At 45.6% G+C, this 52,500-nt stretch overlaps 1 protein-coding gene and 3 long non-coding RNA genes across 19 annotated transcripts; 3 read left to right on the top strand and 1 right to left on the bottom strand.

Annotated features, from left to right (window-relative positions):
* The first annotated feature begins 3,228 nt into the window (after nt 1-3,228).
* On the top strand, nt 3,229-18,097 carry LOC121843443 (epsin-2-like). Of its 2 annotated transcripts, none has more exons than XM_042313035.1 (5): nt 3,229-3,467; nt 4,109-4,225; nt 6,204-6,314; nt 10,100-10,237; nt 17,929-18,097. In XM_042313035.1, the coding sequence occupies exons 1-4, from the start codon at nt 3,444-3,446 to the stop codon at nt 10,127-10,129; spliced, it is 282 nt and encodes a 93-aa protein (XP_042168969.1). In that variant the 5' UTR covers nt 3,229-3,443; the 3' UTR covers nt 10,130-10,237; nt 17,929-18,097. The 2 variants fall into 2 exon arrangements, with proteins under 2 accessions (XP_042168969.1, XP_042168968.1); XM_042313034.1 differs by having other exon boundaries at nt 3,235-3,467; nt 6,201-6,314.
* An 11,528-nt stretch (nt 18,098-29,625) lies between these two features.
* LOC121843441 lies at nt 29,626-30,028 on the top strand. The gene is made up of 2 exons (XR_006081555.1): nt 29,626-29,852; nt 29,884-30,028. It is a non-coding gene; the product is annotated as an uncharacterized LOC121843441 (long non-coding RNA).
* Nucleotides 30,029-30,551: 523 nt separating this feature from the next.
* Nucleotides 30,552-31,671, bottom strand: LOC121843442. 13 transcript variants are annotated; one of them, XR_006081558.1, is made up of 5 exons: nt 31,644-31,671; nt 31,266-31,604; nt 31,091-31,113; nt 30,803-30,919; nt 30,688-30,724 (listed from the first exon to the last, which is right to left on the bottom strand). It is a non-coding gene; the product is annotated as an uncharacterized LOC121843442 (long non-coding RNA). The 13 variants fall into 13 exon arrangements; XR_006081557.1 differs by having other exon boundaries at nt 31,091-31,109; XR_006081560.1 differs by lacking the exons at nt 30,688-30,724; nt 31,091-31,113 and adding an exon at nt 30,552-30,588 and having other exon boundaries at nt 30,803-30,993.
* Nucleotides 31,672-32,471: 800 nt separating this feature from the next.
* LOC121843444 lies at nt 32,472-33,655 on the top strand. Of its 3 annotated transcripts, none has more exons than XR_006081569.1 (2): nt 32,472-32,981; nt 33,058-33,655. It is a non-coding gene; the product is annotated as an uncharacterized LOC121843444 (long non-coding RNA). The 3 variants fall into 3 exon arrangements; XR_006081571.1 differs by having other exon boundaries at nt 32,472-33,019; nt 33,096-33,655; XR_006081570.1 differs by having other exon boundaries at nt 32,472-33,019.
* Nucleotides 33,656-52,500: the final 18,845 nt, after the last annotated feature.

Genomic DNA, 52,500 nt, shown 5'->3' with positions numbered 1-52,500 from the left:
TGTAGTGGGTTAGGATGGAGTCAGACTGAATATGTAGTGGGTTAGGATGGAGTCAGACTGAATATGTAGTGGGTTAGGATGGAGTCTGACTGAATATGTAGTGGGTTAGGATGGAGTCTCAGTCAGACTGAACATGTAGTGGGTTAGGATGGAGTCAGACTGAATATGTAGTGGGTTAGGATGGAGTCTGACTGAATATGTAGTGGGTTAGGATGGAGTCTCAGTCAGACTGAACATGTAGTGGTTTAGGATGGAGTCTCAATCAGACTGAATATGTACTGGGTTAGGATGGAGTCTCAATCAGACTGAATATGTAGTGGGTTAGGATGGAGTCTGACTGAATATGTAGTGGGTTAGGATGGAGTCTCAATCAGACTGAATATGTAGTGGGTTAGGATGGAGTCAGACTGAATATGTAGTGGGTTAGGATGGAGTCAGACTGAATATGTAGTGGGTTAGGATGGAGTGTCAATCAGACTGAATATGTAGTGGGTTAGGATGGAGTCTGACTGAATATGTAGTGGGTTAGGATGGAGTCTGACTGAATATGTAAGAGGGTTAGGATGGAGTCAGACTGAACATGTAGTGGGTTAGGATGGAGTCTGACTGAATATGTAGTGGGTTAGGATGGAGTCTTAATCAGACTGAATATGTAGTGGGTTAGGATGGAGTCTGACTGAATATGTAGTGGGTTAGGATGGAGTCTGACTGAATATGTAGTGGGTTAGGGTGGAGTCTGACTGAATATGTAGTGGGTTAGGATGGAGTCTCAATCAGACTGAATATGTAGTGGGTTAGGATGGAGTCAGACTGAATATGTAGTGGGTTAGGATGTAGTGTCAATCAGACTGAATATGTACTGGGTTAGGATGTAGTCTGACTGAATATGTATTGGGTTAGGATGGAGTCTCAATCAGACTGAATATGTAGTGGGTTAGGATGGAGTGTCAATCAGACTGAATATGTGCAGTTTGAGCTACTCCAGGAAGTGGCGTTGCTGGCTAGCTCAGTGCTTTTTTTTTTATAATTACATTTTTTAATTGAACTCTTGATTTAACCAGGCAAGTCAGTTAAGAACACATTCTGATTTACAATGACGGCCTCCAAAAAGGTATAAAGGCCTCCGGGCTGGTACGGATGTAGTGAATGCAATATAAATATAGGACAAAACACGCAATAATCACAACGAGAGAGACAGCACTACATAAAGAGACATACGACAATACAACATGGTAGCAGTACAGAACAGGGTACGAACATTATTGGTCAACAGCACAAAGGGCAAGAACAACTACCTCTTTCCCAACTGTATTTAATTTTTATTTATTTATTTATTTAGCTCCTTTGCACCCCATTATTTTTATTTCTACTTTGCACATTCTTCCATTGCAAATCTACCATTCCAGTGTTTTACTTGCTATATTGTATTTACTTTGCCACCATGGCCTTTTTTGCCTTTACCTCCCTTATCTCACCTCATTTGCTCACATCGTATATAGACTTGTTTATACTGTATTATTGACTGTATGTTTGTTTTACTTCATGTGTAACTCTGTGTCGTTGTATCTGTCGAACTGCTTTGCTTTATCTTGGCCAGGTCGCAATTGTAAATGAGAACTTGTTCTCAACTTGCCTACCTGGTTAAATAAAGGTGTTCTCAACTTGCCTACCTGGTTAAATAAAGGTGTTCTCAACTGGGCCTACCTGGTTAAATAAAGGTGTTCTCAACTTGCCTACCTGGTTAAATAAAGGTGTTCTCAACTAGCCTACCTGCTTAAATAAAGGTGTTCTCAACTAGCCTACCTGGTTAAATAAAGGTGTTCTCAACTAGCCTACCTGCTTAAATAAAGGTGTTCTCAACTAGCCTACCTGGTTAAATAAAGGTGTTCTCAACTAGCCTACCTGGTTAAATAAAGGTGTTCTCAACTAGCCTACCTGGTTAAATAAAGGTGTTCTCAACTAGCCTACCTGGTTAAATAAAGGTGTTCTCAACTGGCCTACCTGGTTAAATAAAGGTGTTCTCAACTGGCCTACCTGGTTAAATAAAGGTGTTCTCAACTAGCCTACCTGGTTAAATAAAGGTGTTCTCAACTAGCCTACCTGGTTAATTAAAGGTGTTCTCAACTAGCCTACCTGGTTAAATAAAGGTGTTCTCAACTAGCCTACCTGGTTAAATAAAGGTGTTCTCAACTAGCCTACCTGGTTAAATAAAGGTAAAATAAATAAATAAAATAAATACATAAATAAAAAGAAGGTAGAGACAACGATACAACAAAGCAGAAACAACTCAGTAAGAGTGTCTGTGATTGAGTCTTTGAATGAAGAGAGATGGAGATCAAACTGTTCAGTTTGAGTGTTTTTTGCAGCTTGTTCCAGTCGCTAGCTGCAGCGAACTGAAAAGACGAGCGACACAGGGATGTGTTCGCTTTGGGGACTTTTTAACAGAATGATTCTGATTTTACGACATCTGAATGTGGAATCAGACGACGACAAGATGATATCGGGGTACTGCAGGGGGAGTCGGCTCAGTGCTGCCCCCTTTCATTGATTAACTCCAATGGAAGGCCGTCAGGGGTACTTGCAGGGGGAGACGGCTCAGTGCTGCCCCCTTTCATTGATTAACTCCAATGGAAGGCCGTCAGGGGTACTGCAGGGGAGACGGCTCAGTGCTGCCCCCTTTCATTGATTAACTCCAATGGAAGGCCGTCAGGGGTACTGCAGGGGAGACGGCTCAGTGCTGCCCCCTTTCATTGATTAACTGCAATGGAAGGCCGTCAGGGGTACTGCAGGGGAGACGCCTCAATGCTGCCCCCTTTCATTGAGTAACTCCAATGGAAGGCCGTTCGTGGTACTGCAGGGGAGACGGCTCAGTGCTGCCCCCTTTCATTGATTAACTCCAATGGAAGGCCGTCCGTGGTACTGCAGGGGAGACGGCTCAGTGCTGCCCCCTTTCATTGAGTAACTCCAATGGAAGGCCGTTCGTGGTACTGCAGGGGGAGACGGGACATACAGAGGGGGGGGGGTGAAGAGTGGGAGAGGCAGCAAAGCAAGGCAGACCGAAAGTAGAAAATGTATGATGTCATCAGTCTCCGACCATGCTGTCGTCGTCTACTCCCGCCCCCGCCTCTGTTCCCACGGAAACAACACACTCACTGTTTCCAGCCACAGTCTCATAGAAGCTGCTCTGGTGTGTGTGTGGTGTGTGTGTGTGTGTCTGGTGTGTGTGTGTGTGTGGTGTGTGTGTGTAGTTTAGCAGTCATAATGTCGTCTGTTTGATCTCTCTAGTCTAGTACTACAGTGTCCGTTCTGCTGAGGCATGTCTAACGTCTGTGTGTCTGGTGTGTGTGTGTGTAGCCACGTCTCCGGTTCCAGGCTCAGAGTTGGAACAGGCCCGCCCCCAGACCAGCGGAGAGGAGGAGCTACAGCTGCAGCTAGCCCTGGCCATGAGCAGAGAGGCTGCTGAACAGGTACACACACACACACACACACACACACACGTTCTATGAGCTTGTGTGGCCTACCACGTCGTGGCGTGACATGAACTGTCTCTCTCTGTGACCCTGTCTCTCTCTCTCTCTCTCTCTCTGTCCCTGTCTCTCTCTCTCTCTCTGTGTCCCTGTCTCTCTCTCTCTCTGTGTCCCTGTCTCTCTCTCTCTCTCTCTCTCTCTCTCTCTCTCTGTCCCTGTCTCTCTCTCTCTGTGTCCCTGTCTCTCTCTCTCTCTCTCTCTCTCTGTGTCCCTGTCTCTCTCTCGCTGTGTCCCTGTCTGTCTCTCTCTCTCTGTGTCCCTGTCTCTCTCTCTCTGTGTCCCTGTCTCTCTCTCTCTGTGTCCCTGTCTCTCTCTCTCTGTGTCCCTGTCTCTCTCTCGCTGTGTCCCTGTCTCTCTCTCTCTCTCTCTGTGTCCCTGTCTCTCTCTCTCTCTGTGTCCCTGTCTCTCTCTCTGTGTCCCTGTCTCTCTCTCTCTCTGTGTCCCTGTCTCTCTCTCTCGCTCCCTGTGCGTCCCTGTGCGTCTCTCTCGCTCCCTGTGCGTCCCTGTCTCTCTCTCTCGCTCCCTGTGCGTCCCTGTCTCTCTCTCTCGCTCTCTGTGCGTCCCTGTCTCTCTCTGTGCAGGAGGACAGGATGCGTCGGGGAGATGACCTGAGACTCCAGATGGCACTCGAGGAGAGTCGTAAAGGAAAAGCCCTCGGTGACACCGGCTCTGGAAAACTAGCCAAGAAGAAGAGAGAGGTACAGACAGAGAACTATCTCAGTGTTTCCCCATGTTATGAGAGAGAGGTACAGACAGAGAACTATCTCAGTGTTTCCCATGTTATGAGAGAGAGGTACAGACAGAGAACTATCTCAGTGTTTCCCATGTTATGAGAGAGAGGTACAGACAGAGAACTATCTCAGTGTTTCCCCATGTTATGAGAGAGAGGTACAGACAGAGAACTATCTCAGTGTTTCCCATGTTATGAGAGAGAGGTACAGACAGAGAACTATCTCAGTGTTTCCCATGTTATGAGAGAGAGGTACAGACAGAGAACTATCTCAGTGTTTCCCATGTTATGAGAGAGAGGTACAGACAGAGAACTATCTCAGTGTTTCCCATGTTATGGCTGTAGGTCGGTAGTCTGTTTTTCTCATAGCTGATTGACCCTCATGAGACTGCTGCTGACTGATTGACCCTCATGAGACTGCTGCTGATTGATTGACCCTCATGAGACTGCTGGCTGATTGACCCTCATGAGACTCCTGCTGGCTGATTGACCCTCATGAGACTCCTGCTGGCTGATTGACCCTCATGAGACTGCTGCTGGCTGATTGATTGACCCTCATGAGACTGCTGGCTGATTGACCCTCATGAGACTCCTGCTGGGCTGACTGATTGACCCCTCATGAGACTGCTGCTGGACTGGCTGATTGACCCCTCATGAGACTGCTGCTGGCTGATTGATTGACCCTCATGAGACTGCTGCTGGGCTGACTGATTGACCCCTCATGAGACTGCTGCTGACTGATTGATTGACCCTCATGAGACTGCTGCTGGGCTGACTGATTGACCCCTCATGAGACTAATGCTGGGCTGGCTGATTGACCCTCATGAGACTGCTGCTGGGCTGACTGATTGACCCCTCATGAGACTAATGCTGGGCTGGCTGATTGACCCTCATGAGACTGCTGCTGGGCTGACTGATTGACCCCTCATGAGACTAATGCTGGGCTGGCTGATTGACCCTCATGAGACTGCTGCTGGGCTGACTGATTGACCCCTCATGAGACTGCTGCTGGACTGGCTGATTGACCCCTCATGAGACTGCTGCTGGCTGATTGATTGACCCTCATGAGACTGCTGCTGGGCTGACTGATTGACCCCTCATGAGACTGCTGCTGACTGATTGATTGACCCTCATGAGACTGCTGCTGGGCTGACTGATTGACCCCTCATGAGACTAATGCTGGGCTGGCTGATTGACCCTCATGAGACTGCTGCTGGGCTGACTGATTGACCCCTCATGAGACTAATGCTGGGCTGGCTGATTGACCCTCATGAGACTGCTGCTGGGCTGACTGATTGACCCTCATGAGACTGCTGCTGGGCTGACTGACTGACCCTCATGAGACTGCTGCTGGGCTGACTGATTGACCCCTCATGAGACTCCTGGCTGATTGACCCTCATGAGACTCCTGCTGGGCTGACTGATTGACCCCTCATGAGACTGCTGCTGGGCTGACTGATTGACCCCTCATGAGACTGCTGGCTGATTGACCCTCATGAGACTGCTGACTGATTGACCCTCATGAGACTGCTGCTGGGCTGACTGATAGGATCTAATGGGTGGTCATCTCTCTCTCTCTCCTCCCAGCAGGCCCAGTCCTCTCTGTTAGGATCTAATGGGTGGTCACCTCTCTCTCTCTCCCAGCAGGCCCAGTCCTCTCTGTTAGGATCTAATGGGTGGTCATCTCTCTCTCTCTCCTCCCAGCAGGCCCAGTCCTCTCTGTTAGGATCTAATGGGTGGTCATCTCTCTCTCTTTCCTCCCAGCAGGCCCAGTCCTCTCTGTTAGGATCTAATGGGTGGTCATCTCTCTCTCTCTCTCCCAGCAGGCCCAGTCCTCTCTGTTAGGATCTAATGGGTGGTCATCTCTCTCTCTTTCCTCCCAGCAGGCCCAGTCCTCTCTGTTAGGATCTAATGGGTGGTCATCTCTCTCTCTCTCCTCCCAGCAGGCCCAGTCCTCTCTGTTGGATCTGATGGATGTTCGAATCGGACTCGGCCGACCCCTGGGGGCGAGAGGAGGAGGAGGCGCTGCCGCCGCACCAGACCCTGGCAGGCCTACGGTACACACACACACACACACACACACACACACACACACACACCGTGTCTGAATCCCCTTGTGCTCTAAAGTTATTTCGGTAATGTGATATAATAATAATAAATAATAATAAAATATAATGTTTTATATTATGTGAAATGTAGATAATGGAGTGCTTTTAAATGCCAGGATGTAAAACTCATTTTGAGGGTTTTCATCTAGTAGAATTCACTGCGTCACTAATTAGGAAGAGTCCTCTTTTTGATATCAACATGTTTGACAACAGCTGATAATCCAGATTAGGAGGACGAGCTGTTCCCAAATGAACCAATGGGAGTCCCTGACTCAATACAACAGCTGATAATCCAGATTAGGAGGACGAGCTGTTCCCAAATGAACCAATGGGAGTCCCTGACTCAATACAACAGTATGATAATCCAGATTAGGGGGACGAGCTGTTCCCAAATGAACCAATGGGAGTCCCTGGAACAATACAACAGCTGTAATCCAGATTAGGGGGACGAGCTGTTCCCAAATGAACCAATGGGAGTCCCTGACTCAATACAACAGTATGATAATCCAGATTAGGGGGACGAGCTGTTCCCAAATGAACCAATGGGAGTCCCTGGAACAATACAACAGCTGTAATCCAGATTAGGGGGACGAGCTGTTCCCAAATGAACCAATGGGAGTCCCTGACTCAATACAACAGTATGATAATCCAGATTAGGGGGACGAGCTGTTCCCAAATGAACCAATGGGAGTCCCTGACTCAATACAACAGCTGATAATCCAGATTAGGGGGCGAGCTGTTCCCAAATGAACCAATGGGAGTCCCTGGAACAATACAACAGCTGTAATCCAGATTAGGGGGACGAGCTGTTCCCAAATTAACCAATGGGAGTCCCTGACTCAATACAACAGCTGATAATCCAGATTAGGGGGACGAGCTGTTCCCAAATTAACCAATGGGAGTCCCTGACTCAATACAACAGAATGATAATCCAGATTAGGGGGACGAGCTGTTCCCAAATGAACCAATGGGAGTCCCTGACTCAATACAACAGTATGATAATCCAGATTAGGGGGACGAGCTGTTCCCAAATGAACCAATGGGAGTCCCTGGAACAATACAACAGTTGATAATCCAGATTAGGGGGACGAGCTGTTCCCAAATGAACCAATGGGAGTCCCTGACTCAATACAACAGTATGATAATCCAGATTAGGGGGACGAGCTGTTCCCAAATGAACCAATGGGAGTCCCTGACTCAATACAACAGTATGATAATCCAGATTAGGGGACGAGCTGTTCCCAAATGAACCAATGGGAGTCCCTGACTCAATACAACAGTATGATAATCCAGATTAGGGGGACGAGCTGTTCCCAAATGAACCAATGGGAGTCCCTGACTCAATACAACAGTTGATAATCCAGATTAGGAGGGCGAGCTGTTCCCAAATGAACCAATGGGAGTCCCTGACTCAATACAACAGTATGATAATCCAGATTAGGGGGACGAGCTGTTCCCAAATGAACCAATGGGAGTCCCTGACTCAATACAACAGTATGATAATCCAGATTAGGGGGACGAGCTGTTCCCAAATGAACCAATGGGAGTCCCTGACTCAATACAACAGTTGATAATCCAGATTAGGGGGACACGCTGTTCCCAAATGAACCAATGGGAGTCCCTGGAACAATACAACAGCTGATAATCCAGATTAGGGGGACGAGCAGTTCCCAAATGAACCAATGGGAGTCCCTGACTCAATACAACAGTATGATAATCCAGATTAGGGGGACGAGCTGTTCCCAAATGAACCAATGGGAGTCCCTGACTCAATACAACAGTATGATAATCCAGATTAGGGGGACGAGCTGTTCCCAAATGAACCAATGGGAGTCCCTGACTCAATACAACAGTATGATAATCCAGATTAGGGGGACGAGCTGTTCCCAAATGAACCAATGGGAGTCCCTGACTCAATACAACAGTTGATAATCCAGATTAGGAGGACGAGCTGTTCCCAAATGAACCAATGGGAGTCCCTGACTCAATACAACAGTATGATAATCCAGATTAGGGGGCGAGCTGTTCCCAAATGAACCAATGGGAGTCCCTGACTCAATACAACAGTATGATAATCCAGATTAGGGGACGAGCTGTTCCCAAATGAACCAATGGGAGTCCCTGACTCAATACAACAGCTGATAATCCAGATTAGGAGGACGAGCTGTTCCCAAATGAACCAATGGGAGTCCCTGACTCAATACAACAGCTGATAATCCAGATTAGGGGACACGCTGTTCCCAAATGAACCAATGGGAGTCCCTGGAACAATACAACAGTTGATAATCCAGATTAGGCGGACACGCTGTTCCCAAATGAACCAATGGGAGTCCCTGACTCAATACAACAGTATGATAATCCAGATTAGGGGACGAGCTGTTCCCAAATGAACCAATGGGAGTCCCTGACTCAATACAACAGTATGATAATCCAGATTAGGGGGACGAGCTGTTCCCAAATGAACCAATGGGAGTCCCTGACTCAATACAACAGTATGATAATCCAGATTAGGGGACGAGCTGTTCCCAAATGAACCAATGGGAGTCCCTGACTCAATACAACAGTATGATAATCCAGATTAGGGGGACAAGCTGCTCCCAAATGAACCAATGGGAGTCCCTGGAACAATACAACAGCTGATAAGCCAGATTAGGGGGGACGAGCTGTTCCCAAATGAACCAATGGGAGTCCCTGGAACAATACAACGGGTGGAGGCGGGGGTGGAGAGGCGGGGGGTGGAGAGAGATGGGTGGAGAGGCAGGGGTGGAGAGAGATGGGTGGAGAGGCAGGGGGTGGAGAGGGATGGGGGGAGAGGCGGGGGGTGGAGAGAGACTGGGGGAGAGGGGGATGCCAGAGAGAGGGGGTGGAGAGAGGGGGGGAGGACGGAGAGAGGGTGGGGACTGAGAGAGGGTGGGGACTGAGGGGGACGGAGAGGGGGACGGAGAGGGTGGGGACGGAGAGAGGGGGAGAGGGTGGGGACGGAGAGAGGTGGGGACTGAGAGGGGGACTGAGGGGGAGGAGAGAGAGAGGGGGACTGAGGGGGACGGAGAGAGAGAGGTGACGGGACGGAGAGAGAGAGGTGACGGGACGGAGAGAGAGAGGGGGGACTGAGGGGGACGGAGAGAGAGAGGGGGGACTGAGGGGGACGGAGAGAGAGGGGCGGACGGAGAGAGAGAGAGGTGACGGGACGGAGAGAGAGAGGGGTGGACTGAGGGGGACGGAGAGAGAAGGGAGGACGGAGAGAGAGGGGCGGACGGAGAGAGAGAGAGGTGACGGGACGGAGAGAGAGAGAGGGGGACTGAGGGGGACGGAGAGAGAGAGAGGTGACGGACGGAGAGAGAGAGAGGTGACGGGACGGAGAGAGAGAGGGGGACTGAGGGGGACGGAGAGAGGGGCGGACGGAGAGAGAGAGAGGTGACGGGACGGAGAGAGAGGGGGGGGACTGAGGGGGACGGAGAGAGAGGGGGGACGGAGAGAGAGGGGCGGACGGAGAGAGAGAGGGACGGGACGGAGAGAGAGAGGGGGACTGAGGGGGGACGGAGAGAGATGGGGGACGGACGGAGAGGGAGAGAGAGGGGGGACGGAGAGAGAGGGGGGAGAGAGAGAGGGGGAGAGAGATGTTAGTCGTCCAGAACAGTAGTGATCTGAAAACGAGGAACAGCATTGTGACAGACAGCAGGAATGACTTGTCATCTGTCTACTGGGGGGGACTCATGTTGTGTCTGTGTGTCCAGGTGCAGCCCCAAAGCCAGTGGCTCCAGTAGACCCCTGGGGGCCCCCGTCCTCCTCTGTTTCCCCCATGAAGAGCAGTGATCCCTGGGGAACCAACCCTGCTCCCGACCCCTGGAGTTCTGGAGGAACCTCCTACGCAGGTACACCTCAACACCAGGGTTTAGTTAGCCGGTAGTAGCTGGCTCCTACACCTCAACGCCAGGGTTTAGTTAGCCGGTAATAGCTGGCTCCTACACCTCAACGCCAGGGTTTAGTTAGCCGGTAGTAGCTGGCTCCTACACCTCAACGCCAGGGTTTAGTTAGCCGGTAGTAGCTGGCTCCTACACCTCAACGCCAGGGTTTAGTTAGCCGGTAGTAGCTGGCTCCTACACCTCAACGCCAGGGTTTAGTTAGCCGGTAGTAGCTGGCTCCTACACCTCAACGCCAGGGTTTAGTTAGCCGGTAATAGCTGGCTCCTACACCTCAACGCCAGGGTTTAGTTAGCCGGTAGTAGCTGGCTCCTACACCTCAACGCCAGGGTTTAGTTAGCCGGTAGTAGCTGGCTCCTACACCTCAACTCAACGCCAGGGTTTAGTTAGCCGGTAGTAGCTGGCTCCTACACCTCAACACCAGGGTTTAGTTAGCCGGTAGTAGCTGGCTCCTACACCTCAACACCAGGGTTTAGTTAGCCGGTAGTAGCTGGCTCCTACACCTCAACACCAGGGTTTAGTTAGCCGGTAGTAGCTGGTACACCTCAACACCAGGGTTTAGTTAGCCGGTAGTAGCTGGCTCCTATATCTCAACACCAGGGTTTAGTTAGCCGGTAGTAGCTGGCTCCTACACCTCAACACCAGGGTTTAGTTAGCCGGTAGTAGCTGGCTCCTACACCTCAACGCTAGGGTTTAGTTAGCCGGTAGTAGCTGGCTCCTACACCTCAACGCCAGGGTTTAGTTAGCCGGTAGTAGCTGGCTCCTACACCTCAACGCCAGGGTTTAGTTAGCCAGTAGTAGCTGGCTCCTACACCTCAACGCCAGGGTTTAGTTAGCCGGTAGTAGCTGGTACACCTCAACACCAGGGTTTAGTTAGCCGGTAGGAGCTGGCTCCTTCACCTCAACACCAGGGTTTAGTTAGCCGGTAGTAGCTGGCACCTACACCTCAACACCAGGGTTTAGTAAGCCGGTAGTAGCTGGCTCCTACACCTCAACACCAGGGTTTAGTTAGCCGGTAGTAGCTGGCTCCTACACCTCAACACCAGGGTTTAGTTAGCCGGTAGTAGCTGGCTCCTACACCTCAACACTAGGGTTTAGTTAGCCGGTAGTAGCTGGCTCCTACACCTCAACGCCAGGGTTTAGTTAGCCGGTAGTAGCTGGCTCCTACACCTCAACGCCAGGGTTTAGTTAGCCGGTAATAGCTGGCTCCTACACCTCAACGCCAGGGTTTAGTTAGCCGGTAGTAGCTGGCTCCTACACCTCAACACTAGGGTTTAGTTAGCCGGTAGTAGCTGGCTCCTACACCTCAACGCCAGGGTTTAGTTAGCCGGTAGTAGCTGGCTCCTACACCTCAATGCCAGGGTTTAGTTAGCCGGTAATAGCTGGCTCCTACACCTCAACGCCAGGGTTTAGTTAGCCGGTAGTAGCTGGCTCCTACACCTCAACACCAGGGTTTAGTTAGCCGGTAGTAGCTGGCTCCTACACCTCAACACCAGGGTTTAGTTAGCCGGTAGTAGCTGGTACACCTCAACACCAGGGTTTAGTTAGCCGGTAGTAGCTGGCTCCTACACCTCAACACCAGGGTTTAGTTAGCCGGTAGTAGCTGGTACACCTCAACACCAGGGTTTAGTTAGCCGGTAGTAGCTGGCTCCTATACCTCAACACCAGGGTTTAGTTAGCCGGTAGTAGCTGGCTCCTACACCTCAACACCAGGGTTTAGTTAGCCGGTAGTAGCTGGCTCCTAAACCTCAACGCCAGGGTTTAGTTAGCCGGTAGTAGCTGGCTCCTACACCTCAACGCCAGGGTTTAGTTAGCCGGTAGTAGCTGGCTCCTACACCTCAACGCCAGGGTTTAGTTAGCCAGTAGTAGCTGGCTCCTACACCTCAACGCCAGGGTTTAGTTAGCCAGTAGTAGCTGGCTCCTACACCTCAACACCAGGGTTTAGTTAGCCGGTAGTAGCTGGCTCCTACACCTCAACGCCAGGGTTTAGTTAGCCAGTAGTAGCTGGCTCCTACACCTCAACACCAGGGTTTAGTTAGCCGGTAGTAGCTGGTACACCTCAACACCAGGGTTTAGTTAGCCGGTAGTAGCTGGCTCCTTCACCTCAACACCAGGGTTTATTTAGCCGGTAGTAGCTGGCACCTACACCTCAACACCAGGGTTTAGTAAGCCGGTAGTAGCTGGTACACCTCAACACCAGGGTTTAGTTAGCCGGTAGTAGCTGGTACACCTCAACACCAGGGTTTAGTTAGCCGGTAGTAGCTGGTACACCTCAACACCAGGGTTTAGTTAGCCGGTAGTAGCTGGCTCCTATACCTCAACACCAGGCTTTAGTTAGCCGGTAGTAGCTGGCTCCTACACCTCAACACCAGGGTTTAGTTAGCCGGTAGTAGCTGGTACACCTCAACACCAGGGTTTAGTTAGCCGGTAGTAGCTGGCACCTACACCTCAACACCAGGGTTTAGTTAGCCGGTAGTAGCTGGCACCTACACCTCAACACCAGGGTTTAGTTAGCCGGTAGTAGCTGGCACCTACACCTCAACACCAGAGTTTAGTTAGCCGGTAGTAGCTGGCACCTACACCTCAACACCAGGGTTTAGTTAGCCGGTAGTAGCTGGCACCTACACCTCAACACCAGGGTTTAGTTAGCCGGTAGTAGCTGGCTCCTACACCTCAACACCAGGGTTTAGTTAGCCGGTAGTAGCTGGCTCCTACACCTCAACACCAGGGTTTAGTTAGCCGGTAGTAGCTGGCTCCTACACCTCAACACCAGGGTTTAGTTAGCCGGTAGTAGCTGGCTCCTACACCTCAACACCAGGGTTTAGTTAGCCGGTAGTAGCTGTCTCCTACACCTCAACACCAGGGTTTAGTTAGCCGGTAGTAGCTGGTACACCTCAACACCAGGGTTTAGTTAGCCGGTAGTAGCTGGCTCCTACACCTCAACACCAGGGTTTAGTTAGCCGGTAGTAGCTGGCTCCTACACCTCAACACCAGGGTTTAGTTAGCCGGTAGTAGCTGGTACACCTCAACACCAGGGTTTAGTTAGCCGGTAGTAGCTGGCTCCTACACCTCAACATCAGGGTTTAGTTAGCCGGTAGTAGCTGGCTCCTATACCTCAACACCAGGGTTTAGTTAGCCGGTAGTAGCTGGCTCCTAAACCTCAACGCCAGGGTTTAGTTAGCCGTTAGTAGCTGGCTCCTACACCTCAACGCCAGGGTTTAGTTAGCCGGTAGTAGCTGGCTCCTACACCTCAACGCCAGGGTTTAGTTAGCCAGTAGTAGCTGGCTCCTACACCTCAACACCAGGGTTTAGTTAGCCGGTAGTAGCTGGTACACCTCAACACCAGGGTTTAGTTAGCCGGTAGTAGCTGGCTCCTTCACCTCAACACCAGGGTTTATTTAGCCGGTAGTAGCTGGCACCTACACCTCAACACCAGAGTTTAGTTAGCCGGTAGTAGCTGGCACCTACACCTCAACACCAGGGTTTAGTTAGCCGGTAGTAGCTGGCACCTACACCTCAACACCAGGGTTTAGTTAGCCGGTAGTAGCTGGCACCTACACCTCAACACCAGGGTTTAGTTAGCCGGTAGTAGCTGGCTCCTACACCTCAACACCAGGGTTTAGTTAGCCGGTAGTAGCTGGCACCTACACCTCAACACCAGGGTTTAGTTAGCCGGTAGTAGCTGGCACCTACACCTCAACACCAGGGTTTAGTTAGCCGGTAGTAGCTGGCTTCTATACCTCAACACCAGGGTTTAGTTAGCCGGTAGTAGCTGGCTCCTACACCTCAACACCAGGGTTTAGTTAGCCGGTAGTAGCTGGCTCCTATACCTCAACACCAGGGTTTAGTTAGCCGGTAGTAGCTGGTACACCTCAACACCAGGGTTTAGTTAGCCGGTAGTAGCTGGTACACCTCAACACCAGGGTTTAGTTAGCCGGTAGTAGCTGGCTCCTATACCTCAACACCAGGGTTTAGTTAGCCGGTAGTAGCTGGTACACCTCAACACCAGGGTTTAGTTAGCCGGTAGTAGCTGGCACCTACACCTCAACACCAGGGTTTAGTTAGCCGGTAGTAGCTGGCACCTACACCTCAACACCAGGGTTTAGTTAGCCGGTAGTAGCTGGCTCCTACACCTCAACACCAGGGTTTAGTTAGCCGGTAGTAGCTGGCTCCTACACCTCAACACCAGGGTTTAGTTAGCCGGTAGTAGCTGGCTCCTACACCTCAACACCAGGGTTTAGTTAGCCGGTAGTAGCTGGCACCTACACCTCAACGCCAGGGTTTAGTTAGCCGGTAGTAGCTGGCTCCTACACCTCAACGCCAGGGTTTAGTTAGCCGGTAGTAGCTGGCTCCTACACCTCAACGCCAGGGTTTAGTTAGCCGGTAGTAGCTGGCTCCTACACCTCAACGCCAGGGTTTAGTTAGCCGGTAGTAGCTGGCTCCTACACCTCAACGCCAGGGTTTAGTTAGCCGGTAGTAGCTGGCTCCTACACCTCAACGCCAGGGTTTAGTTAGCCGGTAGTAGCTGGCTCCTACACCTCAACGCCAGGGTTTAGTTAGCCGGTAGTAGCTGGCTCCTACACCTCAACGCCAGGGTTTAGTTAGCCGGTAGTAGCTGGCTCCTACACCTCAACGCCAGGGTTTAGTTAGCCGGTAGTAGCTGGCTCCTACACCTCAACGCCAGGGTTTAGTTAGCCGGTAGTAGCTGGCTCCTACACCTCAACGCCAGGGTTTAGTTAGCCGGTAGTAGCTGGCTCCTACACCTCAACGCCAGGGTTTAGTTAGCCGGTAGTAGCTGGCTCCTACACCTCAACACCAGGGTTTAGTTAGCCGGTAGTAGCTGGCTCCTACACCTCAACACCAGGGTTTAGTTAGCCGGTAGTAGCTGGTACACCTCAACACCAGGGTTTAGTTAGCCGGTAGTAGCTGGCACCTACACCTCAACACCAGGGTTTAGTTAGCCTGTAGTAGCTGGCTCCTACACCTCAACACCAGGGTTTAGTTAGCCGGTAGTAGCTGGTACACCTCAACACCAGGGTTTAGTTAGCCGGTAGTAGCTGGCTCCTATACCTCAACACCAGGGTTTAGTTAGCCGGTAGTAGCTGGCTCCTTCACCTCAACACCAGGGTTTAGTTAGCCGGTAGTAGCTGGCACCTACACCTCAACACCAGGGTTTAGTAAGCCGGTAGTAGCTGGTACACCTCAACACCAGGGTTTAGTTAGCCGGTAGTAGCTGGTACACCTCAACACCAGGGTTTAGTTAGCCGGTAGTAGCTGGTACACCTCAACACCAGGGTTTAGTTAGCCGGTAGTAGCTGGCTCCTATACCTCAACACCAGGGTTTAGTTATCCGGTAGTAGCTGGCTCCTACACCTCAACACCAGGGTTTAGTTAGCCTGTAGTAGCTGGCTCCTACACCTCAACACCAGGGTTTAGTTAGCCTGTAGTAGCTACTCCTACACCTCAACACCAGGGTTTAGTTAGCCGGTAGTAGCTGGTACACCTCAACACCAGGGTTTAGTTAGCCGGTAGTAGCTGGCACCTACACCTCAACACCAGGGTTTAGTTAGCCGGTAGTAGCTGGCTCCTACACCTCAACACCAGGGTTTAGTTAGCCGGTAGTAGCTGGTACACCTCAACACCAGGGTTTAGTTAGCCGGTAGTAGCTGGCTCCTATACCTCAACACCAGGGTTTAGTTAGCCGGTAGTAGCTGGTACACCTCAACACCAGGGTTTAGTTAGCCGGTAGTAGCTGGCTCCTATACCTCAACACCAGGGTTTAGTTAGCCGGTAGTAGCTGGTACACCTCAACACCAGGGTTTAGTTAGCCGGTAGTAGCTGGTACACCTCAACACCAGGGTTTAGTTAGCCGGTAGTAGCTGGTACACCTCAACACCAGGGTTTAGTTAGCCGGTAGTAGCTGGCACCTACACCTCAACACCAGGGTTTAGTTAGCCGGTAGTAGCTGGCACCTACACCTCAACACCAGGGTTTAGTTAGCCGGTAGTAGCTGGCACCTACACCTCAACACCAGGGTTTAGTTAGCCGGTAGTAGCTGGCACCTACACCTCAACACCAGGGTTTAGTTAGCCGGTAGTAGCTGGCACCTACACCTCAACACCAGAGTTTAGTTAGCCGGTACTAGCTGGCACCTACACCTCAACACCAGGGTTTAGTTAGCCGGTAGTAGCTGGCACCTACACCTCAACACCAGGGTTTAGTTAGCCGGTAGTAGCTGGCTCCTACACCTCAACACCAGGGTTTAGTTAGCCGGTAGTAGCTGGTACACCTCAACACCAGGGTTTAGTTAGCCGGTAGTAGCTGGCTCCTATACCTCAACTCCAGGGTTTAGTTAGCCGGTAGTAGCTGGCTCCTACACCTCAACGCCAGGGTTTAGTTAGCCGGTAGTAGCTGGCTCCTACACCTCAACGCCAGGGTTTAGTTAGCCGGTAGTAGCTGGCTCCTACACCTCAACGCCAGGGTTTAGTTAGCCGGTAGTAGCTGGCTCCTACACCTCAACGCCAGGGTTTAGTTAGCCGGTAGTAGCTGGCTCCTACACCTCAACATCAGGGTTTAGTTAGCCGGTAGTAGCTGGCTCCTACTCCTCAACATCAGGGTTTAGTTAGCCGGTAGTAGCTGATATTTTAGTTCATGTTTTGAGGTAATGTTTACCCTTTTAAGGTAGCATCGTCAAAACCCAACCTGAGATGTTTAGGGAATTACTTCATCAAGACTTCCTCGTGGGCCGTTGAAACCAGCATTTCTGTCCTCTTCTTCTGGTTTTCTAATCAACTTTCTTTTGTTGTCCGGAAGCCAAAGGTACAATCCTCGTCGTATTGAGGACCCGTTGTGTGAGGGCGGGTCCCGGTCTGTATTGAGGGCGGGCCCCGGTCTGTATTGAGGGCGGGCCCCGGTCTGTATTGAGGGCGGGCCCCGGTCTGTATTGAGGGCGGGCCCCGGTCTGTATTGAGGGCGGGCCCCGGTCTGTATTGAGGGCGGGCCCCGGTCTGTATTGAGGCGGGCCCCGGTCTGTATTGAGGGCGGGCCCCGGTCTGTATTGAGGGCGGGCCCCGGTGCGTATGAGGGCGGGCCCCGGTGCGTATTGAGGGCGGGCCCCGGTCCGGGTCTGTATTGAAGGCGGGCCCCGGTCCGGGTCGGCATGAGGGCGGGCCCCGGTCTGTATTGAGGCGGGCCCGGTCTGTATTGAGGGGCCCCGGGTCCCGGGCCCCGGTCTGTATTGAGGAGGGTCCCGGGCCCCGGTCTGTATTGAGGAGGGTCCCGGGCCCCGGTCTGTATTGAGGGCGGGCTCAAATGTCTGAGTCAGTAAGTATTCAACCCACAGTTGAAACTGGAGCAGCAGCATGACCAGGTGGACTGGGGACAACAAGGACTCATCAGCCAGGGTTAACCTCTCTCTCTCTCTCTCTCTCTCTCTCTCTCTGTCTCTGTCTCTCTGTCTCTCTGTCTCTTTCTCTCTCTCTCTCTCTCTGTCTCTGTCTCTCTGTCTCTCTCTTTCTCTCTCTTTCACTCTTTCTTTCTCTCTCTCTCTGTCTCTCTCTGTCTCTGTCTCTCTCTTTCTCTTGCTTTCACTCTCTTTCTCTCTCTTTCTCTCTCTTTCTCTCTCTCTCTGTGTAATCCTCTAGGTGATGGTCGGGGTCTCTCCTCCCTGACTAGTGGTACCGGGACCTGTTTGACCCTCTGCCCAACAGGAAGACCCCAGAGTCCTTCCTGGGTCCTAATGCAGCATTGGTCAACCTGGACTCACTGGTCACCAAGCCTCCTCAGCCTGCTCCTATTGTCAACCCCTTCCTCGCTGCCGCAGGTACCGACACCCCGTACCGAGACACCCAGTACCGAGACACCCAGTACTGGACAGATGGTACACCAGCGGTCCTCTGGGACCCACCCAAGGTGTACATGTTTTGGGTTTTTGGCCCCCTATCAAAGCTTGATGATTAGTTTTTATTTAAATCAGCTGTGTATTGCTCGGGGGACAAAAACCCAAACCGTGTTCCCCTTGGATTCCCCAGGACTGAGTTTGGGAAACTTCTGTGGTACACACACAGTACGGAGACAGATGTTGAAAATCTCCTCCCTCTCTAGCTCTCTCATATTTGAATACAATCTCTTGTTCTCTCAATTCAAGGGGTCTTTATTGTCATGGGAGACATATGTTCAATTTGCCAAAGCAAGTGAAATAGATAATAAACAAAATCAAATAAAATGAACAGTAAACATTACACTCCCAGAAGAATGAACACATTTAAAATGTCATTAAGTGTATATATAGAAGTAGTTAACTTCTTAGAGATCCCTTCCCACTCAGAGGTGACTTACATACAGGTATATGTGTATAATAACATACAGGTATACGTGTATAATATAACATACACATACAGGTATACGTGTATAATATAACATACACATACAGGTATACATGTATAATATAACATACACATACAGGTATACATGTATAATATAACATACACATACAGGTATACATGTATAATATAACATACACATACAGGTATACATGTATAATATAACATACACATACAGGTATACATGTATAATATAACATACACATACAGGTATACATGTATAATATAACATACACATACAGGTATACATGTATAATATAACATACACATACAGGTATACATGTATAATATAACATACACATACAGGTATACATGTATAATATAACATACACATACAGGTATACATGTATAACATACACATACAGGTATACGTGTATAATATAACATACAGGTATACATGTATAATATAACATACACATACAGGTATACATGTATAATATAACATACACATACAGGTATACAAGTATAATATAACATACACATACAGGTATACATGTATAATATAACATACACATACAGGTATACATGTATAATATAACATACAGGTATACATGTATAATATAACATACACATACAGGTATACATGTATAACATACACATACAGGTATACATGTATAATATAACATACAGGTATACATGTATAATATAACATACAGGTATACATGTATAATATAACATACAGGTATACGTGTATAATATAACATGTATAATGTATACATAACATACAGGTATACATGTATAATATAACATACAGGTATACATGTATAACATACACATACAGGTGTACGTGTATAATTTAACATACAGGTATACATGTATAATATAACATACAGGTATACATGTATAATATAACATACACATACAGGTATACATGTATAACATACACATACAGGTATACGTGTATAATATAACATACACATACAGGTATACATGTATAATATAACATACAGGTATACATGTATAATATAACATACACATACAGGTATACGTGTATAATATAACATACACATACAGGTATACATGTATAATATAACATACAGGTATACGTGTATAATATAACATACACATACAGGTATACGTGTATAATATAACATACACATACAGGTATACGTGTATAATATAACATACACATACAGGTATACATGTATAATATAACATACACATACAGGTATACATGTATAATATAACATACAGGTATACATGTATAATATAACATACAGGTATACATGTATAATATAACATACACATACAGGTATACATGTATAATATAACATACACATACAGGTATACATGTATAATATAACATACACATACAGGTATACATGTATAATATAACATACACATACAGGTATACGTGTATAATATAACATACACATACAGGTATACATGTATAATATAACATACAGGTATACGTGTATAATATAACATACAGGTATACATGTATAATATAACATACACATACAGGTATACATGTATAATATAACATACACATACAGGTATACGTGTATAATATAACATACACATACAGGTATACATGTATAATATAACATACACATACAGGTATACATGTATAATATAACATACACATACAGGTATACATGTATAATATAACATACACATACAGGTATACATGTATAATATAACATACACATACAGGTATACATGTATAATATAACATACACATACAGGTATACATGTATAATATAACATACACATACAGGTATACATGTATAATATAACATACACATACAGGTATACATGTATAATATAACATACACATACAGGTATACATGTATAATATAACATACACATACAGGTATACATGTATAATATAACATACACATACAGGTATACATGTATAATATAACATACAGGTATACATGTATAATATAACATACACATACAGGTATACATGTATAATATAACATACACATACAGGTATACATGTATAATATAACATACACATACAGGTATACATGTATAATATAACATACACATACAGGTATACATGTATAATATAACATACAGGTATACGTGTATAATATAACATACAGGTATACATGTATAATATAACATACACATACAGGTATACATGTATAATATAACATACACATACAGGTATACATGTATAATATAACATACACATACAGGTATACATGTATAATATAACATACAGGTATACATGTATAATATAATATACACATACAGGTATACGTGTATAATATAACATACACATACAGGTATACATGTATAATATAACATACAGGTATACATGTATAATATAACATATACAGGTATACATGTATAATATAACAGGTATACATGTATAATATAACATACAGGTATACATGTACATACAGGTATACATGTATAATATAACATACACATACAGGTATACATGTATAATATAACATACAGGTATACATGTATAATATAACATACACATACAGGTATACATGTATAATATAACATACACATACAGGTATACATGTATAATATAACATACACATACAGGTATACATGTATAATATAACATACACATACAGGTATACATGTATAATATAACATACAGGTATACATAATATAACATACAGGTATACATGTATAATATAACATACACATACAGGTATACATGTATAATATAACATACACATACAGGTATACATGTATAATATAACATACACATACAGGTATACATGTATAATATAACATACAGGTATACATGTATAATATAATATACACATACAGGTATACATGTATAATATAACATACACATACAGGTATACATGTATAATATAACATACACATACAGGTATACATGTATAATATAACATACAGGTATACGTGTATAATATAACATACAGGTATACGTGTATAATATAACATACAGGTATACATGTATAATATAACATACACATACAGGTATACATGTATAACATACACATACAGGTATACATGTATAATATAACATACACATACAGGTATACATGTATAATATAACATACACATACAGGTATACATGTATAATATAACATACACATACAGGTATACATGTATAATATAACATACACATACAGGTATACATGTATAATATAACATAACATACAGGTATACATGTATAACATACACATACAGGTATACGTGTATAATATAACATACACATACAGGTATACATGTATAATATAACATACACATACAGGTATACATGTATAATATAACATACACATACAGGTATACATGTATAATATAACATACACATACAGGTATACATGTATAATATAACATACACATACAGGTATACATGTATAATATAACATAACATACAGGTATACATGTATAATATAACATACACATACAGGTATACATGTATAATATAACATAACATACAGGTATACATGTATAATATAACATACACATACAGGTATACATGTATAACATACACATACAGGTATACGTGTATAATATAACATACACATACAGGTATACGTGTATAATATAACATACACATACAGGTATACATGTATAATATAACATAACATACAGGTATACATGTATAATATAACATACACATACAGGTATACATGTATATACATACACATACAGGTATACATGTATAATATAACATACACATACAGGTATACATGTATAATATAATATACACATACAGGTATACATGTATAATATAACATACACATACAGGTATACATGTATAATATAACATAACATACAGGTATACATGTATAATATAACATACACATACAGGTATACATGTATAATATAATATACACATACAGGTATACATGTATAATATAACATACACATACAGGTATACATGTATAATATAACATAACATACAGGTATACATGTATAATATAACATAACATACAGGTATACATGTATAATATAACATACACATACCGGTATACATGTATAATATAACATAACATACAGGTATACATGTATAATATAACATACACATACAGGTATACATGTATAACATACACATACAGGTATACATGTATAATATAACATACACATACAGGTATACATGTATAATATAACATACACATACAGGTATACATGTATAATATAACATACACATACAGGTATACATGTATAATATAACATACACATACAGGTATACATGTATAATATAACATACAGGTATACGTGTATAATATAACATACACATACAGGTATACATGTATATATAACATACAGGTATACGTGTATAATATAACATACACATACAGGTATACATGTATAATATAACATACACATACAGGTATACGTGTATAATATAACATACACATACAGGTATACATGTATAATATAACATACACATACAGGTATACATGTATAACATACACATACAGGTATACATGTATAATATAACATACACATACAGGTATACATGTATAATATAACATACACATACAGGTATACATGTATAATATAACATACACATACAGGTATACATGTATAATATAACATACACATACAGGTATACATGTATAATATACACATACAGGTATACATGTATAATATAACATACACATACAGGTGTACATGTATAATATAACATACACATACAGGTATACATGTATAATATAACATACACATACAGGTATACATGTATAATATAACATACACATACAGGTATACATGTATAATATAACATACACATACAGGTATACATGTATAACATAACATACACATACAGGTATACATGTATAACATAACATACACATACAGGTATACATGTATAATATAACATACACATACAGGTATACATGTATAACATACACATACAGGTATACATGTATAACATAACATACACATACAGGTATACATGTATAATATAACATACACATACAGGTATACGTGTATAATATAACATACACATACAGGTATACATGTATAATATAACATACACATACAGGTATACGTGTATAATATAACATACACATACAGGTATACATGTATAACATACACATACAGGTATACATGTATAATATAACATACACATACAGGTATACATGTATAATATAACATACACATACAGGTATACATGTATAATATAACATACACATACAGGTATACATGTATAATATAACATACACATACAGGTATACATGTATAATATACACATACAGGTATACATGTATAATATAACATACACATACAGGTGTACATGTATAATATAACATACACATACAGGTATACATGCATAATATAACATACACATACAGGTATACATGTATAATATAACATACACATACAGGTATACATGTATAATATAACATACACATACAGGTATACATGTATAATATAAACATACACATACAGGTATACATGTATAACATAACATACACATACAGGTATACATGTATAACATACACATACAGGTATACATGTATAATATAACATACACATACAGGTATACATGTATAACATAACATACACATACAGGTATACATGTATAACATAACATACACATACAGGTATACATGTATAATATAACATACACATACAGGTATACATGTATAATATAACATACACATACAGGTATACATGTATAATATAACATACACATACAGGTATACATGTATAATATAACATACACATACAGGTATACATGTATAACATACACATACAGGTATACATGTATAATATAACATACACATACAGGTATACATGTATAATATAACATACACATACAGGTATACATGTATAATATAACATACACATACAGGTATACATGTATAATATAACATACACATACAGGTATACATGTATAATATAACATACACATACAGGTATACATGTATAATATAACATACACATACAGGTATAATATAACATACAGGTATACATGTATAATATAATATACACATACAGGTATACATGTATAATATACACATACAGGTATACATGTATAATATAACATACACATACAGGTATACATGTATAATATAACATACACATACAGGTATACATGTATAATATAACATACACATACAGGTATACATGTATAATATAACATACAGGTATACGTGTATAATATAACATACACATACAGGTATACATGTATAACATACACATACAGGTATACGTGTATAACATACACATACAGGTATACGTGTATAACATACACATACAGGTATACATGTATAATATACACATACACATACAGGTATACATGTATAACATACACATACAGGTATACATGCATAATATAACATACACATACAGGTATACATGTATAATATAACATACACATACAGGTATACGTGTATAATATAACATACAGGTATACATGTATAATATAACATACACATACAGGTATACATGTATAACATACACATACAGGTATACGTGTATAACATACACATACAGGTATACATGTATAACATACACATACAGGTATATGTGTATAATATAACATACACATACAGGTATACATGTATAACATACACATACAGGTATACATGTATAGTATAACATACACATACAGGTATACATGTATAACATACACATACAGGTATACATGTATAATATAACATACACATACAGGTATACATGTATAACATACACATACAGGTATACATGTATAACATACACATACAGGTATACATGTATAACATACACATACAGGTATACATGTATAATATACACATACACATACAGGTATACATGTATAACATACACATACAGGTATACATGTAGAATATAACATACACATACAGGTATACATGTAGAATATAACATACACATACAGGTATACATGTAGAATATAACATACACATACAGGTATACGTGTATAACATACACATACACATACAGGTATACATGTATAATATAACATACACATACAGGTATACGTGTATGACATACACATACACATACAGGTATACATGTATAATATAACATACACATACAGGTATACATGTATAACATACACATACAGGTATACATGTATAACATACACATACAGGTATACATGTATAACATACACATACAGGTATACATGTATAATATAACATACACATACAGGTATACATGTATAACATACACATACAGGTATACATGTATAACATACACATACAGGTATACATGTATAATATACACATACACATACAGGTATACATGTATAACATACACATACAGGTATACATGTATAACATACACATACAGGTATACATGTATAACATACACATACAGGTATACATGTATAACATACACATACAGGTATACATGTATAATATAACATACACATACAGGTATACATGTATAACATACACATACAGGTATACATGTATAATATAACATACACATACAGGTATACGTGTATAATATAACATACACATACAGGTATACATGTATAATATAACATACACATACAGGTATACATGTATAACATACACATACAGGTATACATGTATAATATAACATACACATACAGGTATACATGTATAACATACACATACAGGTATACATGTATAACATACACATACAGGTATACATGTATAACATACACATACAGGTATACATGTATAACATACACATACAGGTATACATGTATAACATACACATACAGGTATACATGTATAATATAACATACACATACAGGTATACATGTATAATATAACATACACATACAGGTATACATGTATAACATACACATACAGGTATACATGTATAACATACACATACAGGTATACATGTATAACATACACATACAGGTATACATGTATAACATACACATACAGGTATACGTGTATAATATAACATACACATACAGGTATACGTGTATAATATAACATACACATACAGGTATACGTGTATAATATAACATACACATACAGGTATACATGTATAATATAACATACACATACAGGTATACATGTATAATATAACATACAGGTATAACACACAAATAAAGCCTAACTTTATGTTAACCTGTCCTAGACTAACTAACATTATGGTAGCCTGTCCTAGACTAACTAACATTATGGTAGCCTGTCCTAGACTAACTGACATTATGGTAGCCTGTCCTAGACTAACTAACATTATGGTAGCCTGTCCTAGACTAACTAACATTATGTCAGCCTGTCCTAGACTAACTAACATTATGGTAACCTGTCCTAGACTAACTAACATTAACATGTTAGCCACGGTGTCAGATTTCAAAAAGGCTTTACGGCGAAAGCAGACCATGCGATTTATCTGAGGACAGCGCCCAGCATACAAACACATGACAATCATATTTCATCCCGTCAGGTGCGAAAGGTGCAAAAGTCAGAAATAACCATATAATAAATGCCTTCTTATCTTCTTAAGATCTTCTTCTGTTGGCGCTCCAAAATGTCCCAGAAACATCGCAAATGGTCTTTTTGTTCGATAAAATCATTATTTTCTTAATTTTTTTTTCTTTCTTTCCCCAAAATGTCCATTTTATTTGGCGCGTTTGATTCAGAAAATGCACCGGTCACATGACTACAAAGTATCTAATTAGTTACCTGTAAACGTTGTCCAAATATTTCAAACAACTTTCCAAACTTTTCCTAAAACGTAAATAATAGATCACATTTAAGACGGGATAAACTACGAAAACAAAGTGAAGCACGTTCCAGGTCGCGCGCACCAGAAGACTTGAGTCCCTCTGAGTGACACATGGAAAGAACAGGACTACTTCTTCATTTCTCACAAGAAAAACATCAACCAATTTCTAAAGATTGTTTACATCTAGTGGAAGCCATAGGAACTGCAAGCAAATTCCTATTAAAACGAATGGAAAACACATTGAGCTCAAAACAACATTTTCCCTGGATGGATTGTGCTCGGGGTTTCGCCTGCCAAATCAGTTATGTTATACTCACAGACATTAAGAAACTTCAGAGGATTCAGTTAATGTTGTTCTGTCAAACAGTTTATTTTGGGGTTTTTTTTTTCTCCCCAATTTCGTGGTGTCCAATTGTTTTAGTAGCTTCTATCTTGTCTCATCGATACAACTCCCATACGGGCTCGGGAGAGACGAAGGTTGAAAGTCATGCGTCCTCCGATACACAACCCAACCAAGCCGCACTGCTTCTTAACACAGCGCGCATCCAACCCGGGAAGCCAGCCGCACCAATGTGTCGGAGGAAACACCGTGCACCTGGCAACCTTGGTTAGCGCGCACTGCGCCCGGCCCGCCACAGGAGTCGCTGAGACAAGGATATCCCTACCGGCCAAACCCTCCCTAACCCGGACGATGCTAGGCCAATCGTGCGTCGCCCCCACGGACCTCCCGGTCGTGGCCGGTTACGACAGAGCCTGGGCGCGAACCCAGAGTCTCGTAAGGAAGAAGTTAAACTTCCCTCAGAAGTGTTAAAGGACACAAGGGAAAATAAATAAACATAAATATGGGTTGCATTTACAATGTTTGTTCTTCACTGGTTGCCCTTTTCTTGTGGCAACAGGTCACAAATCTTGCTGCTGTGATGGCACACTGTGGAATTTCACCCAGTAGATATGGGAGTTTATCAAGATTGGGTTTGTTTTCTAATTCTTTGTGGATCTGTGTAGTCTGAGGGAAATATGTCTCTCTAATATGGTCATACATTGGGCAGGAGGTTAGGAAGTGCAGCTCAGTTTCCACTTCATTTTGTGGGCAGTGAGCACATAGGCCGCCGTAGGCAGACAAGAGAAGACAGGCTTTCTCAATAGCAAGGCTATGCTCACTGAGTCTGTACATAGTCTCAATCTCTCTCTCTGGTGTTTGGTAATGCTGATGTCTTCTCTGTGTTCTGTTTGTCTCTCCTGTGTCTCCTTAGGAGCCGCCCCTGTAGCCGCCCCCAGGCCAACCCCTTCCAGATGGGCCAGCCTAACCCCCTACACTAAACCAGATGAGGGTCAGCCCTATGCCAGGCCTGAGTCTGGGAGGGGGAGCAGGGTTCAGCAGCTTGTCCTCCATGGTAGACCCTCTGCCCCCTGACGGGCCACATGGTGCCCGGGGTTGGAGGGGTGGGGGTTTCCCGGCCTCTATGCCTCTGACCCAGCCCCTCTTCGGCTCAGCTCTGCCCCCACAGCTGGCACACAGCCCCCGGGACCACTAACCCCTTCTTGTTGTGAGGAACGCTTCAACTACACCCCCGCGCCCCGCCCCCAACCACCCCTTCAAGACAACACCCCTGGACTCCTCTCCTGTCTTTCCACCCCCCCTCTCCTCTTCCTCTTCCTCTCTCCTCCTCTTTCTCTCTCCTCCTCTTTCTCTCTCCCCCTCTCCTCTTCCTCTCTGTCCTCTCTCTCTTCCTCTCTCCTCTCCTCTCCTCTCTGTCCTCTCTCCTCTTCCTCTCTCCTCTCCTCTCTGTCCTCTCTCCTCTTCCTCTCTCCTCTCTCCTCTTCCTCTCTGTCCTCTCTCCTCTTCCTCTCTCCTCTCCTCTCTGTCCTCTCTCTCCTCTTCCTCTCTCCTCTCTGTCCTCTCTCTCCTCTTCCTCTCCCTCTTCCTCTCCTCTCCTCTCCTCTCCCCTCTTCCTCTCCTCTCCTCTCCTCTCCCCTCTTCCTCTCCTCTCCCCTCTTCCTCTCTCTCCCTCTTTCTCTCTCTCTCTCTCTCCTCTCCCTCTCTCTTATATCAGATACTGTGTCCTGTAGACAGTATTCCTGGCTGTTCTGACTGTTTTTAATGCTAGTCTGATCATAGAGTGAATCTAACTAAACTTGTACAACCCCAGTGAGGTAGGTGTGTGTGTGTGTGTGTGTGTGTGTGTGTGTGTGTGAGAGAACGTGTACTAAGCAGGGATTTTGCACATGCTTAATTAGCTGTGACTGTTGCTTCACCGTTAGTCCTTAGCTGGAGACGACTCCACTGCCTGGTACACTGTGTTACTACCCCCCACCCCGTTACCGGCCACAACTTGTGAGGTCACTGCTTAGCGACCCTGACCTATGACCCCCCTTGAGGTCAACGTGCCCCCCCCTTGAGGTCAACGTGTGAATTTTCACCCCCACCCCTTGAGGTCAACGTGTGAATTTTCACCCCCCCCTTGAGGTCAACGTGTGAATTTTCACCCCCCCCCTTGAGGTCAACGTGTGAATTTTCACCCCCACCCCTTGAGGTCAACGTGTGAATTTTCACCCCCCGCAAATGTATATATGAACTTTAACCCCTGAGGTCAACGTATATATGAACTTTAACCCCTGAGGTCAACGTATATATGAACTTTAACCCCTGAGGTCAACGTATATGAACTGGTGACTGGGTGGAGGAACTTTCTCAGAAGAGGAAGAGACGGTGTTTATTTGGGAGTGAAAGACTCAAGGGACTTGTTTCTGTAGACTAAAGATGTCTGTTATTATACAACTGTCTGGAGTCCTTTAGGGCCCCCTAGAGTCCTTTTAGGGCCCCCCAGACTCCTTTAGGGCCCCCTAGAGTCCTTTAGGGCCCCCTAGAGTCCTTTAGGGCCCCCTAGAGTCCTTTAGGGCCCCCTAGAGTCCTTTAGGGCCCCCTAGAGTCCTTTTAGGGCCCCCAGACTCCTTTAGGGCCCCCTAGAGTCCTCTAGGGCCCCCCCCAGACTCCTTTAGGGCCCCCTAGAGTCCTTTAGGGCCCCCAGACTCCTTTAGGGACCCCCTAGAGTCCTTTTAGGGCCCCCAGACTCCTTTAGGGCCCCCTAGAGTCCTTTAGGGCCCCCCTTGAGTCATTTAGCCCCCCTTAGAGTCCTTTAGGGCCCCCCACCCGGCTGGAGTCCTTTAGGGCCCCCCGGCTGGAGTCCTTTAGTTAACCTCTCACTCCAGGACTGTGGTTAACGGGGCCCTAACCTCCACTATTTAGAGACAGAAGTTAACATCTGACTCAAGGACTGTGGTTAACTGGCTGAATATTAGTATGAACGTCAGGTCTTTAATCTCACATTTTATAATCATCTTTATATTGCTCCTACACTGTCTGTCTGTAACCATCTATCTCCTAGTGGAACTGACCTGTCTGTCTGTAACCATCTATCTCCTAGTGGAACTGACCTGTCTGTCTGTAACCATCTATCTCCTAGTGGAACTGACCTGTCCTAGACTACACAACCTGTCTGTCTGTAACCATCAATCTCCTAGTGGAACTGACCTGTCTGTCTGTCACCATCTATCTCCTAGTGGAACTGACCTGTCTGTCTGTAACCATCTATCTCCTAGTGGAACTGACCTGTCTGTCTGTAACCATCTATCTCCTAGTGGAACTGACCTGTCTGTCTGTAACCATCTATCTCCTAGTGGAACTGACCTGTCTGTAACCATCTATCTCCTAGTGGAACTGACCTGTCTGTCTGTAACCATCTATCTCCTAGTGGAACTGACCTGTCCTAGACTACACAACCTGTCTGTCTGTCACCATCTATCTCCTAGTGGAACTGACCTGTCTGTCTGTAACCATCTATCTCCTAGTGTAACTGACCTGTCCTAGACTACACAACCTGTCTGTCTGTAACCATCAATCTCCTAGTGGAACTGACCTGTCTGTCTGTCACCATCTATCTCCTAGTGGAACTGACCTGTCTGTCTGTAACCATCTATCTCCTAGTGGAACTGACCTGTCTGTCTGTAACCATCTATCTCCTAGTGGAACTGACCTGTCTGTCTGTAACCATCTATCTCCTAGTGGAACTGACCTGTCCTAGACTACACAACCTGTCTGTCTATAACCATCTATCTCCTAGTGTAACTGACCTGTCCTAGACTACACAACCTGTCTGTAACTGACCTGTCCTAGACTACACAACCTGTCTGTCTGTAACCACCTATCTCCTAGTGGAACTGACCTGTCCTAGACTACACAACCTGTCTGTAACTGACCTGTCCTAGACTACACAACCTGTCTGTCTGTAACCACCTATCTCCTAGTGGAACTGACCTGTCCTAGACTACACAACCTGTCTGTCTGTCACCATCTATCTCCTAGTGTAACTGACCTGTCTGTCTGTCACCATCTATCTCCTAGTGGAACTGACCTGTCCTAGACTACACAACCTGTCTGTCTGTAACTGACCTGTCCTGGACTACACAACTTACAACTTGTCTGTCTGTAACTACCTAGTACCCTCCCTGGACTGGTATTATAACTGAGACAGACAGGGGGCCCTTTCTACCTAGTACCCTCCCCTGGACTGGTATTACAGCTGAGACAGACAGGGGGCCTTTTTCTACCTAGTACCCTCCCCTGGACTGGTATTACAGCTGAGACAGACAGGGGCCCTTTCTAAGTAGTACCCTCCCTGGACTTGTATTATAACTGAGACAGACAGGGGGCCCTTTCTACCTAGTACCCTCCCCTGGACTTGTATTATAACTGAGACAGACAGGGGCCCTTTCTACCTAGTGCCCTCCCTGGACTGGTATTACAGCTGAGACAGACAGGGGCCCTTTCTACCTAGTACCCTCCCTGGACTGGTATTACAGCTGAGACAGACAGGGGCCCTTTCTACCTAGTACCCTCCCCTGGACTGGTATTACAGCTGAGACAGACAGGGGCCCTTTCTACCTAGTACCCTCCCCTGGACTGGCATTACAGCTGAGACGGACAGGGGCCCTTTCTACCTAGTGCCCTCCCCTGGACTGGTATTACAGCTGAGATAGACAGGGGGCCCTTTCTACCAGTACCCTCCCCTGGACTGGTATTACAGCCGAGACAGACAGGGGCCCTTTCTACCTAGTACCCTCCCCTGGACTGGTATTACAGCTGAGACAGACAGGGGACCCTTTCTACCGAGTACCCTCCCCTGGACTGGTATTACAGCTGAGACAGACAGGGGCCCTTTCTACCGAGTACCCTCCCTGGACTGGTATTACAGCCGAGACAGACAGGGGCCCTTTCTACCTAGTACCCTCCCCTGGACTGGTATTACAGCTGAGACAGACAGGGGACCCTTTCTACCTAGTACCCTCCCCTGGACTGGTATTACAGCTGAGACAGACAGGGGGCCCTTTCTACCGAGTACCCTCCCCTGGACTGGTATTACAGCTGAGACAGACAGGGGCCCTTTCTACCTAGTACCCTCCCCTGGACTGGTATTACAGCTGAGACAGACAGGGGACCCTTTCTACCTAGTACCCTCCCCTGGACTGGTATTACAGCCGAGACAGACAGGGGGCCCTTTCTACTCAGGCACAGGGAGGGGCAGCTCAGAACCTTTGTGGTCCTGAGTGATTCTCTGCCACAACAACTAACATGGATTAAAAAAAGGAAAGTGTAACAATGGTCCTTCTGTGTTAGTGGCTGAAAATGTCAGGTCTTCCTCTTCTGATGCTATGATGCCCAGTTCTGTCTGTGTGTAGTCTGGTGCTGTGAGGTTACTAGGCTTCACAGACAACAGTCTGGTGCTGTGAGGTTACTAGGCTTCACAGACAACAGTCTGGTGCTCTGAGGTTACTAGGCTTCACAGACAACAGTCTGGTGCTGGGAGGTTACTAGGCTTCACAGACAACAGTCTGGTGCTCTGAGGTTACTAGGCTTCACAGACAACAGTCTGGTGCAGGGAGGTTACTAGGCTTCACAGACAACAGTCTGGTGCTGGGAGGTTACTAGGCTTCACAGACAACAGTCTGGTGCTGGGAGGTTACTAGGCTTCACAGACAACAGTCTGGTGCTGTGAGGTTACTAGGCTTCACAGACAACAGTCTGGTGCTGGGAGGTTACTAGGCTTCACAGACAACAGTCAGACTTCCTGTCTGTAAGCGTCCCCATGTTCAGAATTATATTTGTATTATTCTCACTAGTCTTTATTTACACATTTAATATTTCTTGGGAGCTGCTTGTGTCTGGATGGTGTGCTAACCTGTTTGACATTATAATAATGTAATATAATTTATATCGTTTGTATTATTCTAACATAATATTGTGGGTCTTTTTATTCTGTAATTTCTTCCTGGGGGGTTTTATAGGATCGGGGGGTGTATATTAACACCAGTCTAAACCAGCTTCACCTGGAGCTGCTATGGGACAATAAAATGGATCACTTTCAGCGCTGACGTCTCCATGTGTGGCCTGTTTCTCTCTCTCGTGTGTGTGTGGCCTGTTTCTCTCTCGTGTGTGTGTGTGTGTGGCCTGTTTCTCTCTCGTGTGTGTGTGTGTGGCCTGTTTCTCTCTCTCGTGTGTGTGTGTGTGGCCTGTTTCTCTCTCTCGTGTGTGTGTGTGTGTGCCTGTTTCCCTCTCGTGTGTGTGTGGCCTGTCTCTCTCTCGTGTGTGTGTGTGTGGCCTGTTTCTCTCTCGTGTGTGTGTGTGGCCTGTTTCTCTCTCGTGTGTGTGTGTGTGTGGCCTGTTTCCCTCTCGTGTGTGTGTGGCCTGTCTCTCTCTCGTGTGTGTGTGTGTGGCCTGTTTCTCTCTCTCGTGTGTGTGTGTGTGGCCTGTTTCTCTCTTGTGTGTGTGTGTGTGTGGCCCGTTTCTCTCTCTCGTGTGTGTGTGTGGCCTGTTTCTCTCTTGTGTGTGTGTGTGTGTGGCCCGTTTCTCTCTCTCGTGTGTGTGTGTGGCCTGTTTCTCTCTCTCGTGTGTGTGTGTGGCCTGTTTCTCTCTCGTGTGTGTGTGTGTGTGGCCTGTTTCTCTCTCGTGTGTGTGTGTGTGTGGCCTGTTTCTCTCTCGTGTGTGTGTGTGTGTGGCCTGTTTCTCTCTCTCGTGTGTGTGTGTGGCCTGTTTCTCTCTCGTGTGTGTGTGTGTGGCCTGTTTCTCTCTTGTGTGTGTGTGTGTGGCCTGTTTCTCTCTCGTGTGTGTGTGTGTGTGGCCTGTTTCTCGTGTGTGTGTGTGTGTGGCCTGTTTCTCTCTCGTGTGTGTGTGTGTGTGGCCTGTTTCCTCTCGTGTGTGTGTGTGTGTGGCCTGTTTCCCTCTCGTGTGTGTGTGTGGCCTGTTTCCTCTCGTGTGTGTGTGGCCTGTTTCCCTCTCGTGTGTGTGTGGCCCGTTTCTCTCTCTCGTGTGTGTGTGTGGCCTGTTTCTCTCTCGTGTGTGTGTGTGTGGCCTGTTTCTCTCTCGTGTGTGTGTGTGTGTGGCCTGTTTCTCTCTCGTGTGTGTGTGTGTGTGTGGCCTGTTTCTCTCTCGTGTGTGTGTGTGGCCTGTTTCTCTCTCGTGTGTGTGTGTGGCCTGTTTCTCTCTCTCTCTCTCTCTCGTGTGTGTGTGGCCTGTTTCTCTCTCTCGTGTGTGTGTGTGTGCCTGTTTCTCTCTCGTGTGTGTGTGTGTGTGCCTGTTTCTCTCTCGTGTGTGTGGCCTGTTTCTCTCTCGTGTGTGTGTGTGTGTGTGGCCTGTTTCTCTCTCGTGTGTGTGTGTGTGTGTGGCCCGTTTCTCTCTCTCGTGTGTGTGTGTGTGTGTGGCCCGTTTCTCTCTCGTGTGTGTGTGTGTGGCCTGTTTCTCTCTCGTGTGTGTGTGTGGCCTGTTTCTCTCTCGTGTGTGTGTGTGGCCTGTTTCTCTCTCGTGTGTGTGTGTGGCCTGTTTCTCTCTCTCGTGTGTGTGTGTGGCCTGTTTCTCTCTCGTGTGTGTGTGGCCTGTCTCTCTCTCGTGTGTGTGTGTGTGTGTGTGGCCCGTTTCTCTCTCTCTCGTGTGTGTGTGGCCCGTTTCTCTCTCTCTCTCGTGTGTGTGGCCTGTTTCTCTCTCGTGTGTGTGTGGCCTGTCTCTCTCTCGTGTGTGTGTGTGTGTGTGTGTGTGGCCTGTCTCTCTCTCGTGTGTGTGTGTGTGTGTGTGGCCCGTTTCTCTCTCTCGTGTGTGTGGCCCGTTTCTCTCTCTCTCTCGTGTGTGTGTGTGGCCCGTTTCTCTCTCTCTCTCTGTGTGTGTGTGGCCCGTTTCTCTCTCTCTCTGTGTGTGTGTGTGGCCCGTTTCTCTCTCTCTCTCGTGTGTGTGGCCTGTTTCTCTCTCTCTCGTGTGTGTGTGTGTGTGTGGCCTGTTTCTCTCGTGTGTGTGTGTGTGGCCTGTTTCTCTCGTGTGTGTGTGTGTGGCCTGTTTCTCTCTCTCTTCGTGTGTGTGTGTGTGTGTGTGTGTGTGGCCTGTTTCTCTCTCTCTCGTGTGTGTGTGTGTGTGCCTGTTTCTCTCTCGTGTGTGTGTGTGTGTGTGTGTGTGGCCTGTTTCTCTCTCGTGTGTGTGTGTGTGTGTGGCCTGTTTCTCGTGTGTGTGTGTGGCCTGTTTCTCTCTCTCTCTCTTTGTGTGTGTGTGTTACTGATGTGCGGCTGGAGACAGTACAATCACGGGTGTATTCATTTAGTCTAAATGTTATACAACGGAAATCATTCACTCCAAAACCGGATCAGGTTTCTATTGGACAAATTCAGGTCCCGTTTAGTTGCTGGAGTTAAAACGGTTTTCCCGTTGCCAAACCATTTGGGTCTGTGACCCGCGACTGGTCGTCCCCTCTCACCTTCTACCGTAACGGAAACAGAGGTCGTAGAGACGTACACAACACGGACTACACCTTGTTCATGAAACACATTTTATTATCAGTCCAAATATTACAACACAGAACACATCGGATCAAGCGATAACCGGCATAAGCTAGGCCAATGTTGTTGTTTATGTTTGGAGGTTGGGTGGCTGTCCAATCGGTGATTGTTGTCAGGAAGCCACGCCCCGTCCTACTATCATTAAGACGGAAGGAGAAAGTGTAGGATATATAGGAAATAAAGACGTTCAGAAGGAGAAAGTGTAGGATATATAGGAAATAAAGAAGTTCAGAAGGAGAAAGTGTAGGATATATAGGAAATAAAGACGTTCAGAAGGAGAAAGTGTAGGATATATAGGAAATAAAGACGTTCAGAAGGAGAAAGTGGAGGATATATAGGAAATAAAGACGCTCAGAAGGAGAAAGTGGAGGATATATAGGAAATAAAGACGCTCAGAAGGAGAAAGTGGAGGATATATAGGAAATAAAGACGCTCAGAAGGAGAAAGTGGAGGATATATAGGAAATAAAGACGCTCAGAAGGAGAAAGTGGAGGATATATAGGAAATAAAGACGCTCAGAAAGAGAAAGTGGAGGATATATAGGAAATAAAGATGCTCAGAAGCTATATATCCTCCACTTTCTCCTTCTGAGGATCTGATTTGAATCGGGACCTTATATATTTTTTTTAAACACAGTAACTAGACTTCCCTGAGAGAGAGAGACACAGATCCTCAGACCGAACACCTGGTTATAAACGGGGAGGCTGGGGATTCAATCCATTTGAAGGTTGTACACAATGCGGCTTTAAAAAAAGAGACATTTAAAACGCATTGTTTTCATTCATGTAAAGGCTGTTGTAGGTCGACGGGGAAAATGATATTTTAAAAACTACATCGTCAGCTGTCCAGCTCGCTGCTCAACAGAATCCTGGTTTAAATGAATGTCACCCCCCCCCCCGGCCAGGTAGATTATTATAGAGGGGATCGGCAGGTCCTGGATCAGTCTGATGTCTTTAAACCAGCCTTATTATAGAGGGATCAGAGGAGGAGCAGGTCCTGGATCAGTCTGATGTCTTTAAACCAGCCTTATTATAGAGGGATCAGTGGATCAGCAGGTCCTGGATCAGTCTGATGTCTATAAACCAGCCTTATTATAGAGGGATCAGCGGATCAGCAGGTCCTGGATCAGCCTGATGTCTTTAAACCAGCCTTATTATAGAGGGATCAGCGGATCAGCAGGTCCAGGATCAGTCTGAATGGAAGTGGGGGTAGAAGCTCCCCTGTTCCTCGAGGCGGGACCAGACATCACTAACACCTACAGTATCCAGCTGCTACTGATGGGACCACACACAGGGGTCAGGGAGGGAGATGGTGTTGTCTTTGGTCCCTGTGTGTGTTTCCATCACGTGCTGTAGGGCTGGTCTCCTGGTCCGATGCCTGCAGCAGCAGTGTGTGACAGTGTGTGAGGTCTCGGAAGGTGTGGTGTCGTAACCCAGTCTCTTCATGTCTTTTGTCACAATGTGGAAGGAGAGGGAGACGAAACCCTGAGAACGGACCCTGGTCACTGAGACAGACGGAGAGACACGCAGGAGGGAGAGAGAGAACATATGAGGGAGAGAGAGACACATATGAGAGAGAGAGAGAACATATGAGGGAGAGAGAGACACATATGGGGAGAGAGAGAACATATGAGGGAGAGAGAGAGACACATATGAGAGAGAGAGAGAACATATGAGGGAGAGAGAGAGACACATATGAGGGAGAGAGAGAACATATGAGGGAGAGAGAGAGACACATATGAGGGAGAGAGAGAGACACATAGGAGGGAGAGAGAGAGACACATATGAGGGAGAGAGAGAGACACATAGGAGGGAGAGAGAGAACATATGAGGGAGAGAGAGAGACACATAGAGAGAGACACATGAGGAGAGAGAGAGACACATAGGAGGGAGAGAGAGAACATATGAGGGAGAGAGAGAGACACATAGGAGAGAGAGAGACACATAGGAGGGAGAGAGACACATAGGAGGGAGAGAGAGAGACACATAGGAGGGAGAGAGAGAGACACATAGGAGGGAGAGAGAGACACATAGAAGGGAGAGAGAGAGACACATAGGAGGGAGAGAGAGAGACACATAGGAGGGCGAGACACATAGGAGGGAGAGACACATAGGAGGGCGAGACACATAGGAGGGCGAGACACATAGGAGAGACACATAGGAGGGAGACACATAGGAGGGAGAGACACAGGAGGGAGACACATAGGAGGGAGAGACACATAGGAGGGAGAGACACATAGGAGGGAGAGACACATAGGAGGGAGAGACACATAGGAGGGAGAGACACATAGGAGGGAGAGACACATAGGAGGGAGACACACATAGGAGAGAGAGAGACACATAGGAGGGAGAGACACATAGGAGAGAGAGACACATAGGAGGGAGAGACACATATGAGGGAGAGACACATAGGAGGGAGAGACACAGGAGAGAGAGAGACACATAGGAGGGAGAGACACATAGAGAGAGAAAGGAGAGACACATAGGAGAGAAAGAGACACATAGGAGAGAGAAAGGGAGAGACACATAGGAGAGAAAGAGACACATATGAGAGAGAGACACATAGGAGGGAGAGACACATAGGAGGGAGAGACACAGGAGAGAGAGAGAGACACATATGAGAGAGAGGGAGAGACACATAGGAGAGAGAGGGAGAGACACATAGGAGAGAGAGACACATAGGAGAGAGAGACACATAGGAGGGAGAGACACATAGGAGGGAGAGACACATAGGAGGGAGAGACACAGGAGAGAGAGAGAGAGACATGAGGGAGAGAGAGACACATATGAGGGAGAGACACATAGGAGAGAGAAAGGGAGAGACACAGGAGGGAGAGACACATAGGAGAGAGAGAGACACATATGAGGGAGAGACACATAGGAGAGAGAAAGGGAGAGACACATAGGAGGGAGAGACACATAGGAGAGAGACACATATGAGGGAGAGACACATAGGAGAGAGAGAGACACATATGAGGGAGAGACACATATGAGGGAGAGACACATAGGGGAGAGAGAGAGACACATATGAGGGAGAGACACAGGAGAGAGAGAGAGAGACATGAGGGAGAGACACATAGGAGAGAGAGAGACACATATGAGGGAGAGACACATAGGGGAGAGAGAGAGACACATGAGGGAGAGACACATAGGAGAGAGAGAGACACATATGAGGGAGAGACACAGGGGAGAGAGAGAGACACATGAGGGAGAGACACAGGAGAGAGAGAGAGACACATATGAGGGAGAGACACATAGGGGAGAGACACATAGGAGGGAGACATGCTAGTGAGAAGACACCAGTATACATTTAAAGATCCTACCAACATTACAATGTGCTTTTTTAAAAGGGGTTTATGCTTCAGTCGACCTGCATAGCGTTTTTACCATGAATAGGATCTACGAATATTTAGGAGAAACTGAAGCTACACATCTTTGGATCTACCTTCTCTACCACACACAGAAACAGAGCCTACCTTCTCTACCACACACAGAAACAGAGCCTACCTTCTCTACCACACACAGAAACAGAGCCTACCTTCTCTACCACACACAGAAACACAGCCTACCTTCTCTACCACACACAGAAACAGAGCCTACCTTCTCTACCACACACAGAAACAGAGCCTACCTTCTCTACCACACACAGAAACACAGCCTACCTTCTCTACCACACACAGAAACACAGCCTACCTTCTCTACCACACACAGAAACACAGCCTACCTTCTCTACCACACACAGAAACACAGCCTACCTTCTCTACCACACACAGAAACACAGCCTACCTTCTCTACCACACACATAAACAGAGCCTACCTTCTCTACCACACACAGAAACAGAGCCTACCTTCTCTACCACACACAGAAACACAGCCTACCTTCTCTACCACACACAGAAACAGAGCCTACCTTCTCTGCCCTCTCCCTGGGCCACTACTTTAGGATCGGTGAACTCTGGACGTCGCCCCAGCAGCCAACTGCAGAGACACACACACACTTAGTCCCCCAGCATTAAACACACACACTTAGCTCCCCAGTAACACACACACTTAGTCCCCAGTAACACACACACTTAGTCCCCCAGCATTAAACACACACACACTTAGTCCCCCAGCATTAAACACACACACTTAGTCCCCAGTAACACACACACTTAGTCCCCAGTAACACACACACTTAGTCCCCAGTAACACACACACTTAGTCCCCCAGCATTAAACACACACACTTAGTCCCCCAGCATTAAACACACACACTTAGTCCCCCAGTAACACACACACTTAGTCCCCCAGTAAACACACACACTTAGCCCCCAGTAACACACACACTTAGTCCCCAGTAACAGTCCCCCACACACTTAGTCCCCCAGCATTAAACACACACACTTAGTCCCCAGCATTAAACACACACACTTAGTCCCCAGCATTAAACACACACACTTAGTCCCCAGCATTAAACACACACACTTAGTCCCCAGCATTAACACACACACTTAGTCCCCCCAGCATTAAACACACACACTTAGTCCCCAGTAACACACACACTTAGTCCCCAGTAACACACACACTTAGTCCCCAGCATTAAACACACACACTTAGTCCCCAGCATAACACACACACTTAGTCCCCATTAACACACACACTTAGTCCCCAGCATTAAACACACACACTTAGTCCCCAGCATTAAACACACACACTTAGTCCCCAGCATTAAACACACACTTAGTCCCCAGCATTAAACACACACACTTAGTCCCCAGCATTAAACACACACACTTAGTCCCCAGCATTAAACACACACACTTAGTCCCCAGTAACACACACACTTAGTCCCCAGCATTAAACACACACACTTAGTCCCCAGCATTAAACACACACACTTAGTCCCCCAGCATTAAACACACACACTTAGTCCCCAGCATTAAACACACACACTTAGTCCCCCAGCATTAAACACACACACTTAGTCCCCAGCATTAAACACACACACTTAGTCCCCAGCATTAACACACACACTTAGTCCCCACTTAGTCCCCATTAAACACACACACTTAGTCCCCAGCATTAAACACACACACTTAGTCCCCAGCATTAAACACACACACTTAGTCCCCAGCATTAAACACACACACTTAGTCCCCCAGCATTAAACACACACACTTAGTCCCCAGCATTAAACACACACACTTAGTCCCCAGCATTAAACACACACACTTAGTCCCCCAGCATTAAACACACACACTTAGTCCCCATTAAACACACTTAGTCCCTTAGTCCCCACTTAGTCCCCAGCATTAAACACACACACTTAGTCCCCAGTAAACACACACACTTAGTCCCCAGTAACACACACACTTAGTCCCACCAGCATTAAACAGCATTAAACACACACACTTAGTCCCCAGTAACACACACACTTAGTCCCCCAGCATTAAACACACACACTTAGTCCCCAGCATTAAACACACACTTAGTCCCCAGTTAGTCCCCAGCATTAAACACACACACTTAGTCCCCAGCATTAAACACACACACTTAGTCCCCCAGCATTAAACACACACACTTAGTCCCCAGCATTAAACACACACACTTAGTCCCCCAGCATTAAACACACACACTTAGTCCCCAGCATTAAACACACACACTTAGTCCCCAGCATTAAACACACACACTTAGTCCCCAGCATTAAACACACACACTTAGTCCCCAGCATTAAACACACACACTTAGTCCCCAGCATTAAACACACACACTTAGTCCCCAGCATTAAACACACACACTTAGTCCCCCAGTTAAACACACACACTTAGTCCCCAGCATTAAACACACACACTTAGTCCCCAGTAACACACACACTTAGTCCCCCAGCATTAAACACACACACTTAGTCCCCAGTAACACACACACCCCAGCATTAGTCCCCCAGCATTAAACACACACACTTAGTCCCCAGTCCCCTTAGTCCCCAGCATTAAACACACACACTTAGTCCCCAGCATTAAACACACACACTTAGTCCCCAGCATTAAACACACACACTTAGTCCCCAGCATTAAACACACACAGTCCCCAGCATTAAACACACACACACTTAGTCCCCCAGCAGTCCCCAGCATTAAACACACACACTTAGTCCCCCAGCATTAAACACACACACTTAGTCCCCAGCATTAAACACACACACTTAGTCCCCAGCATTAAACACACACACTTAGTCCCCCAGCATTAAACACACACACTTAGTCCCCAGCATTAAACACACACACTTAGTCCCCAGCACAAACACACACACTTAGTCCCCAGCATTAAACACACACACTTAGTCCCCAGTAACACACACACACTTAGTCCCCACAGCCCCCAGCATTAAACACACACACTTAGTCCCCAGCATTAAACACACACACTTAGTCCCCAGTACACACACTTAGTCCCCAGCATTAAACACACACACTTAGTCCCCAGCATTAAACACACACACTTAGTCCCCCAGCATTAAACACACACACTTAGTCCCCCAGCATTAAACACACACACTTAGTCCCCAGCATTAAACACACACACTTAGTCCCCAGTAAAGTCCCCCCAGCATTAAACACACACACTTAGTCCCCAGCATTAAACACACACACTTAGTCCCCAGCATTAAACACACACACTTAGTCCCCAGCATTAACACACACACTTAGTCCCCCAGCATTAAACACACACACTTAGTCCCCAGCATTAAACACACACACTTAGTCCCCCAGCATTAAACACACACACTTAGTCCCCCAGCATTAAACACACACACTTAGTCCCCAGCATTAAACACACACACTTAGTCCCCAGTAACATTAGTCCCCAGCATTAAACACACACACACTTAGTCCCCAGCATTAAACACACACACTTAGTCCCCAGCATTAAACACACACACTTAGTCCCCAGTTAACACACACACACTTAGTCCCCAGCATTAAACACACACACTTAGTCCCCAGCATTAAACACACACACTTAGTCCCCAGCATTAAACACACACACTTAGTCCCCAGCATTAAACACACACACTTAGTCCCCAGCATTAAACACACACACTTAGTCCCCAGTAAAACACACACACTTAGTCCCCAGTCCCCAGCATTAAACACACACACTTAGTCCCCAGCATTAAACACACACACTTAGTCCCCAGCATTAAACACACACACTTAGTCCCCAGCATTAAACACACACACTTAGTCCCCAGTAACACACACACTTAGTCCCCAGCATTAAACACACACACTTAGTCCCCAGCATTAAACACACACACTTAGTCCCCAGCACACACACTTAAAGCATTAAACACACACTTAGTCCCCAGTAAAACACACACACTTAGTCCCCAGCATTAAACACACACACTTAGTCCCCAGTAACACACACACTTAGTCCCCAGTAACACACACACTTAGTCCCCAGCATTAAACACACACACTTAGTCCCCAGCATTAAACACACACACTTAGTCCCCAGCATTAAACACACACACTTAGTCCCCAGCATTAAACACACACTTAGTCCCCAGCATTAAACACACACACTTAGTCCCCATTAAACACACACACTTAGTCCCCAGCATTAAACACACACACTTAGTCCCCAGCATTAAACACACACACTTAGTCCCCAGCATTAAACACACACACTTAGTCCCCAGCATTAAACACACACACTTAGTCCCCCAGCATTAAACACACACACTTAGTCCCCAGCATTAAACACACACACTTAGTCCCCCCCAGCACTTAGTCCCCCAGCATTAAACACACACACTTAGTCCCCAGCATTAAACACACACACTTAGTCCCCAGCATTAAACACACACACTTAGTCCCCAGTAACACACACACTTAGTCCCCCAGCATTAAACACACACACTTAGTCCCCAGCATTAAACACACACACTTAGTCCCCAGTAAACACACACACACTTAGTCCCCAGCATTAAACACACACACTTAGTCCCCAGCATTAAACACACACACTTAGTCCCCCAGCATTAAACACACACACTTAGTCCCCCAGCATTCCCCAGCAAACACACACACTTAGTCCCCAGCATTAAACACACACACTTAGTCCCCAGCATTAAACACACACACTTAGTCCCCAGCACAAAGTCCCCACACACACTTAGTCCCCAGTAAACACACACACTTAGTCCCCAGCATTAAACACACACACTTAGTCCCCAGCATTAAACACACACACTTAGTCCCCAGCATTAAACACACACACTTAGTCCCCAGCATTAAACACACACACTTAGTCCCAGTCCCCAGTAACACACACACTTAGTCCCCCAGCATTAAACACACACACTTAGTCCCCAGCATTAAACACACACAGTCCCCAGCATTAAACACACACACTTAGTCCCCAGTAACAAACACACCCCCAGCATTAAACACACACACTTAGTCCCCCAGCATTAAACACACACACTTAGTCCCCAGCATTAAACACACACACTTAGTCCCCAGCATTAAACACACACACTTAGTCCCCAGTCCCCAGCATTAAACACACACACTTAGTCCCCAGTAAACACACACACTTAGTCCCCAGCATTAAACACACACACTTAGTCCCCAGTAACACACACACTTAGTCCCCAGCATTAAACACACACACTTAGTCCCCAGTAAACACACACACTTAGTCCCACTTAGTCCCCAGCATTAAACACACACTTAGTCCCCATTAAACACACACACTTAGTCCCCAGCATTAAACACACACACTTAGTCCCCAGCATTAAACACACACACTTAGTCCCCAGTAACACACACACACTTAGTCCCCAGTAACACACACACTTAGTCCCCAGTAACACACACACTTAGTCCCCAGCATTAAACACACACACATAGTCCCCAGCATTAAACACACACACTTAGTCCCCAGCATTAAACACACACACTTAGTCCCCAGCATTAAACACACACACTTAGTCCCCATTAAACACACACTTAGTCCCCAGCATTAAACACACACACTTAGTCCCCAGCATTAAACACACACACTTAGTCCCCAGTAAACACACACACTTAGTCCCCAGCATTAAACACACACACTTAGTCCCCATTAACACACACACACTAGTCCCCAGTTAACACACACACACTTAGTCCCCAGCATTAAACACACACACTTAGTCCCCAGCATTAACACACACACTTAGTCCCCAGCATTAAACACACACACTTAGTCCCCAGCATTAAACACACACACTTAGTCCCCAGCATTAAACACACACACTTAGTCCCCAGCATTAAACACACACACTTAGTCCCCAGTTAAACACACACACTTAGTCCCCAGCATTAAACACACACACTTAGTCCCCAGCATTAAACACACACACTTAGTCCCCAGCATTAACACACACACTTAGTCCCCCAGTCCCCAGCATTAAACACACACACTTAGTCCCCAGCATTAAACACACACACTTAGTCCCCAGCATTAAACACACACACTTAGTCCCCAAACACACACACTTAGTCCCCAGCATTAAACACACACACTTAGTCCCCAGCATTAAACACACACACTTAGTCCCCAGCATTAAACACACACACTTAGTCCCCAGCATTAAACACAACACTTAGTCACACACACTTAGTCCCCCAGCATTAAACACACACACTTAGTCCCCAGCATTAAACACACACACTTAGTCCCCAGCATTAAACACACACACTTAGTCCCCAGCATTAAACACACACACTTAGTCCCCAGCATTAACACACACACTTAGTCCCCAGCATTAAACACACACACACACAGTCCCCAGTAACACACACACTTAGTCCCCAGTAACACACACACTTAGTCCCCAGCATTAAACACACACACTTAGTCCCCAGTAACACACACACTTAGTCCCCAGCATTACACACACTTAGTCCCCCATTAAACACACACACTTAGTCCCCAGCATTAAACACACACACTTAGTCCCCAGTAACACACACACTTAGTCCCCAGCATTAAACACACACACTTAGTCCCCAGCATTAAACACACACACTTAGTCCCCAGCATTAAACACACACACTTAGTCCCCACAGCACACTTAGTCCCCAGCATTAAACACACACACTAGTCCCCAGCATTAAACACACACACTTAGTCCCCAGCATTAAACACACACACTTAGTCCCCAGCATTAAACACACACACTTAGTCCCCAGCATTAAACACACACTTAGTCCCCAGCATTAAACACACACACTTAGTCCCCCAGCATTAAACACACACACTTAGTCCCCAGCATTAAACACACACACTTAGTCCCCCAGCATTAAACACACACACTTAGTCCCCAGTAAACACACACACTTAGTCCCCCAGCATTAAACACACACACCCCAGTAACACACACTTAGTCCCCAGCATTAAACACACACACTTAGTCCCCAGTAACACACACACTTAGTCCCCAGCATTAAACACACACACTTAGTCCCCAGCATTAAACACACACACTTAGTCCCCCAGCATTAAACACACACACTTAGTCCCCAGCATTAAACACACACACTTAGTCCCCAGCATTAAACACACACTTAGTCCCCACTTAGTCCCCAGCATTAAACACACACTTAGTCCCCAGCATTACACACTTAGTCCCCAGCATTAAACACACACACTTAGTCCCCAGCATTAAACACACACACTTAGTCCCCAGCATTAAACAGTCCCCATTAAACACACACACTTAGTCCCCAGCATTAAACACACACACTTAGTCCCCAGCATTAAACACACACACTTAGTCCCCAGCATTAAACACACACACTTAGTCCCCAGCATTAAACACACACACTTAGTCCCCCCAGCATTAAACACACACACACACTTAGTCCCCAGCATTAAACACACACACTTAGTCCCCACACACACTTAGTCCCCAGCATTAAACACACACACTTAGTCCCCAGCATTAAACACACACACTTAGTCCCCAGTAACACACACACTTAGTCCCCCAGCATTAAACACACACACTTAGTCCCCAGCATTAAACACACACACTTAGTCCCCCAGCATTAAACACACACACTTAGTCCCCAGCAAAACACACACACTTAGTCCCCAGCATTAAACACACACACTTAGTCCCCAGCATTAAACACACACACTTAGTCCCCAGCATTAAACACACACACTTAGTCCCCAGTCCCCAGCATTAAACACACACTTAGTCCCCAGCATTAAACACACACAGTCCCCAGTTAAACACACACACTTAGTCCCCAGCATTAAACACACACACTTAGTCCCCAGCATTAAACACACACACTTAGTCCCCCAGCATTAAACACACACACTTAGTCCCCAGCATTAAACACACACACTTAGTCCCCAGCAACACACACACTTAGTCCCCACACACTTAGTCCCCAGCATTAAACACACACACTTAGTCCCCCAGCATTAAACATTAGTCCCCAGCATAACACACAACACACACACTTAGTCCCCAGCATTAAACACACACACTTCCCCAGCATTAAACACACACACTTAGTCCCCCAGCATTAAACACACACACTTAGTCCCCAGTAACACACACACTTAGTCCCCAGCATTAAACACACACAGTCATTAAACACACACACTTAGTCCCCAGCATTAAACACACACACTTAGTCCCCAGTAACACACACACTTAGTCCCCAGCATTAAACACACACACACACACTTAGTCCCCAGCATTAAACACACACACTTAGTCCCCAGTATTAAACACACACACACACACTTTCCCCAGTCCACCCCCAGCATTAAACACACACACTTAGTCCCCAGCATTAAACACACACACTTAGTCCCCAGCATTAAACACACACACTTAGTCCCCAGCATTAAACACACACACTTAGTCCCCAGCATTAACACACACACTTAGTCCCCAGCATTAAACACACACACTTAGTCCCCAGCATTAAACACACACACTTAGTCCCCAGTAAACACACACTTAGTCCCCCAGCATTAAACACACACACTTAGTCCCCAGCATTAAACACACAGTCCCCAGTAAACACACACTTAGTCCCCAGCATTAAACACACACACTTAGTCCCCAGTAACACACACACTTAGTCCCCAGTAACACACACACTTAGTCCCCAGCATTAAACACACACACTTAGTCCCCAGCATTAAACACACACACTTAGTCCCCCAGTTAAACACACACACTTAGTCCCCAGCATTAAACACACACACTTAGTCCCCACTTAGTCCCCAGCATTAAACACACACACTTAGTCCCCAGCATTAAACACTTAGTCCCCAGCATTAAACACACACACTTAGTCCCCAGCATTAAACACACACACTTAGTCCCCAGCATTAAACACACACACTTAGTCCCCAGCATTAAACACACACACTTAGTCCCCAGCATTAAACACACACACTTAGTCCCACACACACTTAGTCCCCCAGCATTAAACACACACACTTAGTCCCCAGCATTAAACACACACACTTAGTCCCCAGTAACACACACACTTAGTCCCCAGCATTAAACACACACACTTAGTCCCCAGCCCCCATTAAACACACACACTTAGTCCCCAGCATTAAACACACACACTTAGTCCCCAGTAACACACACACTTAGTCCCCAGTCCCCATTAAACACACACACTTAGTCCCCAGCATTAAACACACACACTTAGTCCCCAGTCACACACACTTAGTCCCCCAGCATTAAACACACACACTTAGTCCCCAGTTAAACACACACACTTAGTCCCCAGTAAACAGTCATTAAACACACACACTTAGTCCCCAGCATTAAACACACACACTTAGTCCCCAGCATTAAACACACACACTTAGTCCCCAGCATTAAACACACACACTTAGTCCCCAGCATTAAACACACACACTTAGTCCCCAGCATTAAACACACACTTAGTCCCCAGCATTAAACACACACACTTAGTCCCCAGCATTAAACACACACACTTAGTCCCCAGCATTAAACACACACACTTAGTCCCCAGCATTAAACACACACACTTAGTCCCCAGTAACACACACACACACTTAGTCCCCAGCATTAAACACACACACTTAGTCCCCAGCATTAACACACACACTTAGTCCCCAGTAACACACACACTTAGTCCCCAGCATTAAACACACACACTTAGTCCCCAGTAACACACACACTTAGTCCCCCAGCATTAACACACACACTTAGTCCCCAGCATTAAACACACACACTTAGTCCCCAGCATTAAACACACACACTTAGTCCCCAGTAAACACACACACTTAGTCCCCAGCATTAAACACACACACTTAGTCCCCAGTAACACACACACTTAGTCCCCAGCATTAAACACACACACTTAGTCCCCAGCATTAAACACACACACTTAGTCCCCAGTTAACACACACACTTAGTCCCCAGCATTAAACACACACTTAGTCCCCAGCATTAAACAACACACACACTTAGTCCCCAGTAAACACACACACTTAGTCCCCAGCAAAACACACACACTTAGTCCCCAGCATTAGTCCCCAAAACACACACACTTAGTCCCCAGCATTAAACACACACACTTAGTCCCCAGCATTAACACACACACTTAGTCCCCAGTAAAACACACACACTTAGTCCCCAGCATTAAACACACACACTTAGTCCCCAGCATTAAACACACACACTTAGTCCCCAGTAACACACACACTTAGTCCCCAGCATTAAACACACACACTTAGTCCCCAGCATTAAACACACACACTTAGTCCCCAGTTAAACACACACACTTAGTCCCCAGCATTAAACACACACACTTAGTCCCCCCCAGCATTAAACACACACACTTAGTCCCCAGCAAAACACACACACTTAGTCCCCCAGCATTAAACACACACACTTAGTCCCCAGCATTAAACACACACACTTAGTCCCCAGCATTAAACACACACACTTAGTCCCCCAGCATTAAACACACACACTTAGTCCCCAGTCCCCAGCATAAACACACACACTTAGTCCCCAGCATAAACACACACACTTAGTCCCCCCCAGCATTAAACACACACACTTAGTCCCCAGCATTAAACACACACACTTAGTCCCCAGCATAAACACACACACTTAGTCCCCAGCATTAAACACACACACTTAGTCCCCCAAACACACACACTTAGTCCCCAGCATTAAACACACACACTTAGTCCCCCAGTAACACACACACTTAGTCCCCCCCAGCATTAAACACACACACTTAGTCCCCAGCATTAAACACCACACACACTTAGTCCCCATTAAACACACACACTTAGTCCCCAGCATTAAACACACACACTTAGTCCCCACATTAAACACACACACTTAGTCCCCATTAAACACACACACTTAGTCCCCAAAACACACACTTAGTCCCCAGTAAACACACACACTTAGTCCCCAGCATTAAACACACACACTTAGTCCCCAGCATTAAACACACACACTTAGTCCCCAGCATTAAACACACACACTTAGTCCCCAGCATAAACACACACACTTAGTCCCCAGCATTAAACACACACACTTAGTCCCCAGCATTAAACACACACACTTAGTCCCCATAACACACACACTTAGTCCCCAGCATTAAACACACACACTTAGTCCCCAGTTAAACACACACACTTAGTCCCCAGCATTAAACACACACACTTAGTCCCCAGTAACACACACACTTAGTCCCCAGTAACACACACCCCAGCATTAAACACTTAGTCCCCCAGCATTAAACACACACACTTAGTCCCCAGTAAACACACACACTTAGTCCCCAGTAACACACACACTTAGTCCCCAGCATAAACACACACACTTAGTCCCCAGTAACACACACACTTAGTCCCCAGCAAAACACACACACTTAGTCCCCAGTAACACACACACACTTAGTCCCCAGCATTAAACACACACACTTAGTCCCCAGCATAAACACACACACTTAGTCCCCAGTAACACACACACTTAGTCCCCAGTTAAACACACACACTTAGTCCCCAGTCCCACACTTAGTCCCCAGTTAAACACACACACTTAGTCCCCAGTAACACACACACTTAGTCCCCATTAAACACACACACTTAGTCCCCAGTAACACCCACTTAGTCCCCATTAAACACACACACTTAGTCCCCAGCATTAAACACACACACTTAGTCCCCAGCATTAAACAGCACACTTAGTCCCCAAACACACACACTTAGTCCCCCCCAGCATTAAACACACACACTTAGTCCCCAGCATTAAACACACACACTTAGTCCCCAGCATTAAACACACACACTTAGTCCCCAGCATTAAACACACACACTTAGTCCCCAGTAACACACACACTTAGTCCCCCAGCATTAAACACACACACTTAGTCCCCAGTAACACACACACTTAGTCCCCCAGCATACACACACTTAGTCCCCAGCATTAAACACACACACTTAGTCCCCAGCATTAAACACACACACTTAGTCCCCAGCATTAACACACACACACTTAGTCCCCAGTAACACACACACTTAACACACACACTTAGTCCCCAGCATTAAACACACACACTTAGTCCCCCAGCATTAAACACACACACTTAGTCCCCAGCATTAAACACACACACTTAGTCCCCAGTCCCCAGCACACACACTTAGTCCCCAGCATTAAACACACACACTTAGTCCCCAGTAACACACACACTTAGTCCCCAGCATTAAACACACACACTTAGTCCCCAGCATTAAATTAAACACACACACTTAGTCCCCAGTAAACACACACACTTAGTCCCCAGCATTAAGTAACACACACACTTAGTCCCCAGCATAAACACACACACTTAGTCCCCATTAAACACACACACTTAGTCCCCAGCATAAACACACACACTTAGTCCCCAGCATTAAACACACACACTTAGTCCCCAGCATTAAACACACACACTTAGTCCCCAGTAAACACACACACTTAGTCCCCAGCATTAAACACACACACTTAGTCCCCAGCATTAAACACACACACTTAGTCCCCCAGCATTAAACACACACACTTAGTCCCCAGTAACACACACACTTAGTCCCCAGTAACAGTTAGTCCCCAGCATTAAACACACACACTTAGTCCCCAGTAACACACACACTTAGTCCCCAGTAACACACACACTTAGTCCCCAGTAACACACACACTTAGTCCCCAGTAACACAGTCCCCAGTAACACACACACTTAGTCCCCAGTAACACAGTCCCCACACTTAGTCCCCAGTAACACACACACTTAGTCCCCAGTAACACACACACTTAGTCCCCAGTCCCCAGCATAAACACACACACTTAG

This window comes from Oncorhynchus tshawytscha, unplaced genomic scaffold (genome assembly GCF_018296145.1).
Source record: "Oncorhynchus tshawytscha isolate Ot180627B unplaced genomic scaffold, Otsh_v2.0 Un_contig_1704_pilon_pilon, whole genome shotgun sequence".
Taxonomy (NCBI): Eukaryota; Metazoa; Chordata; class Actinopteri; order Salmoniformes; family Salmonidae; genus Oncorhynchus; species Oncorhynchus tshawytscha.
Note: the sequence above shows the minus strand (reverse complement) of the source record. Positions and strands in the feature narration are given on the sequence as shown.

What these genes read in the sequence shown, in the direction of transcription:
- LOC121843443 (XM_042313034.1), top strand. Translation starts at nt 3,444, where the DNA reads ATGAGCAGAGAGGCTGCTGAACAG. An exon ending in GCAGAGAGGCTGCTGAACAG is followed by an intron (nt 3,468 to 4,108) that starts GTACACACACAC and finishes CTCTCTGTGCAG; the next exon opens with GAGGACAGGATGCGTCGGGG. An exon ending in CAGACCCTGGCAGGCCTACG is followed by an intron (nt 6,315 to 10,099) that starts GTACACACACAC and finishes CTGTGTGTCCAG; the next exon opens with GTGCAGCCCCAAAGCCAGTG.